General features: G+C 56.8%; 5 protein-coding genes, 2 long non-coding RNA genes and 1 other non-coding gene across 8 annotated transcripts; 6 read left to right on the top strand and 2 right to left on the bottom strand.

The window, feature by feature from the left end:
- Positions 1–1,618: 1,618 nt before the first annotated feature.
- PHB1 (prohibitin 1) lies at positions 1,619–6,528 on the top strand. The gene is made up of 7 exons (XM_058041623.1): positions 1,619–1,706; positions 2,151–2,270; positions 2,517–2,678; positions 3,399–3,541; positions 4,511–4,627; positions 5,223–5,318; positions 6,157–6,528. Exons 2-7 carry the CDS (start codon positions 2,183–2,185, stop codon positions 6,367–6,369), a joined length of 819 nt encoding a protein of 272 aa, XP_057897606.1. The 5' UTR covers positions 1,619–1,706; positions 2,151–2,182; the 3' UTR covers positions 6,370–6,528.
- Positions 6,529–6,890: 362 nt separating this feature from the next.
- Positions 6,891–7,192, top strand: LOC131094142 (uncharacterized). The gene is made up of 2 exons (XR_009115651.1): positions 6,891–7,076; positions 7,119–7,192. It is a non-coding gene; the product is annotated as an uncharacterized LOC131094142 (long non-coding RNA).
- Positions 7,193–13,382: 6,190 nt separating this feature from the next.
- Positions 13,383–31,174, top strand: ZNF652 (zinc finger protein 652). The gene is given in 7 exon segments (XM_058041468.1): positions 13,383–13,394; positions 19,889–19,984; positions 19,987–20,928; positions 25,148–25,295; positions 26,626–26,741; positions 28,628–28,772; positions 29,952–31,174. Coding segments are annotated over 7 exon segments (2,007 nt in total). The 3' UTR covers positions 30,500–31,174.
- Positions 31,175–32,442: 1,268 nt separating this feature from the next.
- On the top strand, positions 32,443–35,478 carry LOC131094173 (uncharacterized). Its single transcript, XR_009115652.1, has 2 exons — positions 32,443–33,646; positions 33,702–35,478. It is a non-coding gene; the product is annotated as an uncharacterized LOC131094173 (long non-coding RNA).
- A 3,248-nt stretch (positions 35,479–38,726) lies between these two features.
- PHOSPHO1 (phosphoethanolamine/phosphocholine phosphatase 1) lies at positions 38,727–46,193 on the top strand. Its single transcript, XM_058041676.1, has 3 exons — positions 38,727–38,777; positions 42,433–42,501; positions 44,301–46,193. Exons 2-3 carry the CDS (start codon positions 42,457–42,459, stop codon positions 45,051–45,053), a joined length of 798 nt encoding a protein of 265 aa, XP_057897659.1. The 5' UTR covers positions 38,727–38,777; positions 42,433–42,456; the 3' UTR covers positions 45,054–46,193.
- Positions 46,194–47,959: 1,766 nt separating this feature from the next.
- ABI3 (ABI family member 3) lies at positions 47,960–54,638 on the bottom strand. Its single transcript, XM_058041467.1, is given in 8 exon segments — positions 47,960–47,992; positions 48,083–48,338; positions 48,636–48,758; positions 49,235–49,330; positions 50,853–50,938; positions 51,908–52,084; positions 52,950–53,117; positions 54,522–54,638. Coding segments are annotated over 8 exon segments (1,056 nt in total).
- A 2,732-nt stretch (positions 54,639–57,370) lies between these two features.
- On the top strand, positions 57,371–59,484 carry GNGT2 (G protein subunit gamma transducin 2). Its single transcript, XM_058041762.1, has 2 exons — positions 57,371–57,454; positions 59,359–59,484. The coding sequence occupies exons 1-2, from the start codon at positions 57,371–57,373 to the stop codon at positions 59,482–59,484; spliced, it is 210 nt and encodes a 69-aa protein (XP_057897745.1).
- Positions 59,485–61,979: 2,495 nt separating this feature from the next.
- On the bottom strand, positions 61,980–62,051 carry TRNAQ-UUG (transfer RNA glutamine (anticodon UUG)). The gene has a single exon. It is a non-coding gene; the product is annotated as a tRNA-Gln (tRNA).
- Between the last annotated feature and the right edge of the window lie 5,740 nt (positions 62,052–67,791).

Below are 67,791 nucleotides of genomic sequence, written 5' to 3'. Positions count from 1 at the left end.
GTTCCAGCACAGATTTGGGGTGCAATCCCACAGCCACCCCCCAATAACGGGGTTCCAGTTCAATTTGGGGTGCGGTTCTGCTGCCACCCCAAATAACCGGGCTCCAGTGTTGGTTTGGGGTGCAATCCCACAGCCACCCCCAGTAACGGGGTTCCAGCCCAATTTGGGGTGCAATCCCACCAGTAATGGGGTTCAGTGCTGGTTTGGGGTGCGGTTCTGGTGCCATCCTCAAGAACGGGGGTTCCAGCACCAGTTTTGGGGTGCAATCCCAGAGCCACCCCAATAACGGCGTTCCAGCTCAATTTGGGGTGCGCTTCTGCTGCCATCCCCAAATAACGGGGTTCCGGCCCAATTTTCGGGTGCAATCCCACAGCCACCCCCAGTAACGAGCTCCCCTCTCAATTTGGGGTGCAATCCCACAGCCGCACCCCGAGAACAGGCTCCCAGCTCAATTTGGGGTGCAATCCCACAGCCATGCCCGTAACGGGGTTCCAGCACAATTTTGGGGCGCGGTTCTGCTGCCGTGCCCCGGTAATGGGGTTCCTGCGCGGGATTTTTTCCCGTTTTTCCCCGTTTTTCGGGACTGCCGGAGCCAAAGGGAGAGCGCTGCTTCCCTCTAGCGGCTCCGGGCGCGGGAGGGGACACGGCCGGGAATGTCCCGGTGTCCGCGGCCCCGGAAGGACAAGGAGCTGCTGGAGAGGGCCCGAAAATGATTTTGGGGTGTGGAGCAGCTCGGGTGAGGAGAGAGAGGGAGCTGGGCCCGGTGAGACTGGAGGAGGGAAGGCTGAGAGCGGGAATATCCTAAATTTCTATGGAAATATCTGAAATATCCGTGGGGATCTCTCACTGGAGGGGGGATCCCATCAGTGCGTGGAAATAACCTCGAATATCCATGGAAATAGCTCCGATATCCGTGGGAATCTGTCACTGGAGAGATTCCCACCGATGCATGGAAATAACTCCAATATGCATGGAAATCTCTCATTTTGGAGAAGGGATCCCACCAATACATGGAAATATTTCAGATATTCGTGGAAATCTCTCATTTTGGAGCAGGGATCCCACCAATACATGGAAATATTTCCAGGAGGTGTCAGACCCTGCTCAGCGGTGCCAGCACGAGGATCAATGGCCAGAAATCAACCACAAGTGCCACACCTGGGCAGGAAGGAGGCAGAGGTGTCCATGGAGGGTGGCCGGGACAGGTGGCCAGGAAGGGTCTGAGGGGTCCCTTGGACATTCCAACCCCACCCGTGTCGCCTGCTCCCGGTGACGCTGCCTGGGCGGGTGACCCTGCCTGTGTGACCTTCAGAGGTCCCAGCCCGTCCTGGCGTTCTGGGAGCGGGCAGCGCTGCCCCCACAATGGTCCTCGTGTTCCCCACGCATGTCCCGTGTCCCCCACGCATGTCCCGTGTCCCCCTAATGTCCCTTGTCCCCGCACGCCCCCCACGTGCCTTCCCCCGCCGGGACTACATCTCCCAAGAGCCCTTGCGCGCAGCGCGCCGCCCCAGCCAATAGCGCGCGGCCTTGCTCAGCCAGCGGGGCGCCGCGGGGCACACCGGAATTGATAGGCGGGCCGGCAGCGGGCGCGGCGGCTGGGAACTACATATCCCAGAGAGCCCCGCGCGGCGCGGGCCAATGAGGAGCGCGCGTCTTGCAGCGGCGCGCAGGCGCGCTGGAGGGGGCGGCCGCGGATTCATGTGGAGGTCAGCGGCGCGGCGGGAGCGGCGGCGGGAGGGAGGGCGGCGGTGGGTCCGGGAAAACCGGGGAACCGGGACAACCGAGGGAAACCGCGGGAGCCGAGCCGAGCTGCGGCCTGAGCGGGGCGGGCAGGGTGGGCACAGCGAGGCCTTGGCCCCTGGGGTGCCCGCGCTGGGGGCTAGCGGCCTAGGAGGGGCGGCCTGGGGAGCGTGCGGGGCCGGGATGGGCGGGAGACCCGGGGGTGTGGGGGCACGGGAGAGCGGGGGAAGGCCCTGCAGGGGTCCGAGCCCGGGGAGGGTCACGGGAGGGAGACCCCCGGGGCTGGCGAGACCCCGGTGTGGTTCGGGGCTCTGGGCAGGGGTCGCAGCCCGGTGCGGTTTTGTGGCCCGGGGCTCTGGGCAGGGGTCGCAGCCTTTCCGGTGAGGTTTGAGCGTTCTCTGGCTTTGCAGGAGGGCTCCGGAGCGGGGGCTGCAGCGCTGAGATGGCTGCCAAGGTGTTCGAGAGCATCGGGAAGCTCGGCCTGGGCTTGGCTGTGGCGGGGGGAGTCGTCAACTCCGCTCTTTACAACGGTGAGTGGGACAGCCCTGATCTCTTAGTGTTGTGTTTCTGTCCAGACCCCGATCTCTCAGTGCCTTTACTGCCCACTACAAACAGACTGGGAGGTTCTCCGTCCAAAAGTCACGGAGGTGCTCTGTGTGGAGCAGACTGGGTTTGTTGTCCAAACCATGCTGTTAATTAAGCCGTGCTGTTAATTAAGTCCCCAACCCCCAGGGCAGCAGCGCAGCAGCCCTGAGCGCTGTTTCTTTGCCCCGCAGTGGACGCAGGGCACAGAGCTGTGATCTTCGACCGCTTCCGGGGCGTGCAGGACGTGGTGGTGGGCGAGGGCACCCATTTCCTGATCCCCTGGGTGCAGAAACCCATCATCTTCGACTGCCGCTCGCGGCCCCGCAACGTGCCCGTCATCACCGGCAGCAAAGGTGGCTCTGGGGGCTCTGGGGACACCGGGACATCCAGGGGCTCCAGAAAGGGGGACACTGGGTCTGGGGGCTCTGGGGACACCGGGACATCTAGGGCCTCCAGGGGTTTGGGGACACCGGGACATCCAGGACCTCCAGCAATGGGGACACCGGGTCTGGGGGCTCTGGGGATACCGGGACATCCAGGGGCTCCAGAAATGGGGACACTGGGTCTGGGGGCTCTGGGGACACAGGGACATCCAGGGCCTCCAGGGGTTTGGGGACACTGGGGACACTGGCTCTGGGGGCTCCAGCAATGGGGACACTGGCTCTGGGGGCTCCAGGGGTTTGGGGACACTGGGGACACTGGCTCTGGGGGCTCCAGCAATGGGGACACTGGGACATCCAGGGGCTCCAGCAATGGGGACAGTGGGTCTGGGGGCTCTGGGGACACTGGGACATCCAGGGGCTCCAGGGGTTTGGGGACACTGGGGACACCAGCTCTGGGGACACTGGCTCTGGGGGCTCCAGGGGTTTGGGGACACTGGGGACACTGGCTCTGGGGGCTTCAGCAATGGGGACAGTGGCTCTGGGGGCTCCAGGGTTTGGGGTTCATCCTTCTGCCCCAGCAGCTGTGGTCCCAAGGGCCAGACCCCAGCCCGTTTTCCATGGTGGGGGGGTTTCCTGGGAGCACCCCCTGCCCTGCAGCTCCCTGAGGGCGCTGTGCTCCCCCTGCTGCAGACCTGCAGAACGTGAACATCACGCTGCGCATCCTGTTCCGGCCCGTGACGGCGCAGCTGCCGCGCATCTTCACCAGCATCGGCGAGGACTACGACGAGCGCGTGCTGCCCTCCATCACCACCGAGATCCTCAAGTCCGTGGTGGTGAGCACGCCCTGGGCCCCGCTGGCACGGAGCGCCCTGGAATCCTGCACTTGCAGCCTGGCTTGGGTGGGAGGCAGCTGGGGGCTCGAACAGTGGCAGCCCTGCCGTGGGCTCCCAGCCTGGCCTTGGACGCTGCCAGGGGTGGGGACTCCAAACCTCCCTGGGAGGGTTTCCCTCTCCATGGGGAAATTCCTGCTGCTGTCCTCGCTGGTGCAGCCTGGGGCTGTGTCTGGTCACTGCCTGCTCCTAGCAGTGTCCGTCCCATTCCCACCTGTTCTCAGCAGTGTCCGTCCCCTTCCGAGGTGTCCATCCCCTATTCCGTCCTGCTCCCAGTGGTGTCTGTCCTGTTCCAGCCATTCCCAGCAGTGTCCAGAGGTGTCCATCCCATTCCATCCCATTCTCAGTGGTGTCCATCCCATTCCATCCTGTTCCCAGTGGTGTCTGTCCTGTTCCAGCCATTCCCAGCAGTGTCCATCCCATTCCATCCCATTCTCAGTGGTGTCCATCCCCTTCCGAGGTGTCCATCCCATTCCATCCTGTTCCCAGTGGTGTCCAGCGTGTCCCAGCTGTTCCCAGCAGTGTCCATCCCATTCCATCCTGCCCCATCCCATTCCCAGCAGTTTCCACCCCGTCCCACCCCACTCCCAGCAGTTTCCACCCCTTTCCATCCCGTTCCCAGCAGTTTCCATCCCATCCCACCCCATTCCCAGCAGTTTCCATCCCGTTCCCAGCAGTTTCCTTCCCGTTCCCAGCGGTTTCCACCCCATTCCATCCTGTTCCCACCAGTTTCCCTCCCATTCCCAGTGGTTTCCTTCCTGTTCCCAGCAGTTTCCACCCCATCCCACCCCGTTCCCAGCAGTTTCCACCCCATTCCATCCTGTTCCCACCAGTTTCCCTCCCATTGCCAGTGGTTTCCTTCCCGTTCCCAGCAGTTTCCACCCCGTCCCATCCCGTTTCCTCCCGTTGCAGGCGCGCTTTGACGCGGGCGAGCTGATCACGCAGCGGGAGCTGGTGTCCCGGCAGGTCAGCGAGGACCTCACGGAGCGCGCGGCCACCTTCGGCCTCATCCTGGACGACGTGTCCCTGGTGAGCCCTGCAGGGACCCCGGGGACAGGGGGGGACCCCTGGGTGGGCTGGACACTTGGACACACATGGCTGTGTTTGGAGGGACATCACGGTCACAGCTCCGCTGTTGTCCCCGTGACCTTGGGCAGCCCTTGGTGGCCTCTGGGTGGCCTCAGCCCTCCCTGTGCAGGGGTTTTGTCACCCCCCAGGAGCTGCTGAGGGGGATGGATTGAGCTGCAGGAGCTCTGGGGTTGGGGGCAGCTCCACAGGCAGCCCTGGAAGCACCACGAGGGACAATCCCCACTGGGACAGCAGAAAATGCCCTCTGGTTCCTGTGCTGAGCTATCCAGGGAGGGAGCTCAGCCCTCCCAGCTCCCTTCAGAAATGAAATCCATCCTGCTGGGAGCAGAGGGTGGGCAGGAAGCCTCTGCAGAAGGTGACTTTGTTTCTGCCCAAGGGGACTTTGGACACTTTGTTTCTGGAGCTTTCCCCTCCTTGGGTGTGGGATCCCGGTGGGATTTCCTTCAGGGATCCCGGTTGGTTTCTGTGCCTATCCCGGTGTGGCTGTGGCACTGTCCCTGCCGTGACCCGGTCTGGGCTTGGTTTGTGCCCCCAGACCCACCTGACCTTCGGCAAGGAGTTCACGGAGGCGGTGGAGATGAAGCAGGTGGCGCAGCAGGAGGCAGAGCGGGCCAGGTTCATCGTGGAGAAGGTACCTGCTCCTTCAGGAGACTGGGGATCGCCGTCCCCTTCCCTCTCCAGGGGTTTTTCCTTTAATATCCCGTCCCAGCCTCCCTGGAGTGCTGACCAGAAATGTTTTTTTCCTCAATATACAACACAAACCCAGCTGGAGAAGGCTTCTCCTTGCACCCCTCAGTGCTGATTGCAGCCATGCTCACTGTTTGCTCCTGGCTCATCCCTGCTTGGATCCACTCTGGATTCATCTCTGGAGTGTCCAGCAGCACCGTGGGGTTTTCACTTCTTGTGTCAGCTCAGGTTCCAGCTGACTGCAGGCTCTGGGTTTGGGAGCTGCCAACGAGGATCTCTGGGTGGGACGGAGAGGCCGAAAATTGTTGTGGTCTTATTTCAAAAGCTCCACACCTTCTCAGTGATTTCTCATGGGCAGCTCCTCACAGCACTGACTCCTTCTTCATCACAGCACAGCCAACAAACTCCGACTCTAACCTCAACCACCTCCCCGCTGTTTTGTAGCACTCTTCTTATTGCTGTAGCTATTAAGGGCAGCCCTGTTGCTAATCTTTGGCGATGAGTTCAGCTGGAACTCCTCAGCTGTGAGACCTTCCGCACTACCTTTATCTCCTTACATCCCATCCCTGCACAGAAAATCACCAGAATTCAGCTCGAAATTGCCTTTTTTTTCCTTTTCCCACAGCAGGCAAACAGGTTATTTTCAATCCCACAGTTTAAAACTACAACCAAAGCCCTTTCACCTGCCGTGGCCGGGGGAAGCCCCGCGGGGCGGCGACGCTCTGTCCGTCAGTCTGTCCGTCCATCCGTCCATCCCTGTTTCTCCCCCGCTCTCCCCGCAGGCCGAGCAGCAGAAGAAGGCGGCGGTGATCTCTGCGGAGGGCGACTCCAAGGCCGCGGAGCTGATTGCCAACTCGCTGGCCACGGCGGGGGACGGGCTGATCGAGCTGCGCAAGCTGGAGGCGGCCGAGGACATCGCGTACCAGCTGTCGCGCTCGCGCAACATCACCTACCTGCCCTCGGGACAGTCCGTGCTGCTGCAGCTGCCCCAGTGAGCCCTGCCCGCCCGGGGAGCGCCGGCCAACGCAGGGGGCAAGAAATCAGTGCAATTTCCTCGCGGAGGAAACGGAAATTTGGAGATTGTGGAGGGATTTTTGGTGTGGTTTTTTTTTTTTGGATGGGTAATCAAATAAAAGTGAACGCTCGCGACGCCAGGCCTGCGGTTCCTCCCCTGCGCTGCCCTCGGGGACTCTCTGAGTTTGGGAGTTCAGGAAAATTTGGGGATTCGGAAGGTGAGGTTTGGGGATTGAGAAGGTGAGGTTTGGGAATTGAGAAGGTGAGATTTGGGGATTGAGAAGGTGAGATTTGGGGATTGAGACGGTGAGATTTGGGGATTGAGAAGGTGAGGTTTGGGGATTGGGAAGGTGAGATTTGGGGATTGAGAAGGTGAGATTTGGGGATTGAGAAGGTGAGGTTTGGGAATTGAGAAGGTGAGGTTTGGGGATTGAGAAGGTGAGGTTTGGGGATTGAGAAAGAGATTTGGGGATTCAGAAGGTGAGGTTTGGGGATTGAGAAAGAGATTTGGGGATTGAGAAGGTGAGGTTTGGGAATTGAGAAGGTGAGGTTTGGGGATTGAGAAGGTGAGGTTTGGGAATTCAGAGAGATTTGGGGATTCAGAAAGTGAGATTTGAGAATTCAAAAAGATTTGGGAGTTCAGAAAGTGAGATTTGAGAATTCAGAAAGAGATTTGGGGATTCAGAAGGTGAGATTTGGGGATTCAGAAAGAGATTTGGGGATTCAGAAGGTGAGATAAGGGGAGCTGTGAGAGGGTGAGATTGTGTAACCAGCCCTCAATAAATGTCACGGTCCCAAGGCTGGCACCCTGGCTCCTTGGTTTTCTTTGTGCTGCTGTCTCAGGAGAGGTGAGGGTGGGCTGGGTGCTGGCAAAGAGAGGGAACAATCCTGACACCTGCAGAGCCTGGGGTGTGAGTCTGGCTGGATTTGTCATCAGGTGAGAGCACCTGGGGCACCTGGGGTCTGCTGGGCACAGGGACGGGCACCTGGCCCTGCTGCAGCTGCCCCAGGTGAGACAGGGACCAAACCCGGGACAATTCCTGATCTAGAGCGGGTTGGAATGATCACTCAGGTGAGACAGGGACCAAACCCGGGACAATCCCTGCCCTGGAGGGAGCTGGAATCATCCCCCAGGTGAGACAGGGACCAAACCCGGGACAATTCCTGATCTAGAGCGGGTTGGAACGATCACTCAGGTGAGACAGGGACCAAACCCGGGATAATCCCTGCCCTGGAGGGGCTGGCAGCTCAGGGAGAGCAGGAGATGGGGAGGAGTTTCCTCGCCTGTGTGATGTTTGTGCCCAAGGGGATTCAGCACAAAATGTCCTGGGAAAAACAGCAGGAATTATGTGGAAAAGAGCAGGAATGACATGGAAAGAGCAGGACTCACGGCCCAGGTCAGGATGGGAGATGGGCAGCGACCCTCAGGGCCAAGCTGTCATTTAATGATTGCTCCAGCACGGACTTTAGAACTTCCCTGTGAGGAATCTGTACTTTGAAAAGGCAAAAAAAAAAAAAAAGCACAAAGCCGAGTCTGGCCAAAGGGGGATTTAATTTTTGGTGTTTTGTGCAGGGGCTGCTGGCTCTGATGGTGCAGTGGTGAGAAGGAACAGCCCCAGATGGAGCTCCCCAGCACCAGGAGATGCTGCCGGGTGTGAGCTCGCTGCCTGCAGGCAATTCATCTTTAATTGTGCTTTTGCACCGGGAAAGGGAACAGGAATTTCCTCTGCAGCGACACAGAGGCCTCAAAGCCTCCGTGGTGGCTCCCAGGGCTTCCTGTGGCAGCACCCAGCAGGAAAATCCCTTTGTTCCCCTTCTGCTTCCCCTGCCGCTGCTCCAGGGCATGCTGAGCAGGTCTGGAGATAAACCTGGGGCTGCCAGCACCATCTGTGCCTCAGTTTCCCTTTCCAGGATCTCTGAGCGGCTCCGAGGGCTCTGCTCCTTCACCATCTGTGCCTCAGTTTCCCTTTCCAGGACCTTTGAGCGGCTCCGAGGGCTCTGCTCCTTCGGGGACGGAGAAATTGTCCCAAAGGTGTCAGGTCCAGGCTGTGCCCAAGGCAGAACTGACAGCGTCTGGGGGCCTCACAAATCACCAGGCACGGGGTGAAGGGCCAGGGATGGATGCTCCAGGAGGTTTCCCAAGGGTCCTCCTGTCAGATTTGTTCATTTCTGAGTGAGATGATCTGTTCTTCTCTGAGTGAAGGGATCTGTTCTTCTCCAAGTGAGATCTGTTCATTTCTGAGTGAGATCTGTTCATTTCTGAGATCTGTTCATTTCTGAGTGAATGAGATCTGTTCATTTCTGAGTGAATGAGATCTGTTCATTTCTGAACGAGATCTGTTCATTTCTGAGCGAGATCTGTTCATTTCTGAGTGAGATTTGTTCATTTCTGAATGAGATCTGTTCATTTCTGAGTGAATGAGATCTGTTCATTTCTGAGCGAGATCTGTTCATTTCTGAGTGAGATCTGTTCTTCTCCGAGTGAGATCTGTTCATTTCTGAGTGAGGGGACCTGTGCCCCTGAGCGAGATCTGCTCCTTCTGCAGGGATTTGTGCCCCTCATGTGAGGGGGATCTGTTCATTTCTGAGTGAGGGGATTTGTGCCCCTCACGTGAGGGGGATCTGTTCATTTCTGAGCGCTCCCCTCTCCCCGGAGGCGCTGCTGACCCCAGCAGAGCTCCCTGCGCCCCAGCAATGCCCCGAATCTGCTCCCTCAGCAGCCCCAGAGGCTCTGCCCGCCCCGCAGGTGGGGGCAGCGCATTCTGCTGCGTCTGCAGCCCTTGGCCCAGCACGTTCTCCCGCTTCTGCTGTGCTTTTTCCAGCCTGACGGGCCCTAAGCTGCTTGGACAAAAACAAAACCTGGCTCGTAGGGGAGGCCAATGCCACCCACAGCTGAGGGGCTCAGGAGGAAATGGAGATTTGTGTCACCTTTGCCTGGCGCAGGAGGGGTTTTTAACTCTGGAGAGAAGGATCCCAGGGCCAGAGGTGAGCCGAGGAAATGGGGCTGACCAGGACCTGTGGCTCTAGGGCAGGAACTGTTTGAGCAGAGCTGCAGGGGCTGGGTTGGTTCCCCTCTCTCTCACTCAGGGATGGATGGGAGGATGAGTTCCTTGTTTTCCTCATGCCAGGAGCTCCAGGATATCTGTACCTGCTGCCCTTGGTGGCTGTGGTTGATGGCTCTGTGCTCCTTTGCTGCACCCTCAGATCCCACATGTGGAAAAGGGGCTGTCACTGCTTCTTGTGCATTCACCTCCCAGGGAACAAAAAAAATCCCCAAGATTCTTCTTCCTTCCCTCTCCAAGGCAGGGAATCCCAGCACATCCTCACCCAGAGTTACCCGGCAGCAGCAGTAGCACCTGCTCCAACACCTGCAGGAGCTGCACTGCACGTTGGGCTCAGATGGAGCAGTGTCCAGGCACCCCAAGGTGAGCACGTCCAGCAGAGACTGGGACAGCTCCCACTGGGTCAGCGCGTCCCCTTGTGCCCCAGGAACAGCTGGGCAAGGAGGAGAGCGGGGAGCATTGCTCTGCTCCCGCCCCGCGGCTTCCCCAGCCTGCCCTGCCCCTTTAACTCCATCCTGAACTTTGCCTCCGTGAGCCCCGACCCCCGCTCGGCACGGGCAGCTCCGCTCTGGGCTTTGTCCAGGATCCAGAGCGAGTCAAACCCTCTGGAATTTGGCATTTGCGACGCCGCCGAGGTTTTTTTTGGCAGAATCTCAAACCCGGCGCCCTCCGCTGCTGGGGGCGTTTGCAGGTGAGGAAACAAACCCCAGGTGGAGGTGGTGGTGGAGTGAAGGGTTTAGGAGAGGAACACCAAGCTGAGAGCAGCCCTCGGGGAACAGCAGCGCTGCCCTTCCCCCTGTGGGCTCCCGCCGCTCTCGCTAATTCCTCCACGGCTGCCAAACCCAAACCACAGCAGCGCTGTCCCCTCCTACACAGCCCCAGCAGCGGTTTTGGGGCTGCGGCCGAGGCTCGGCAGCTTCCCAGGGCAGCTGGCACCTGGAGAAGGCAGTGCCAGCCTGGTAAGGGACAGCTCCGTGTCCCCCCATGTCACCCCACACCTGTCAGCAGCTACCTGCCACAGGTGCTGCTCCTTGTCACAGCGCTCACCTCACTCATCAGGGTGTAATCACCAAACCGCAGGCTGGAGTCAAGTAGTTATTAGCGTGTTAAGAGGAGAGAAAGTCTGAGCAAGCGGCAGCTGGGGTTTGGCACTGACTGGTCTGGCTCCTGCAGAGCGCTGAGGGGCTCAGGGCTTCACCTGGGCCTGGCTTGGGGGCTTCAGGGCCTCACCTGGGCCCGAGGGGCAGCTCTGAGGGCGGGAGCCATCCCCGCCAGCCCTGAGAGCCCCGGGGCTCCGTGAGGGCTCGGCCCGCCTCACCTCGGCGAGCTAATTAGATCGGGCTCGCTAATTACCCGCGCGGAGCAATGGGCGGGCGGGCTGAGGGAGAGCCGGGGCACCCCCCGCTCCCTCAACCCCCTCAAACAACAGCTTTACTCCCGCAATCACCGCACCGCACTAATTAGGGTCCGGTCGCTAATTACCGGCGCGGGGTACCGAGCCCGCTCCCCGTCCCCGCGCATGCGCACCCCCCGCCCGCCTCACCTGCGCCCCGCGCGCCGCCGCCTCAGGTGAAGCAGCGGCGGGAAAGGGGCGGGCGCGCGGGAACGGGCCCCGGCGGCGCATGCGCACAGCGCCGCCCCCTTCCCCCGGTCATCGCGGGTTCCCCCGTTCCACCCGTGCGCGCTCCCGCGCTCAGTGTGTGTCACCCCGCCGCCCGCCGTCACCCGTCCCGTGCGCGCTCCCGCACCTGCCGTCCCCGCTGCCCTCGGCCTGTGCTGCGGGGTGTTTTGCCCCCCTCCTTCCCCCCCGCCCCACATCACTGTCTGTTCCCTCCCCGCCTCCGCGCGCTCCCGCACACGCGCACTCACACACTCACTATACATCCCCCCCCCCCCACCAAACCTTCCCGGCCCTTCAACCGCGGCCTCGGCCCGCGCGCGCTCCCGCCGCCCGCGCGCGCTCCCCCGCCTGCTTCCCTCCCCCAAGCCCCCCGCGCGCGCGCTCCCGCCGCGCACCGGTCCGGGCACGGGGCGCGCCCCCGCCATCCTCCCCCCCACCCCCCCCCCCGCCTTAACGAAACCCGCGCGCGCGCGCCCCCGCGAGGACCGGCGGCGGCTGCGGCGGCGGCCACGTAGCGCTGCGGCGGCGGCGGCCGAGGGGCAGCGGGAGCCGCGTCCGCCCGCCCGCGGCGGCAGCGCCTGGGCCTGAGCGCCGGCCCCGGGCCGAGGCAGCGGCGGCGGCGGCCACCGGAGCGCGGGCGCCGAGCGGAGGGGCCGGAGGGAAGGCAGGGAGGGAGGGCCCGGCCGCCCTGCCCTCCGCCCTCCGCCGCCGCGCCCGCCCGCGCCCCCCTCCCCGCGCCGCCCGGCATGGACGGCGGCGGGGGCGGCCCCGAGGGCACCGGCCTGGGTGAGTGCGGGGCCGCCCGCGCGGCCGCCGAGCCCCTTCCCCGTTCCTTCCCCCCGGGCCTGGCGGCGCAGCCCGGCAGCGCTAGGCCCGGCCCCGCGGTGGGCGGCGGGGGGAGCGGGGCACGGGCGGCTCTCGGCCCGGAGGGGAGCGGGGGCACCGGGGGAGCCCCGGGCAGCGGGAGCGGGCGGGCGGGCGGGCGGGCGGGGATGGGGCCGGGGGGCTCTGCCCGGGCCGGGGGGTTCCCCTGGGGCTGGGGGCTCTGTGCGAGCTCCGGGGTCTCTGCCCGGTGTCCGGGGCTCTCCCGGGGGTCGGGGGGCTCTGTGCGGGGTCTGGGGGCTCTGTGCGAGCTCCGGGGGCTCTGCCCGGGGTCTGGGGGTCCGGAGGTTCTGTGCGGGTTCTGTGCCGGGTCCGGGGATCGGGGGGCTCTGCCCGGGGTTCTGCCCGGGGTCCCGGGGCTCCGTGTCCCCTCCCGCGGGTACCGGGCCCGTGTCACCTGCCCGGGGGAAGGGAGGGAAGGTGAGATCCCGCAGCAGAGCGGAGGGAAGGCGGCAGCATTCCTGCAGGAGTGGGGTTTGCGGCGCGTCCCCTCGGCCCCTGCCCTGTCCCCGCCGGTGTCGCCGCTCGGCTCGGGCCGGTGCCGTGCCCCGGCTTTGTGAATTCGGGAGGTTTCTCTCAATCTCAGCCTTTTCCTCCAGGTGTTTTCCCCTTCCCCGGCTCGCGGTGCGCTGCGGGCGCCCCGGGGTTGGGATTTTGGGAGTGATTTCTGAGCGCCTTCCGCGCAACTTAGGGAAGAGCCGAGCGGCTTCTCCTGGGGTTCACCAGAATTCCTTCAAGACCTTTAATGGCAGGCTGGTTCGGTGGAAGGGAGAAATGCGAGGAACGGGAGTTTTTGGCTGGCACAGGCCGGGGATGATGGCGAGAGGAGCTTTGGGAAGCACCTGGGCTCTGCCCAGCTGGAAGTTCTGTTCTGCTTCCCTCCCTTCGCCGCCTGATCTGTGCTAAAAAAAATGGATTTTTGAGATGGTTTTGTAAGGGCTTCGGGGCTGCCAAGCGTGATTTTCAAAGGGCTTTGTGTCTGTGCTATCTGATAATTTCCCTCGTGTTTATCAGATCTGATAATTTACCTGGCTTGGGCGTTCTCGCTCTGCTTTTACCTCTCCACCTCCCCTACCTGTGTGCCAGGTGCGTTCCCCGCTGCTTTTGTGGCTTTTTACCCATCTCCTGCAGGGATGCAGGGCCTCATCCTGGGCAGGCAGCGCAGGAATTCCAGGTGTGACCCCAAAATCTGGGTGCAAACAGCTCTGAGAGCTTTTGCAGAGGCTGTGTGTAGGAAAAGTTCAAATTCCTGGAGGCTTTTTGGGTTTTCCAGTTGTGTTTCCTGGGCTGCCAGGGGGCTGAGGGCTGGTTTAGAATTTTATTATTTTTATTTTCTGCGGGAGGAAGCTCAGAGCTGCAGGAATGGGGATTTGGGGCCGTTTGTTAAAACACCTTTGGAGTATTGATGTGATCAGAAGGGGCTTTGGCAATGGAGGTGACTGTGAGTTTTGAAGGGTTTAATTGACTTTATTCACTAATAATGATATAAGGAACCTTTAGCTGACGTTTCCAGAGGAAATCTTGCAGTGGGAAGGGAGGAAATTGGGGTAAATCATCCAAAACCAGAAGATATCGGGGTGCTGCCCCTACAACCACAGAATGCGGAGATTTTACCCCAAGAGCTGCAGCCTCACCTAAAAATGTGAAGTTTTTATCTCTGCAAAGTCTCTTGTTGTGCTCAGAGCAGGAGATTCCCTGTGGGGACGCCTTGGGAAGGGTTCCCCGTGTCTGAGGTGGATTTTTGCAGTAAACAGGAGGAGCAGGGACGTGCCCAGAGCACACCTGAGATGGGCACAGGTGCATTTCAGGTGCTTACAAAACTCCTCTCCTCACTGACCTATTTCTCTCTGCAGCTCTCAGGGCCCTGGTCAAAAAAATAAATTAAATTAAATTTATTCCTGGTTCCACAAAAAAAAGAAAGAGGCAGAACTGAAAGGAAGCAGCAGGCCGCTGAGGAGAGGGAGATTTCTCTAATATTCTTGAATAATTATTGTATTAAAAAATTTTATAATATATACAATATATAGCATCATATACAATATTATATGTATATGTACTGTGTATATATATATATTACATATTATATATTCATATATCATTTGATACATATATGTATTATGTATCCCACATTATATACTGTATATTATAAATATACTATACTATAATATACTATGATATAATATAATATAATATAATATAATATAATATAATATAATATAATATAATATAATATAATATGTAATATTTATAATATATTATATTATATATTACATATAAAATTCAATATTTTATTTCTCCTGGTTCAGTTCCCCCAGCACAGACTCTCAGCCCGCTCTGCTCCCTCCTTGCCAGATCCAGGCATTCTAAAAGTCAATTTTAAAAGATAATTTCACTTTTCAAAACAGCATTCATTTACATTTTGCTAAATCTGTGCTGTTTGTCCTTTCGGGATTTTATTAAGTCATTATTTGGGGGTTTCCCCCCCACAATAATGAGGGAAAAAATGGGAATTTTTCTGCAAAGTTCATTTCATTCTCACAAAATTTCACCCTTTAAATGTTAAAGCAGATCCAGGTGAGATCTCCCTGCCCAGTCCTGAGCTCCCTCAGGTGAACGGTGGCTGAATTTTTCCAGTGTTTCCCACCAAAAATGTGGATTTTTTAACCCGTTCCTCCCTGGATCCCAGCTGAAAACTCAGGGCCTTAAAATCCTTTTCAGCAGCTCCTGGATTGGAGCAAAATTTAAAGAATCTGCACCCCAAGGGGTGTTTTAGTGGGATCTGTCACGGGTTTGATGCCTCAAAGAGCTTTTTAATCAAAACCTGATTTTTTTAAACACATCCCCATAGAAACGAGGCCAATTCCATCCCAATTTGTGCCTTTTCAGGGAGTTTTCCCAGGATTTTGGGGCGGAATTCCTGACGTTCTCCCCATCAGCACGGCACAAGAGACAGATTTCCCCAAAACCCCAATTTCCCCTGCCCAATTCCCAAATTCCTGTTGTTTCCCAGCTGCTTTTGGACCTGGGATTTTGTGAGCTGCTCCTCCCTGGATTAAAAAAAAAAAAAAAAAAAAAAAAATAAAAACAGGGAGTGAAACCTGGCAGGTGCCAGCAGCAGCAGCAGCTCCTGCCCTTCTGACACCCTTCCCTCAGGAGGTTTCACACTGGGACTTCTCCCAGCAATTCCCAGAGCTTTTCCAGCAACTTCTGCTGGGCCTGAGATCTTTGGAAATGGGATTTTTTTCCCCCCTGGAAATGGGATTTTTTCCCATGGAAATGAGATTTTTTTTCCCCCTTGAAATGGGATATTTTTTCCCCTGGAAATGGGATTTTTTCCCCTCTGGAAATGGGATTTTTCCTGCCAGGGAAACTCCAGGTAGGAATTCCTAGGTGGCTTTGGGACAGGATATTCACACTTCATTTACACCTCTGCATATCCAAGGACACAGAGACACCTCCGGGGCCTCTTTGGGTGGAAAAATGCTAATTTCGGGCAAGAGATCTTGATGACAGATTTCCCTTTTGGGGTTTCCACAGTTCCTGGAGCTCGGGGTCAGTGGTGCTCAATGGGAAATGCCAGTTTTTTTTTCCTACTTCAAGAAAAACGTTGAGTTTGTGGCTGTTAGATCTTAAACTCCTTTAGATTCAATAAAACACCCCAAGTTTATTGCAAAATCCGAGGGATTTTAGTGCTGAATTCCGAAATGAAAACCTCTGGAATGGATTTCTTCTCGTGGAGATAATGCTTGACAAAAATCCAGGAACCGCTGGCTGGAAAGGCTTTGTGTCTCCCAAAAATCTGGACTCAGCCAGATCGTCCCTCTTGAAAAATGGGAAAAGCCTGAGGCTTCTTCCTCATGGATTTTCAGTTTTAGTGGCAGGATTTCACAGATACATTTCTGGGGTTTGGGAATCTGATTTTCCATGAGCTTGTGGAAGACTTGGAGGGAAACTGCCAGCTCCAGAAAGAGCATGGGGGGAAAAAAAATAAATATATAAGTGTGCTGGGAATGGGAATAGGGTCGTTAGCAGCACTCAGCGCTTTGTTTTACATTTATTTTGCATTTATTTTGCATTTCCATGGGCTCAGGCAGCTCCAGCACTTCCCATGGAAATGCAAAAGCACCTGGATGTGCCGAGGCTCTAGGAGATAAAACTTCCCCACTTAAAAACAGATTTTCAGGGCTTTTTGCACCTAAAGCACAAGAAAGAAGGGATTGAGAGCTGAGGGAAATAATTGAAATAATTCCCTTCAGATGTGTTTTCCCACTGTTTGGGAATGGCTGGGCCTGTTCCAGGCACCTGTGCTTCCAACCGGGAGAGTTTATTGAGGCTTTTTTATGGCAATATTGCAGATTTATTGAGCTGTTATGGACCCGTTTGTGGAATTGTGGAATATCCTGATAAAGGGACCCTGAGGGGTTGAGGCCAATTCCTGCACAGGACACCCCAAAATTGTCATTTTAGCTCTCACTTTGTGTTTTCCTGGTGCAATCTGTGGTTATTCCCTGCTGGCTCATTCTCCAGAATTCACATGACCTGGGGATTTCACAGAGTTTCAGTGGGAAAACATCTTCACACCCTCAGCTTTTCCTGAAATCTTTAATTTTCCTCACATCTTCAGTCAGTTTTTCCCTCACACCCTCATTTTTCCTCAGTTTTTCCTCACACCCTCATTTTTCCTCAAATCCTGCTTCCCTCACATCCTCGCCTTCTCCTGAAATCCTGTTTTTCCTCAGTTTTTTCCCACTTTTCCCTCAGTTTCCCCCTCACACCCTCAGTCAGTTTCCCTTCAGTTTCCCCCTCACACCCTTAGTCAGTTTCCCCCCACTTTTTCCTCTGTTTTTCCTCAGTTTTTCCTCACATCCTCATTTTTCCTCAAATCCTGCTTCCCTCACATCCTCACCTTCTCCTGAAATCCTGTTTTTCCTCGTTTTGTTCCCACTTTTCCCTCAGTTTTTCCTCACTTTTCCTCCGGGCCGGCCCCGCTCCCCCGGGCCCAGGCCGGGCCGAGGCCTCCCCGGCCGAGCCCGAATCTCTCTATTTTTAGCGCCGGTAACACCAAAAAATGCGGTTTTTCTTCAGAAGCTCGGTGTGAAGTTGCTCCCACACACTCACCAGCTTCCTCCACCCACTCTTTTGTCTGCAAATTGTGCTTTTTTTTCTTCAGAGTTCGAGCTTTTCATGTCGGAGTCTTTGCAAACCTTTGATTGCTGCAGATATTCCCCAGGTTTGGGGCTTGATAAGCATCAAAAATCGCTTTGAAACTCTTGTTTCCTTTTTACATCTTAATCACGGCCTGCATCTCTCATTTGGCAGCGTGACTGGAATTTGTTCTGTGGAAAAATCTGCCTTGACAAAATTAAATTCACCTTTAAAACAACAAAAAGCGCTTGGGTGTTTTGGGATTAAAAACACCCAAACCTGCTTTGGGATTAAAAATTTAAAAGTGAGGGGGGAAAGGTGTTTTAAGAGCGTTTTTAGGGCAGTATTTCAGAGCTGCTGTTTGTGCTAAATGGCCAAGGAGGGCTTTGCTTTTTATTTAAATAATGGTTTTGAAAGTTGTGGGTCCCTTGAGGGTGGCAGGGAAAGGTTCAAAGCCACAGCAGCCGCTGATGCTGCAGAGTGAAGTGGTTTCAGAGCAAACAGCTTTGATAATTCAGAATAAACCCCACTGTGGCCTTGATTTGAGGTGATTCCTCTTGATGAAAAGGGTTTTTTTTTACACACAATATCCCATTAGTTAGCAGAGGTGAAATATTGGCAGGAATTTTTTGCCGTTTGGTAAATGGTGGAAAAGGTGAAATTTCCTTTTCCTGGCAAGTTTGGTGCAGTGGAATTCCTGATTTCCTCCTGCAGCTTCCTAGAGATGCTTAATATGATGAGGAAATAATCAGGTATTTTCTATGTGGAACTGGGAATTTCCTGAATAATCCTGAGTAATCCATCCCACTGCAAAGAAAAGCTAAATTGGGATTCATCCTTCCCACAGCTTCCTGGGTGTAGCGTTGGGAATTCCAGCTGGCCAAAACCAGTTTATTTTATATTTTTTCCCTCTGAATGTGAGCTGTGCCCACAATCCAGCATTAACAGCCCATCTCTGGGATTTCCTGTGGGGAAATGTGAGGATGGAGCAGTGGGAATGGGCCCTGCTGTGGTGCTGAGGCTGCAGTCCCTGCCAGGCACCTCCAGGAAATTAATTTGGAGTAATTTGGGAACCCCAGAGAAGTGCTTGAGTATTTTAATGAAGTTCATCACCAAACTGGTTATTTTTTCCTTTCTTTCCCCGGTGTGGCACTTCACAAAGATTCCCGTTATCGTTATTAATAATTAATATTACTTATTCAGGCACTGCTTGCTTCGTCTCCTGCCCAGTTAAAATGCACTCCGAAGGGGGGAAATTCTGGTGGGACAGAAATTATGGAATTCCCAGGCCAGGCTGGGATCATGGAAAGTGTCCCTGGGTGGGATTTGCTGTCCCTTCCATCCCACTCTGGGATGGCTCTGTCCTTAATTCCCCTCCCCTGCACCCTCCGATCCCAGGAATTCCTGATGGCAGCGGCCCAGCCCAAAACCTCAGGGAAAAAAAGGAAAAAAAAAAGAGAAAAAAGGGAAATGTGAGGGATGGATTGCTTTGTGTCCATGAGGGACCACGTGGCGCTTCCTGCAGGAGGAAGTGGCAGCAAAGTCCGGGCAAATTCCAGCTTGGAAAAACCGCGGGGGAAACGTGGATGGGCAAAGCGAGGTTGTGCCGTGGGGATTGAAGGGAGGGAGAGACAGAGGAAGAATTAATTCCTCAAATCCCTCAAAATCCAGCATCTCCCGGGCTGGCTTAGTGCTGCCAGGTGAGAACTGGGAATTCCTCAGTGGAGGAGTTCCCCCGTGGCTGGAATGGGGGAGAGCTGGGGTGGTTTGTGGGGGCAGAGCAGAGTTTGGGGCCGTCGGTGCTCCCAGGAACCCAGGAGAAACAGCTGTGGTGGGTGGAGAGCATCCCTTGCCTGGATTTGCATTCCCTGGGAATCTCTGCTGGGAATTCTCCTGGTGCCTGCTGGTTTTGGGGCTGTCGATGCTCCCAAAATTCTAGCAGGAATGGTTGATGGGGAGTATTCCTTGCTGGATTTCCATTCTCTGGGAATTCTCCTGGTCCCTGCTGTTTGTGGTGCCATCACTGCTCCCAAAAATTAGAAATGGTTATGGTTATCTCTGGTGGATGGAGAACATCCCTTGCTGGATTTCCATTCCCTGGATTTCCTTCCCAGTCCCTGCTGGGAATTCTCCTGGTCCCTGCTGTTTTGGGGCCATCACTGCTCCCTGCTATTTGTGGGGCTGTCAGTGCTCCCAAAATTCCAGCAGGAATGGTTGATGGGGGAGTTTCCCTTGCTGGATTTCCATTCCCTGGGGGTCTCTGCTGTGCATTCTCCTGATTGCTGCTATTTGTTGGGGCTGTCAGTGCTCCCAAAAATCCAGGAGAGTGGTTGGTAGGGAGTATCCCTTGCTGGATTTCCATTCCCTGGGGGTCTCTGCTGGGCATTCTCCTGATTGCTGCTGGTTTTGGGGCTGTCAGTGCTCCCAAAAATCCAGCAGGAATGGTTGATGGGGAGTTTCCCTTGCTGGATTTCCATTCCCTGGGGGTCTCTGCTGGGCATTCTCCTGCTCGCTGCTGTTTGTGGCTCCCTGTCCCCCGAAAGGCTTCCCCGGGCCGGGCTGTCCCCATCGCCATTCATTCCCCACTGATTCCCTCTCTCCCTCTCTCCGCAGATACGATGCTCGAGATTCCCTCTCTCCCTCTCTCCGCAGATGCGATGCTCGAGGGCTCCGCTCGGCATTCCCCACTGATTGATTCCCTCTCTCCCTCCCTCTCTCCGCAGATACGATGCTCGAGGGCTCCGCTCGGCATTCCCCACTGATTCCCTCTCTCTCTCCCTCTCTCCGCAGATACGATGCTCGAGGGCTCCGCTCGCCGCCCGCGATCCCTGCCCGCCCTGCCCCTGCCGTGATCCCGACCCCGCCGCAGCCGCGCCCGCCAGGACCGAGCCGCGCCCGCCGGGCTCCGATGGAAGGGGCGCCGGGCCCGAGCAGCGCCGCCGGCAGCGAGGGCGCCCCATGAGCCCCCCCAGATGAGCCAGGCAGGCAAGGGGGAGCCCCCCGGGGCCGGCATGGCGCAGGAGGGGCCGCCCGCCTTCTACCCCGGCCAGGAGCTCGACCTGTCCACCAAGGTGTACAAGAGGGAGTCGGGGAGCCCCTTCTCGGTGCTGGTGGACAGCAAGGGCGGCAAGGGCCACCTCCACGAGAGGGAGGAGCAGCCGTTTTTCAGGGAGAGCAGAGCGGTAGGAGAGGTCCGGGCTGTGAAAGAAGACAGGGAGAACTCTGACGACTCTGAGGAGGAGGAAGAGGAGGAAGATGAAGTGACTTACAAAAGGGAGCAGATTATAGTGGAGGTAAACCTTAACAACCAAACCTTAAATGTGTCCAAAGGGGAGAAGGGTGTCCCCTCCCAGTCCAAAGAGACTGCTGTCCTTAAGAGCAGCAGTGAGGAAGAGGAGGGTGACAGTGGGGAAGAGGAGGCCACGGAGGACAGCAACGACTACGAGGAGAACGAGAGGCAGAAGAAAAAGGAGAAGAGAGTGGAGAAGGGCAGCGTTGGCCAGAGGAGGAGCAGGAGAGCCGCCGCGGCCGCCGCCGCCTCCCCGGCGCCCCGAGCCACGCGCGGCCGCAGGAAGGGCGCCGAGCCCCCCAAGCGCAAGAAGAAAGCTGCCAAGGAGCCCAAGGCGCCCGTGCAGAAGCCCAAGTGCGAGGAGAAGGAGACTCTGACGTGCGAGAAGTGCCCCAGGGTGTTTAACACGCGCTGGTACCTGGAGAAGCACATGAACGTCACGCACAGGCGCATGCAGATCTGCGACAAGTGCGGCAAGAAATTTGTGCTGGAGAGCGAGCTGTCCCTCCACCAGCAAACTGACTGTGAAAAAAACATCCAGGTAGGTCTGCCGGCCTGCTGGCCAGGTCCCCACACCTCCTGGCGTGCCCTGGATCCGCCTGGTGGACGCTTCACAGGGGGATAAAAAAAATCTCATTTTGCACGGCCCCATGTGCTGAGGCGGGCCCGGGCTCTGCCTTATCCCGCGTTTTGGGGTCTCCCAAAAGGAGGGGATGGCAGGGAAAGAGTGCTCAGCTGCTCTGAGCTGTTACTCCAGGAGTAAACTGTGAGTTGGGAGCGCAAAGCTCCTTCAGCAGGGTCAGAATCTGGAGGAAATGGTCCCAAAAATGTGAAGTTCTGTGGTAAATCCTCCTCCTCCTGCTCCTCCTCCTGCTGAGCGGCTGCAGCTCTCACTGAGTTTAGAATTCCAGGGGTTTCCGTGTCCTGAAATGCAATCCCACAGTGTGGAAAACCAGGTGAGCCTTCCAGGGGAAGCGGAATTCCAGGAGTTCCCTGGGATGGGCAGTCTGTGAGATCCCAGAGGCAGCAGCAAAGCCGGGATCTGAGCTGGGTTAAACCGGGGTTTAAACCCCTCTGAGACCACGAGAATTCCCAGAATGGTTCTGAAGGGCTGGAATTCACACCTGCACCCCCTTCCCGGCAGGAAACCCCACAAATCTGCCTGAAGACACCAAAATCTCCATTTTTTTTTTTTTTCTCTCCAGAAACCCTGATTTCCCCCAGCAATGGGAGGAGGAGGAGGCTTTGGGAGCTGTGGGAAGAGCTCCAGAATTCCTGCTCCCTCTGGGGCAGCTCCGTGCCAGGGAATGGGGCACTGCTGCCTTCCCTGGCGCCCCAAATCTGCTGGTTTTGCCTTATTTTCACCCTCCTCCTCCTCCTCCTGGAATCCTGGCTCCCGTTGGAGTTTTGGGCAGCTGGAATTTGTAGGGCAAGGAGGGTTTGTTGTGTGAGGGTTTGAGCACAAGAATTGAACGTTTTTCATTGTTTGTTTGCTTTCGGTGCTGGGCTGGGTTGGTGCTCAGCTCCCACTGTGTGGGAGACGTGGAATATTTATTGCAATTTCTCTTTTTCCCAGCTCTGGGTAACTCTGGGCTGTTTTTTTTTTTTTTCCTTAAGTTTCAGCTCAAGGAAGTATTTGTTAATATAAATTTAATTTTTGCAGCTTTTGAAAGAAATATTTTAAATGTTCAGTGCAGCAGGGAGGATTTAAATGGGAATGTAAGAAAGGCCCCAGCAAGCAGGGGGGTTCATTCACAGCATAAAATTTAAGCAGGAGTAAAAAAATTAAGGAATCAAAGCAGGAATTAAAATTTAAGGAGGAATTCCTAAATATTTTAAACACATAAAATGGTGAAATATCCTGTGTCCATCTATGCATGCGTCCAAAAGTGATAAGAAAAGGAGAAATTATAGAAATTATGGTTTAAAATCCGGAGGAATCTGGTCCAGAAACTTGCCAGTGCCAGCAGCACTGGGAGTCACCTCCATATCCAGGAATAAATCCAGCAGTTCTTGTTCTGTCCTGCCTTTGGGATGTGTTTTCCAGCTGCCTGTTGCTGTGTTTTTATTCCAGTTGCCAACAGGATTGAGGGAAAATCAAAATTTCCCTCAGTTCAGGGTTCGGTGTGCAGAGGGGGAGCTTTGTGCTGGAATAAAACTGGTTTGATTTTGGACTGAAATGAAAACCGAGGCTGCTCCTCCCAGTGTTTTCCTCCTGGGGACGGAATAAATCTGTTTTTCCAGGTAATTTCTGCTTTTTCACCCATCACAGCCGGCACCTTCAGGAGATTCCTGCCCCACTTGGGCTCTGTGGGGTTCGGAGTTTGAATCCTGGATTCTGGTGTGGCCTTGGCCCCTCCAGGGGCTCCTTTCTCTGTCAGCCCAAGGATTTTGGGGTCGTTCCATGGAGTTTCTTTGCTCTTCAGGGGTTTTTTCCCTGCCAAGGGGGGGATCCCAGCGGGTGCTGTGGGGGCAGAGCCCCCTCGGTGCCTGCAGAATTCCAGGTGGGAATTCCCAACCCTGCAGAGATCCCAGCGGAGAGAAAACGAGCTCCCAAACGAGCCGGACTCGTTAATTTGCTCATTAATCAGCGCCCAGCCCTTCTGAACGATGGGGAAAGGTGGGCATTGCTGGGCTGGGAGCTGGAGACATCCCAGAAAAACCCCAAAGATCCCAAAAATCCCCGGGACAAGGCGCGGTTCCTCCGAGCTGAAGATGGTTTGGTTTCCTCGCGCTCCGGGATCTCCACAAGGGAATTTTCCCCGAAGTTTTTGGGAAGAGCTGCTGGAAAAGAGGAAGAGCTGCCTGAGATCCTCGAGGGGATGATTGCCTGGACATTCCACACAGGAGTTTGGGGAAGGAATTCTCAGCCTCCGAGCGATCCTTTGGGCCTTCCACGAAGGAAGAGAGCGCGGCAGGAGCGTCCAGCGGGATGGGGAGCTGCTCCCCATGGAGATCCAGAGGGATGGGAGAGCCTGGAGGGGCCACACCTGGGTTTGGGGGGGCAGGAGGGGCTGGACGGGGCTTTGGGGGTTTAATGGTGTCGGCCTCCTCCAGCTCTGCTGGGTCCTTCCCTCTCCAGGAGTTTGGATTCTTATCTCTCCAAGGGTTTGGATTCTCTCACTCCAAGGGTTTGGATCCTTATCTCACCAAGGGTTTGGATTCTCCCTCTCCAAGGGTTTGGATCCTTATCTCACCAAGGGTTCGGATCCTTATCTCACCAAGGATTTGGATTCTTATCTCTCCAAGGGTTTGGATTCTTATCTCACCAAGGGTTTGGATTTTCCCACTCCAAGGGTTTGGATCCTTATCTCACCAAGGGTTTGGATTCTCCCTCTCCAAGGATTTGGATCCTTATCTCACCAAGGGTTTGGATCCTTATCTCACCAAGGGTTCGGATCCTTATCTCACCAAGGGTTTGGATTCTTATCTCACCAAGGGTTTGGATTCTCCCACTCCAAGGGTTCGGATTCTCCCACTCCAAGGGTTTGGATCCTTATCTCACCAAGGGTTTGGATCCTTATCTCACCAAGGGTTTGGATCCTTATCTCACCAAGGGTTTGGATCCTTATCTCACCATGGGTTTGGATTCTTATCTCACCAAGGGTTCGGATCCTTGTCACTGAGAATGTTTGGATTCTTTCCGCTCCAAGGGTTTGAATTCTTCCCTCTCCAGAGTTTGGATTCTTTCTGCTCCAAGGGTTTGGAACTTTTTCGGCACCGCAGTTTTGGATCTTCCCTCTCCCAAGGGTTTGGATTTTTCCACTCCGAGGGTTTGGATTCTTTGCCCTCCAAGAGTTTGGATTCTTCCCAATTCCAAGGGTCTGGATTCTTCCTGCTCCGAGGGTTTGGATCCTTCTCGCTGAAAATGTTTGGATTTTCCTGCTCCAGCAGTTTGGATTTTTCCATTCCAAGGGTTTGAGTCTTCCCTCTTCAAGGGTTTGGATCCTTCCCTCTGCAAGGGTCTGGATCCTTCTCACTGAAAATATTTGGATTTTGGCATCAGGAGGCACCAGAACAGCATTACACACTTCCCTTGGTGTAATCCCAAAATTCGCATTTTCACTGCTTCCATTCCCCTCAGGTGTAAATCCCAAAATCCACATTTTTACTGCCTCCATTCCCCTCAGGTGTAATCCCAAAATTCACATTTTTACTGTCTACATTTCCCTCAGGTGTAATCCCAAAATCCACATTCTCATTGCCTCCATTCCCTTCAGGTGTAATCCCAAAATTCACATTCTCACTGCCTCCATTTCCCTCACGTATAAATCCCAAAATTCACATTTTCAGGCACCTTTTTCACTGCCTTCCCTCCCCTCAGGTATGAATCCCCAAATCCTCATTTTCACTGCCTCCCTTCCCCTCAGCTGTAAATCCCAAAATCCACATTTTCACTGCCTCCATTCCCCTCAGGTATAATCCCAAAATTTTTACCGCCTCTATTCCCCTCAGGTGTAATCCCAAAATTCACATTCTCACTGCCTCCATTTCCCTCACGTATAAATCCCAAAATCCGCATTCTCACCGCCTCTATTCCCCTCAGGTACAAATCCCAAAAATCCACATTCTCACCGCCTCTATTCCCCTCAGGTACAAATCCTAAAAATCCACATTCTCACCGCCTCTATTCCCCTCAGGTACAAATCCCAAAAATCCACATTCCCAGGCACGTTTTTCACCGTTTTGGGGCGTTTTTGTGCCAAACCTCCCCCCAGCCCAGGCCCCCCCTAACCCGGCTCCCTCTGTTTTCCCCCCAGTGCGTGTCCTGCAACAAATCCTTCAAGAAGCTCTGGTCGCTGCACGAGCACATCAAGATCGTGCACGGCTACGCCGAGAAGAAATTCTCCTGCGAGATCTGCGAGAAGAAGTTCTACACCATGGCCCACGTGCGCAAACACATGGTTGGTGAGTGGCTGGGCACGGGGGAAATTGAAATTTGAATTATTGGGGAAATTGAAATCGTCAGGGGAATTGAAATGTTCAGGGAAATTGAAATTATTGGGGGGAATTGAAGCATTCAGGGGAATTAAAATTTTTATTAGGGAAATGAAAACATTCAGGAGAGTTTAAATTATCGGAATTGAAATTATCAGGGGAATTGAAATCATCAGGGAAATTTAAATTATTGGGGGAATTAAAATATTCAGGGAAATTAAAAATTTTTATTAGGGAAATGAATATATTCAGGGGAATAAAAATTTTTATGAGGGAAATGAATATATTCAGGGGAATTTAAATTATCGGGGAAATTAAAATTATTGCGGGAGTTGGAATTATTGGGGAAATTAAAATGGGGGGTATTGGAATTATTGGGGAAATTTAAATTATTGGGGGAATTAAAAATATTCAGGGAAATTAAAAATTTTTATTAGGGAAATGAAAACATTCAGGGGAATTGAAATTATCAGAATTTAAATTATCGGGGGAATTAAAATATTCAGGGGAATTAGAATTATTGGGGAAATTAAAATTGGGGGAATTGAAATTATCAGGGGAATTGAAATTATTGGGGGAATTGAAATTATTGGGGGAATTAAAATTATCAGGGAAATTAAAATTATCGGGGGAATTGAAATTATCGGGGGGATTGAAACTGGGAGAATTGAAATTATTGGGGAAATTGAAATTATAGGGGGAATTAAAATTATCAGGGGAATTTAAAATTATCAGGAGTATTTAAATTTTTGGGGGAATTGAAATTATCAGGGAAATTAAAATTATCAGAGGAATTAAATTAATCCTTGAAATTGAAATAGGAGAAATTGAAATTACTGGGGTGAATTGAAATCATAGGGGGGGAATTGAAATAATACGGGGAATTGAAATCATGGGTGAAATTGAAATCACTGGGGGAAATTAAAATAAATAATCCGGGGGGAAAAAGAGGCTGGGAGAGCTGGGAATGTTCCCCTGGAGAAGGGAGGGATCCAGGGAGGGCTCAGGGCCCTGAATTCCTGTGGCTCCTCTCAGTATCAGTTTCAATCCCGAGTTCAATCAATTCCATCCCTGATGGGGACGGTTCGAGTTGTCCCTGGGAACGGATCCCCAGGGTCCTTCCAGCCCCAAAATTTGGGGGATTCCATGGAGCCCAGCGCCGTTCTTGGCCCCAAACCCCCCGGGCAGAGCAAGGAGAAACGCAGCCCGTGCTCCCCAAGCGCCCCAGGAGCCCTGGCAGGCAGGGATTGTCAGGAATGTCCCAGTTTTCCCTGGGTTGTGAGCCCTGTGTGTGCCGCAGCCCACACCAAGGACATGCCCTTCACCTGCGAGACCTGCGGCAAGTCCTTCAAGCGCAGCATGTCCCTCAAGGTGCACTCGCTGCAGCACTCGGGGGAGAAGCCCTTCCGCTGCGAGGTGAGGATCCAGGGGAATTCGGGGGAAATCCATGGGAACAATCCTGGGAATGGGAATGGGATGGGGTGGGAGTGAATGAGGGGCAGGAATGATCCTGGGAATGAGGGAAGGATCCTGGGAATGGGAATGGGATGGGGTGGGAATGAATGAGGGGCAGGAACGACCCTGGGAATGGCCCTGGATGGGAATGAGGGATGGGAATGGCCCTGGATGGGGTGGGAATGAGGGAAGGATCCTGGGAATGGCCCTGGATGGGGTGGGAATGAGGGAATGATCCTGGGAGTGGGAATGGCCTTGGATGGGGTGGGAATGAGGGGCAGGAATGATCCTGGGAATGGGAATGGCCCTGGATGGGGTGGGAATGAGGGGCAGGAATGGCCTTGGATGGGGTGAGAATGAGGGAATGATCCTGGGAGTGGGAATGGCCCTGGATGGGGTGGGAATGAGGGGCAGGAACGATCCTGGGATTGGAAATGGCCTTGGATAGGGTGGGAATGAGGGGCAGGAATGGGAATGGATGGGGTGGGAATGAATGAGGGGCAGGAATGATCCTGGGAATGGGAATGGCCCTGGATGGGGTGAGGAGTGAGGGATGGGAATGGCCCTGGATGGGGTGGGAATGAGGGAATGATCCTGGGATTGGGAATGGCCCTGGATGGGTCAGGAATGAGGGATGGGAATGGCCCTGGAGGGGAATGAGGGATGGGAATGGCCCTGGATGGGAATGAGGGATGGGAATGGCCCTGGATGGGGTGGGAATGAGGGGTGGTTCCATCAAAGTTTGAGAATTCTCAGCATGGGGAAGTCACTCAGGGGTCTCTGGAGAGATTGAGGCGTTAAATCCATGGGGTAAATCCATGGGGTAAATGCATGGGGTAAATCCATGGGGTAAATCTACGGGAACACTCCTGGGAAGTGGGAATGGCCTTGGATGGGGTGGGAACGAGAGGCGTTTCTGTCAGAGATGGGGAATTCAGATCACTGAGGGGTGGTTCCAGCACAGGTCCCTGCTCAGGGGTCTCTGGGGGGATTGAGGGATTAAATCCATGGGAATGCACCCAGGAAGTGGGAACGGCCTTGGATGGGGTGGGAATGAGGGCTGGTTTTATCAAATTTTGGGAAATTCGAGTCACCAAGTGCTGATCCCAGCACAGGTCCCTGCTCAGGGGTCTCTGGGGGGATTGAGGGGTTAAACCCACGGGGAGCTGGTGAGGAGCTGGTTTGGAGGGAGGCAGAGTCCTCTAGTGGAGAGAGGCCGGGACACCCGCAGAAATCCATTTTTACTGGAATAAAAACCATTTTTACTGGACTGGGGTCCTGGATCTGCTCTCCGGCTGCCCCTGTCCCTGCCAGGCTTTCCCCACTCAATAATTCCAGAATTCCAGCTTTTCCCACTCAATAATTCCAGCTTTCCCCACTCAATAATTCCACCTTTCCCCACTCGATAATTCCAGCTTTTCTCACTCAATTCCAGCTTTCCCCTCACAATTCCAGCTGTCTCTCACAATTCCAGCCTTCCCCACTCAATTATTCCATCTTTCCCCACACAATTCCATCTTTCCCCACTCAATAATTCCAGCTTTCCCCACTCAATAATTCCAGTTTTCCCCTCACAATTCCAGCTTTCCCCACTCAATAATTCCAGCTTTCCCCACTCAATAATTCCAGCTTTCCCCACTCAATAATTCCATCTTTCCCCACTCAATAATTCCACCTTTCCCTACTCAATTCCAGCCTTCCACCCTTCGTTCCTTCTCTCAATGAATCCTTTCAATCCCCCTTTTTCTCTGAGGCGTTTCTGCCAGGGCCCAGCTCCCTCCCAGCCCCTGCAGGGCTCATTCCCAGCTTCCCAAAGCCCCCAAATTCCCGTTTTTTCCTCCCTGCAGAACTGCGACGAGAGGTTCCAGTACAAGTACCAGCTGCGCTCGCACATGAGCATCCACATCGGGCACAAGCAGTTCATGTGCCAGTGGTGTGGCAAGGACTTCAACATGAAGCAGTACTTCGACGAGCACATGAAAACCCACACTGGTGAGGGCTGGGAGGGCATTCCCAGGGAATTCCCTCGGGGTTTGGGGTGTTCTCCAGCTGGGACAGCTTCCTTTCTCTGCCTTGGCTCCCTGTCCTTGCTGGTGGGGCAGGCGGAGCTGGGGTTCCCTGGGGGGAAAATGGGAATTAATGTCTGGGTGTTTGGGGCTGGAGAGCCCCTGGCTGGAGCCTTTTAACCCTAAACCCTGAGGGGAGCCAGGATTTCAGAGCCTTTTAACCCTAAACCCAAACTGAGCCAGGATTTCAGAGCCTTTTGGCCCCAAACCCTGAGGGGAGCCAGGATTTCAGAGCCTTTTAACCCTAAACCCAAACTGAGCCAGGATTTCAGAGCCTTTTGGCCCCAAACCCTGAGGGGAGCCAGGATTTCAGAGCCTTTTAACCCTAAACCCAAACTGAGCCAGGATTTCAGAGCCTTTTGGCCCCAAACCCAAACTGAGCCAGGATTTCAGAGCCTTTTGGCCCTAAACCTAAACTGAGCCAGGATTTCAGAGCCTTTTGGCCCTAAACCTAAACTGAGCCAGGATTTCAGAGCCTTTTGGCCCCAAATCCAAACTGAGCCAGGATTTCATAGCCTTTTGGCCCTAAACCCAAGCTGAGCCAGGATTTCAGAGCCTTTTGGCCCTAAACCTAAGCTGAGTCAGGATTTCAGAGCCTTTTGGCCCCAAACCCTGAGGGGAGGCAGAATTTCCTAAACCCCCATTTGATCTCCAAAGGCAGTGGTGTTTCCCAGGGATCAGGTGATTTTCCAGGTGGTTCTCCATGGCTCAGGGGGTTCTCCATGGCTCAGGGAGGTTCTCCATGGCTCAGGGGGTTCTCCATGGCTCAGGTGATTTTTCCAGTGGTTCTCCGTGTCTCAGGGAGGTTCTCCATGGTTCAGGGGTTCTCCCAGGTCTGAGGTGATTTTTCCAGTGGTTCTCCATGGCTCAGGTGATTTTCTCAGGGAGGTTCTCCATGGCTCAGGTGATTTTTCCAGTGGTTCTCCATGGCTCAGGGGAGGTTCTCCATGGCTCAGGGGTTCTCCCAGGTCTGAGGTGATTTCTCCAGGGGTTCTCCATGGCTCAGGTGATTTTCCCAGAGCCCAGGTGATTTTCCCAGGGCTCTCCATGTCTCAGGGGGCTCCCCAGGATCCCTGACCCCCCTGTCCCCGCGTGTCCCCGGCAGGAGAGAAGCCGTTCATCTGCGAGATCTGCGGCAAGAGCTTCACCAGCCGGCCCAACATGAAGCGGCACCGGCGCACGCACACGGGCGAGAAGCCGTACCCGTGCGACGTGTGCGGGCAGCGCTTCCGCTTCTCCAACATGCTCAAGGCGCACAAGGAGAAATGTTTCCGCGTCACCAGCCCCGGCACCAGCCCCGGGCCCGCCGGCGGCGCCGCGGCGCTGCCCGCGCCCTGCCCGGCCCCTCCGGCCGCGGGCGCCGCGCTGGGGCTGGCGCTGGGCCCGGCGGCGCCGCCGCGCCCCGTGCCGCACCCCTACGGAGCGCTGGCACTGCCGCCGCACGGGCACCACCACCACCACGGGCACCACCACCACGGGCAGCAGCAGCAGCAGCAGCACCTGCCCGTGCCCCCCGTGCCGCACCTGCCGCCGCCGCCCGCCCTGTTCAAGAGCGAGCCGCTGAACCACCGCGGGCACGGCCACGGGCACGGGCACGGCGGGGACGGGTTCCTGCGGCACCTGGACAAGGGCGGCCCCGCGCAGCCGCACTGACACCGCCCGGCACCTGGCATCCAGGTTTGGGAGCTGGGACACGGAGCCGGGAGGGGAGCTGGGAGGGGATGGAGCTGCTGGCACCACGGCCGTGGGCACGGGCACGGCTTCCTGTGGCACCCGGGACAGCTGCACTGACAGCGGCTGGCACCTGAGAGCCGGGTCTGGGAGCTGGGATGGGGTCTGGGATTGGATCAGGAATGAAATTGGACCACCATGGTCGTGGGCACGGCTTCCTGTGGTGCCTGGACAGGACCAGCCTGGCACAGCTGCACTGACACCAGCTGGCACCCAGGTTTGGGATCTGGGATGGGATCTGGCATGGGATTGGACTCGGGCACGGCTTCGTGCAGCACCTGGGCAGGACCAGCCTGGCAGAGCCACACTGACAACAGCTGGCACCTGGGATCCAGGTGTGGGATCTGGGATGGGATTGGACTGCCATGGCTGAGGGCACAGCTTCCTGCAGCACCTGGACAGGGCCAGCCTGGCACAGCCCCTCTGGGATCAGGGGCTGGCACGGAATCGGGCTCTGGGGTGCAGGTTTGGGCTCTGGGATGGCATCGAGACCCTGAACCCCCCAGCAAGGGCTTCCTGTGGCACCTGGTGAGCCCAGCCTGGCACAGCCACACTGACACGGGCTGGGATCAGGGACCTGGCAGCCAGGTTTGGGACCTGGGAGCCAGCTTTGGGATCCTGGATCTGCTCTCCTGCCGCCCCACGTCGTGCTTGGGGTCAGGGTTTGGGATCTGGGACGGGATGGAGCCCCAGAACCACCACGGGCACACCTGGACAAGGCCGGGCTGGCACAGCCACACGGACACGGGGTGGGATCAGGACTGGGTGTGGGTCTGGGATCTGGGCCAGGGATCCAGGATTGGGATCTGGATCTGGGCTTGGGATCCAGGATGGGATCTGGATCTGGGATCCAGGATTGGGATCTGGGCCTTGGATCCAGGATCCAGGATGGGATCTGCCCTTCTGCAACCCCATACCAGGTTTGGGATCTGGGTTTGGGATCCAGGACCCAGCTTTGGGATCCAACCTTGGTCTGGGATTCAGGTTCCAGCTCTGGGATCCATTCTGGCTCTGGGATCCAGTCGGGCTCTGGGATCTGGGTTCCAGCTCTGGGTTCCATTCTGGGCTCTGGCTTCCAGATCTGGGTTCCAGATCTGGGTTCCATTCTGGCTCTGGGATCCAGGATCTGGGTCTTGGATCCAGTTCTGGGACCTGGCTCTGGGATTCGGGATCCGACTCTGGGATCCAGTCTGGGTTTGAGATCCACTCTGGCTCTGGGCTCTGGGTTCCAGCTCTGGGATCTGGGATCCATTCTGGGCTCTGGATTCCAGCTCTGGGATCCATTCTGGGCTCTGAGATCCATTCTGGGCTCTGGGTTCCAGTTCTGGGATCCATTCTGGCTCTGGGATCCAAGATCCGGATCTGGGATCCATCCTGGGATCTGGGATCCATTTTGGGCTCTGGGTTCCAGCCCTGGGATCCATTCTGGGATCTGGGCTCTGGGTTCCAGCTCTGGGTTCCAGGATCCAGCTCTGGGATCCATTCCAGCTCTGGGATCCATTCTGGCCCTGGGATCTGGGATCCATTCTGGGCTCTGTGATCCATTCTGGGCTCTGGGTTCCAGCTCTGAGATCCATTCTGGCTCTGGGTTCCAGGATCCAGTTTTGGGATCCATTCCGGCTCTGGGCTCTGGGTTCCAGCTCTGGGATCTAGGATCCATTCCAGCTCTGGGTTCCAGCTCTGGGATCCATTCTGGGCTCTGTGATCCATTCTGGCTCTGGGTTCCAGCCCTGGGATCCATTCTGGGCCTGGGATCCATTCCAGCTCTGGGATCTGGGATCCCTTCCAGCGCTGGTATACATTCTGGGATCTGGGTTCCAGCTCCGGGATCCATTCTGGGCTCTGGGATCCATTCTGGGCTCTGGGATCCATTCTGGGCTCTGGGTTCCAGCCCTGGGATCCATTCTGGCCCTGGGATCCCCCTCCCACCTCCCACCCCTCTCCTGGCCCAGCTCTGCCCCCTTTACCCCCCCCGGGTCCCCCCTCTCCTCTCGAGGAGCCCCCAGGACTGAAATGCCCAATTTGTGTTTTCCCGGTGACTTTTCTAAACCCCGGCCGGCCGCCGAGCCCGGTGGAATTTTCTAATTTCATATCAGCTGACGAGGTTTGCTTGGCTTTTATATCCTGGCCCTCTCCTCAAAGAGGAGGCGGGCCCGGGCTCTTTGTACTAATGGGAAAGGCTGTGAGTTAATTAATACAGAGCATTAATGATCACTGTGTACGTAATGATTCCTTTCAGCACCCCGAGCTCGGAGCGTTCACCCAGAAAAAGCAAAAAAAAAAAGGAAAAAAAGCAAAAAAAAAAACCAACAAAAAAAAATCCCCTCCCGTTGTTTTTGTGTAGCTCTCCTAACACACTTCTTTATTTTACTACAGAAATTATTTTAGAGGTTTTTTGTATAGATCCTATTTAGTAGAGTCTGTTTCTAAAACAAAAAAAAGCCAAAAAAAAAAAAATTGATGACGATGATGATGATAATAATAATAATAATTGTATTTCCATAAACGGTGTAATTTTTTCAGTGTAGCTGCACCTCTGTTGTACAATAGAGAAATTTTTATAATCAGCCCCAATGTGATTCCTCAAAGATGCTTTTCCCAAATTCCCCAACCCCAGGACTCCAAGGTGCTTCGGAGAAGAGAGGAGGAAAAAAAAAACCCAGAGGTCTCTGGAAAATTCACCCCAAACCCGGTGGAGATTTCTGGATTTAATTTATTTTTGGGGGCTTTTTTGGGGGTATTTTTGTTCTTTTTTTTAACTTTCTTTGCCTTTTCCCCGTTTTCTCTTCAGCTGTCGGGGTCAGATGTTCCTGCTGGATGTGGATCCAGGAATGAATGGACGGGAATTGGATTGGGAGGGAGATTCTGTCCTGAAAATTGGGGAAATTTGGGAATGGGAGGTTCGGGGGAAAAAGGGAGATTCTGTCCTGAAAATTGGGGAAATTTGGGAATGGGAGGTTCAGGAAAAAAGGGAGGTTCTGTCCTGAAAATTGGGGAAATTTGGGAATGGGAGGTTGGGGGAAAAAGGGAGATTCTGTCCTGCAAATTGGGGGAATTTGGGAATGGGAGGTTCAGGAAAAAGGGAGATTCTGTCCTGCAAATTGGGGAAATTTGGGAATGGGAGGTTCGGGGAAAAAGGGAGATTCTGTCCTGGAAATTTGGGAATGGGAGGTTCAGGAAAAAGGGAGATTCTGTCCTGAAAATTGGGGAAATTTGGGAATGGGAGGTCCGGGAAAAAAGGGAGATTCTGTCCTGCAAATTGGGGGAATTTGGGAATGGGAGGTTCGGGACAGAGCGGGATTTGCCAGCAGGGGGAGGCGGAGGCTCCGATGAATCTCCGGATTTAGGGAATTCCTGGGATTCCTGAGAGGGGAATGCAGTGGGATCAGGAAATTTGGGAATTTCTATAGAGGGGAATGCAGTGGGATCAAGGAATTCGGGAATTTCTGGAATTCCTGAGAGCAGGGAATGCAGTGGGATCAGGGAATTCAGGAAATTTGGGAATTTCTATAGAGAGGAATGCAGTGGGATCAGGGAATTCAGGAAATTTGGGAATTTCTATAGAGAGGAATGCAGAGGGATCAGGAAATTTGAGAATTTCTATATTTGGGAATTTCTATAGAGGGGAATGCAGTGGGATCAGGGAATTCAGGAAATGTGGGAATTTTTATAGAGGGGAATGCAGTGGGATCAGGGAATTCAGGAAATTTGGGAATTTCTATAGTGGGGAATGCAGTGGGATCAGGAAATTTGGGAATTTCTATAGAGAGGAATGCAGTGGGATCAGGGAATTCAGGAAATTTGGGAATTTCTATAGAGAGGAATGCAGTGGGATCAGGAAATTTGAGAATTTCTATATTTGGGAATTTCTATAGAGCAGAATGCAGTGGGATCAGGGAATTCAGGATATTTGGGAATTTCTATAGAGGGGAATGCAGTGGGATCAGGAAATTTGGGAATTCCTGGGAGCAGGGAATTCCAAGGGGAGGATCAAGAACGGGGAATTTCCAGAATTCCTGGAATTCCTGCCCATTTTTTGGGACATTTTGGGATGGAGCTGTCCCACAGCCCTGGCTGTTCCCGGGCAGCTCCATCCCAGGAATCCGGGATGGTTTTTGGGGCAGAATTGGGGATTTTGGGGCTGGGACGCCTCGGGACCCTCAGGCTGGATTTTCTCCCCTTTGGATCCAGGAATTCTCTCCCCCTGCCAGAGCAGGGCCCAGCAAACCCAAAATTCCTGGGAATTTCTGGGAATTCTTGGGAATTTCTCCTTTTTGTGCCGCTTTCCCACCCCAATCCCACCAAACCCGGGGATCCCACAGGGAGCTCTGCCCTGCTGGTGGATTTTGGGGTTCATTTTCAGCCAGGAAAGGCGGAATTCTCCCCCAGGACAAAGCTGGGGTTGGGTTTTCCATAACACTGGAAATTCCAGGCCCGTTTTGGGCCCAAACCCCTCGGTTTTGGCTGAGCTGAAAGCCCCTCCTGATGAAAGAAATGCCATTTTTAAACCATTTCCTCCAGGATATTTAAATCCCCCTCTGGCAGGAAAAAATTCCAATCCTGAATTCCCAACGCTGGAATTCTCTGTGTTCCCCCCCTGCAGCCTCCAGCGGTGCCACAATTCCCTGCTCAGGATAATCCAGAATAATCCCATTTTTAAACGCTGAAAAAAACCCCAAAATGAGCCGCCAACAATCTGTGTTCCTGGTTTTTCCAAAGCCATTTTTCCTCCTCAATAAATCCTCCAGCGTTCCAGGCCGCTCTTCCAAGGATTTCCAGAATCTGGGATGGTTTTTTCGTTTTCTTTTTCCTGCTCTTCAGCTCCGCTCTGTATCGGATCACTCTGAGAATTTATGAACTTCCTTTCTGTGGAAGAAGATTAAAAATTCCAAACCCCTCTTGCCGGTCTGGCCGTGCCGTGAGATGCTGGGATCCTTTCCAAAGAATAAAAAGCGCGGGGAAAACGGGGAAAATCTGGTTTAAAGGGCAGGAAAATCAAGGCTGGGGTTGGTTGTGGTTTTTTAATCCTTCGATTTCCATTTTTGCTGCACCCATGGAATTCCACAGGGAGGGGAAACTCCAAGGGTGTTCCCTCCTTTCTGCACCTGTCAGTTCTGCTTTATTCTCCCAATTCATTTCGCTTTCTTCTCCTATTTTATTTTGCTGCTTTTTCCCCCATTTTATTTTGCTTTTCCCCTATTTTATTTTGCTTTTCCCCTATTTTATTTGGCTTTATTTTCCCACTTTACTTTGCCTTATTGTCCCCATTTATTTTGCCTTCCCCCCCCCCCCCATTTATTTTGCTTTTTTTTCCCCGTTTTATTTCGCTGCTTTTTCCAATTCTATTCCTCTGTGGAACCCGCGCTTTTCCCGGGAATTCCTCCCCGAGAATTTGGGATTTAACCCGAGAGTTTGGGATTTAATGCGGGAATTTGGGATTTAACCCGAGAATTTGGGATTTAACCCGAGAGTTTGGGATTTAATGCGGGAATTTGGGATTTAACCCGAGAGTTTGGGATTTAATGCGGGAATTTGGGATTTAACCCGAGAGTTTGGGATTTAACCCGAGAGTTTGGGATTTAACTCGAGAATTTGGGATCTAACCCGAGAATTTGGGATTTAACCCAAGAGTTTGGGATTTAACCCCGAATTTGGGATCTAACCCAAGAATCTGGGATTTAACCCGAGAGTTTGGGATTTAACCCAGAATTTGGGATTTAACACGGGAATTTGGGATTTAACCCGAGAATTTGGTATTTAACCGAGTTTGGGATTTAACTCCAGAATTTGGGATTTAACTCGAGAATTTGGGATCTAACCCGAGGGTTTGGGATTTAACCCAGAATTTGGGATTTAACCCGAGGGTTTGGGATTTAACTCCAGAATTTGGGATTTAACCCCGAATTTGGGATTTAACCCGAGCCACGTTTTGGGGAGGCGGAGCCAGGAGAGGGCGGCGGAGCTGCCAAAATCCCAAAATCCGGGACAAAGCTGGAGCCAGCGGGGCTGGGAACGGCTCCGGTTCCTGTCCCGGGGCTGGGAACGGCTCCGGTTTCTGTCCCGGGGCTGGGAACGGCTCCCGTGGCTGTCCCGGAGCTCTCAGGAGCGCCCGGCCCGGGAATCCGCAGGAATTCCCAGGAATTCTCCCTCTTGGTGCCGCTTTTCCCTCTCCAACCCCACCAAATCCAGCGATCGGTCCTCGTCTGCTCCCCGGGGTGGAAAATCACCGGGAGCGTCCCTGCCAAAAACCCGGGATGGGCCCGGGTGGATCCGGGATGGGTCCGGGATGGATCCGGGATGGGTCCGGGATGGGTCCGGGATGGATCCGGGATGGGTCCGGGATGGGTCCGGGATGGATCCGGGATGGGTCCGGGATGGGTCCGGGATGGATCCGGGATGGGTCCGGGATGGGTCCGGGATGGATCCGGGATGATCCCGGGATGGTTTTGTCCCGGTGGAAGCCGCAGGAGCCCCCCGGGCCAATTCCCCCTTTGGATTGTCCCTCTCGGAGCGGCCCCAGGGCGGGGAAATGTCCGGGGGGAGCCGGAGGGTCCCGGGCTGGGGAGGGGGAAGAGGATTCCCGAAAGGAATTCCCTGACAGGATTCCCTAAAAGAATTACCTGACAGGATTCCTTGACAGAATTCCCTCACAGGATTCCCTGATAGGATTCCCTGACAGAATTCCCTAAAAGAATTCCCTCATAGGATTCCCTGACAGGATTCCCTAAAAGAATTCCCTGACAGGATCCTCTAAAAGGATTCCCTGACAGGATTCCTTGACAGAATTCCCTCACAGGATTCCCTGATAGGATTTCCTAACAGAATTCCCTGATTTTCTGGAGGGATTCCCTGACAGAATTCCCTGCAATGATTCCTTGCAATGATTTCCCGATAGGATTCCCTGACAGAATTCCCTGATTTTCTGGAGGAATTCCCTGACAGAATTCCCTGCAATGATTCCCTGACAGAATTCCCTAAAACAATTCCCTGTCAGGATTCCCCGACAGAATTCCCTGACAGGATTCCCTACAGGATTCCCTGCAATGATTCCCCACAGGATTTCCTCACAGAATTCCCTGATTTTCTGCAGGGATTCCCTGACAGAATTCCCTGCAATGATTCCCTGACAGAATTCCCTGAAACAATTCCCTGTCAGGATTCCCCGACAGAATTCCCTGACAGGATTCCCTACAGGATTCCCTGCAATGATTCCCCACAGGATTTTCTCACAGAATTCCCTGATTTTTCTGCAGGGATTCTTCCCCGGCGTTCCCCCGGCCCGGAGGGACCCAGGGCAGGTCCCGGGATGGCCCCGAGCTCCGCTCTGCGACACAAATTCACCAAAAGCGGCAAAAAAATCCCCGACTTTGGGGCTCGGGACAGCGCGGCACGACCGCGGCTCCTGCCGGCCGCTGGAATCCCGGCCGCGCCTCTGCATTCCGGGACGCTTTTCATTAAAAACCACCCGAAGCGCCGAGCGCTGCCCGCCGGGTTTGGCCGTCCCGGGCGGTCCCGGGCGGTCCCGGGTGGTCCCGGTGTCCCGAGGTCGCCGCCCCGGTATTTTTGGTGTTTTTTGCTGATTTTGGTTTTTTTTTTTTTTTTTTTGGTGTTTTCGCTGTTTGTTTTATCTCGGCGGCTCCTGCGGCCCCCGATAGCGCCGGGGCCCGGGCGGGGCAGCGCTGGCACCGCCACCCTGCAATTCCCGGCCCGCTCCCCGCAATTACCGGGGGGCCCCGCCCGTGCCCGCCGCTATTTTGGGGACAATCCCGGCGTTTTTCTCGCTCGGCGCCGCTCCTGGTGTCGGGAGCAGAGCCTCCCCCTGCCCAGCCGGGCTCGGTTACACAAGCCCGGAGCGGGCCCGGGGGGGGCACCGCGGTTTTTGTCGCTTTTTCCCGATTTGGCAACTTTGGGCAGCTCCCCCCGCCCCTCGGGAAGGGGGCGCGGCCTGCGCTGGCCCCGCCCCTCCGCGGCGGGGAGGCTGCGCCGCCATTGGCCGCGCGGGCGATGACGTCGGCGCACTGCGGCGGCTCCGCGCGGCCCCGGTGGCGTCGCTTTAAAGGGGCCGCGCTCGCGGCAGCGCCGGCGGCGGCACCGGCCCCGAACCGGCCCCGGAGCGGCTCCGAACCGGCCCCGAGCCCGGGCTGCCCCCGCACTCTCCGGCACCGGGGCGGGCCGGGCGCTCCCGGCAGGTTCCGACCCGGTAAGGAGCGAGAGGCGGCACCGCGGCGGTACCGGGAGATGCCGGATCCGCAAGGGCTGCTGCCGGTACCGGTGGGTGTCCCCCCCGGCTGGACCCTGCCGGGATGGGATGGTGCCGGTACCGGGGGTCCCCACCCGGCAGGATCCCGCGGGAGCCGAGCAGATGGTGCCGGTACCGGGGTGGTGCCGGCAACGCTGGACCTGCCGGTACCGGGGCGGCTCCTGCCGGTACCGGGGAGTCCTGTTTCGGTTGGACCCTGCCATGACTGGGGCCGATGGTGCCGGTACCGGGGCGGTCCGCACCCGGTTGGACCCTGCCGGTACCGGAGGTGCCACCGGGGCACGGAGCGGCCGCGATTCAGCCCCGCCGGTACCGGGAGGAGCCGCGGAGCTCGGGGAGGGGCCGTGCCGGTACCGGAGCCGCTGCCAGCCCGGTGGCACCGGGGGATCCCCGGCGGGATCCGGGACCGGGGCTGGATCCCCCGAACCGCCGCGCTCGGGGCCGAACCGGGGCTGCGGTAACGCCGAACCGGGGCTGCGGTAACGCCGCAATTCCCGGCAGCACAAACAACCCCGGTGAAGCCGGAGCAGCCCCGTTACCCGAGGTGACCCGGAGCGCTCCGCCCGTGCCCGAGCCCGGCAATTCGGGGCGGACCCCGGGGCTGGCGGGACCCGCTCCGAGCGCTCCTTACCGGGAATTCCCGTTAATTCCCGTTCATTCCCGCATTTCCCGCTCTTTCGGGTTCAATTCCAGCGGCGGCGCGATCGCGTCCCGGTCCCGGTTTCCCGGGAATTCCGCCCCGAGCTGGAGCTCGCTCCAAGGCAGGAGTTGGGTCGGAGCTCGGGAAAGACGCGAACGTTCCGCGCACCGAAATTTGGGGTTCAAACCCTCCGGAGCGGGCACGGGCAGAGAGCGCCGGGGGCAGGATTGTCCCGGTGTCCCGGCACGAACCGCACCGGGAAACGATCCCGGCATTTCCCGGCGCTGAAACCTCGGTCCCTGAGCCGCTTTCCCGTTTGTTTCCCGTCCCTCCGGCTGCGCTTTTTGGGGGGAAAACGCGGCTGCTTCGCTTCCCGGGGAGCTCCTTTCATTCACGGGAAGGCGCTGGCGGCTGCACCGTCCCGCACCGAAATTCGGGATTCGCTCCCGCCGGGATTTCCCTTCCCGCACCGAAATTCGGGATCTTCTGCGGCCGGGATTTCCCTTCCCTTTGCCCCATCCCGCACCGAAATTCGGGATTTTCTCCCGCCAGGATTTCCCTTCCCTTTTCCCCATCCCGCACCAAAATTCGGGATTTTCTCCCGCCGGGATTTCCCTTCCCTCTCCCCAATCCCGCACCAAAATTCGGGATTTTCTCCCGCCGGGATTTCCCTTCCCTTTGCCCCATCCCGCACCAAAATTCGGGATTTTCTCCCGCCGGGATTTCCCTTCCCTTTTCCCCATCCCGCACCGAAATTTGGGATCTTCTGCGGCCGGGATTTCCCTTCCCTTTGCCCCATCCCGCACCAAAATTCGGGATTTTCTCCCTCCGGGATTTCCCTTCCCTTTTCCCCATCCCGCACCGAAATTCGGGATTTTCTCCCGCCGGGATTTCCCTTCCCTTTGCCCCATTGCAGTCGGGAATTGCAGACACCTGGCCGAGCTCTGCTTTGTTGGGGAGGGATTTCCTTGCCCGTACCCCGAGGATTTTGGGTTTTTTTGGGATACCCGGAGCCCCCCCAGCCCTCCGAGGATTTCAATCCCGAAATAACCCACGGGAACCCAATCCCTAAATAGCGCTGGCTCCGCTTCTGGGGCCTGTTCGGATCCCGTTCATCGCCAGTTTGGGACAGGTTTGGGGTGGTTTTGGGACAGGTTTGGGGCTGATTTTGGGGTGGTTTTGGGACAGGTTTGGGGCTGATTTTGGGGTGGTTTTGGGACGGGTTTTGGGGCTGATTTTGGGACAGGGTTTGGGGCTGTTTTTGGGACAGGTTTTGGGGCTGATTTTGGGGTGGTTTTGGGGCTGTTTTGGGGCCGGGTTTGAGGCTGATTTTGGGGTGGTTTTGGGACAGGTTTGGGGCTGGTTTTGGGGCTGATTTTGGGACAGGTTTGGGGCTGTTTTTGGGACAGGTTTTGGGCTGATTTTGGGGTGGTTTTGGGACAGGTTTGGGGCTGGTTTTGGGCCGGGTTTGGGGCTGATTTTGGGCCGGTTTTGGGACAGGTTTGGGGGTGATTTTGGGACAGGTTTGGGGCTGATTTTGGGGTGGTTTGGGGCGGTTTTGGGGACAGATTTGGGGCTGGTTTTGGGACACGTTTGGGGCTGGTTTTGGGCCGAGTTTGGAGCTGTTTTTGGGACAGGTTTTGGGACAGGTTTGGGGCTGTTTTTGGGACAGGTTTTGGGACAGGTTTGGGGTCGTTTTTTGGGGGAGCAGCTCCTGCAGCCGCATCTGGGGATGCTCTGAGCTCCTGCCCCTGGAACTTTTCCCAATCCCTCGGGCCCAGAGGTTTTTTTTGGGGCAGTTTCTCTCCCCGTGCCCACTCCAGTGTCCCCAATGTCCCCAGGGCTCTGTCCCTCCCTCCAGCACCACAGACCCTCCCTGAGCCTTCATCCCCAATCATTCCCTCGCTGCTGGCAGTGACCAAAGCAGTGACCAAAATCCCAGTTCCTCTTTCCTGTTCAATTCATGTTTTTTTTTTTTTTCCCCTTTGGAAGCCACTCCCAGCCCGGCTGTGGCGTTTTTTTGGCTCCAGATCCTGTCTGTAAATAAACCCTGCAGTTCTGATGGGCTTTTTTTAGCAAATAAACACGCAGCGTGCGGCTCCAGGCCTCACAAAAAAAAGGGATTTTTCCACAATTTCCAGCCCGGGCTCCGTTTCCCTGTGCCAGGTGCCGCAGGGTTTCTATTGCAGCCGAGTCACGGATGGAGTTTGTGCCCGAAATAGCCGGGAGCGGGCCGGGCTCCAGCGCAATGCCCACAGATCCCCTTCCCGCAGAGCCCCGCCATCCTCCCGGCCCGGCAATTCCCCGATTTCCACCCGCAAAGTGAATTTTGGGAAGGGCTCCCTCGCCGGGGACCACCAGGGGTCGGCAGAATTCCGCTTTGGTTTCACTCCCGGAGAATTTCTGCGTTTAGGAATTACCCTGGGAGAAAATAGGGGTGGAGGGGGGGGGTGGAGCAGGGCCACTCTTCCTGGGGTTTTTTGTTATTCCCAGGTTCTTTTTCCTTTTTCCTTTTTCCTTTTTCTTTTTCCTTTTTCCTTTTTCCTTTTTCCCCTTTCCTTTCCTTTCCTTTCCTTTCCTTTCCTTTCCTTTCCTTTCCTTTCCTTTCCTTTCCTTTCCTTTCCTTTCCTTTCCTTTCCTTTCCTTTCCTTTCCTTTCCTTTCCTTTCCTTTCCTTTCCTTTCCTTTCCTTTCCTTTCCTTTCCTTTCCTTTCCTTTCCTTTCCTTTCCTTTCCTTTCCTTTCCTTTCCTTTCCTTTCCTTTCCTTTCCTGCAGTTTTTCTCTTCCCGTTTTTATTTTCCTGCCGTTCCCTCACTGCCCTCACGGTTGAATCAGGATTTCTCAGAGGTTTCACTCTCCCCTCGTTCCCCCAGGCTGGACAGAAGCTCGGGGGCTCGGGAATTGCCCGGGATTGATGGAATTGCCCGGGACTGACGGGATTCCCTCTTTCCCGCAGCCCTGGGCCCGGGATGGTGCCAGCATGAGGAGGTGCTGCCAGGCCGTGGGGCTGCCGTGCCTGTTCAAGGTCAGTGCCACCGTGCCCAGGTCGCCGCTGCCACCCCGGGGGCTCCCCAAATTCCACAAGAATTCCGGAATTCCAGCCTGGAGCGGCCGGGAAGGGCTGAGGGGAGCGGGGGCTGCCAGGCTCATGGGGTTCATGATTTGGGGTCCCCAGGGTGGCCCAGCCCTGCTGGACACCCCAAAATCCACCCCGGGCACCCCTTGGGCCTTGGGAGCGGGGACATTCCCCGGCTTGTTCCACCCTCTGGGGCAGGAACGGTCCCTAAAATGCCCCCGGGACCCCTTGGGCTGTCACCCCTGTCCCAGAGGTGGCACAGGACCGGGCTGGGCTGTCCCTCTGTCTGTCCCTCCCGTCCCTCTGTCCCAACCCAGGTGTGCCCAGGTGTCCCCCCTGTCCCAGAGGTGGCCCTGGAGGAGCAGACTGTGCTGTCCCCCCCAGGTGTCCCCCCTGTCCCTGAGGTGGCCCTGGAGGAGCAGACCGTGCTGTCCCCCCCCGGTGTCCCCGCTGTCCCAGCCCGGGTGTCCCCGGTCCGAGCCCGCCCCGGCTGATCCCGGAGCTTTTCCCAAGGCCGGAAATTCGCTGATCCCCTCCCGGCACGGTGACCGCGGTGCCCTCGGGCCCGGATTAGCCCGGGCCGATCCCGTTAGGGCAGGATGAGGCTTTGGGGCCGGGCTGGCACGGGATTAACCCCTCCCGGCCCGGGCTCGGGGTGCGGCCGCCGGGTCCCGGGGCCAGCGGGGTTTGTCCTGCCTGGCAGGGACTGGGAACGGACGGTGACAACAAGAGCCAGTGACAGCGGGGTGTGTCTGTCTGTCTGTCTGTCCTACACCCCAATAACAGCGGGGTCTGTCTGTCCCACACCCCAATGACACCGGGGTCTGTCTGTCCATCCCACACCCCAATAACACCGCTGTCTGTCTGTCTGTCTCTCTGTCCATCCCACACCCCAATGACACCGGGGTCTGTCTGTCCATCCGACACCCCAATAACACCGCTGTCTGTCTGACTGTCTGTCTGTCTGTCCATCCCACACCCCAATGACACCGGGGTCTGTCTGTCTCTCTGTCCATCCCACACCCTGATGACACCAGTGTCCATCCCGCCTCCCAGTAACACCGGTGTCCCTCTGTCTGTCTGTCCATCCCACACCCCAGTAACACCGCTGTCTGTCTGTCCATGCCGCACCTCAATTACCCCACACCGTCCATCTGTCCGTCCCACCCCCCACCGACACTGCTGTCCGTCTGTCCATCCCACGCCGCAATAACACCGGGTTCTGTCCGTCCCACACCCCAATAACACCAGTGTGTCTCTATCCCACCCCCCACCGACACCGCTGTCTGTCTGTCCGTCCCACACCGCAATAACACCGGGTTCTGTCCGTCCCACACCCCAATAACACCAGTGTCTCTCTATCCCACCCCCCACCGACACCGCTGTCTGTCTGTCCATCCCACACCGCAGTAACACCGGGTTCTGTCTGTCCCACACCCCACCGACACTGCTGTCCGTCTGTCCATCCCACACCGCAGTAACACCGGGTTCTGTCCGTCCCACACCCCAATAACACCGGTGTCTCTCTATCCCACCCCCCACCGACACCGCTGTCTGTCTGTCCGTCCCACACCGCAATAACACCGGGTTCTGTCTGTCCCACACCCCACCGACACCGCTGTCTGTCCGTCCCACAGCCCAATAACACCAGTGTCTCTCTATCCCACCCCCCACCGACACCGCTGTCTGTCTGTCCGTCCCACACCCCAATAACCCCGGGTTCCGTCCGTCTGTCCGTCCCCGCGCAGGGCGTGGGCGCGGCCGGCCCGCGCGCGCCGCGTTTCCTGCTGGTGTTTGACTTCGACGAGACCATCGTGGACGAGAACAGCGACGACTCGGTGGTGCGGGGCCGGGCGCTGCCGGAGCGGCTGCGGCAGAGCCCCGCGGCCGGCGGCTACAACGAGCACATGCGGCGCGTGCTGGCCTTCCTGGGCGAGCAGGGCGTGCGGCCCGCCGAGCTCCGCGCCGCCTACGAGCGCATCCCGCTGGCGCCGGGCGTGGCCGAGCTCTTCCAGCTGCTCTCCAAGCACCGGGAGCTCCTGGAGCTCGTGCTCATCTCCGACGCCAACACCTTCGGCATCGAGGCCAAGCTGCGCGCGGCCGGCGCCCGCTCGCTCTTCCGCAAGGTCTTCAGCAACCCGGCCGGCCCGGACCGGCGCGGCGTGCTCACGCTGGGGCCCTACCACAGCCACGAGTGCCCGCGCTGCCCGGCCAACATGTGCAAGGCCAAGATCCTGGCCGAGTACCTGGCCGAGCGGGCGCGCGAGGGCGTCGAGTTCCAGCGCGTGCTCTACGTGGGCGACGGCGCCAACGACTTCTGCCCGGCCGGGACGCTGACGGCGGCGGACGTGGCGTTCCCCAGGAAGGGCTACCCCATGCACAGGCTGATCCAGGAGAGCCAGGAGAAGCAGCCCGGCGCGTTCCAGGCCGCCGTGGTGCCCTGGGAGTCGGCGGTGGAGGTGGCGCGGTACCTGCAGGAGCTGCTGCGCAAGAAGTGCTGAGCAAGGGAGGCGGCTCCGGGCCCGGCTCCGTTCCTGGGATGTTCCTCTGCCTTTCCCGGCTCTGTTCCTGGCTCCGGGCCTGGCTCTGTTCCTGGGATGTTCCTCTGCCTTTCCCGGTTCCATTCCCAGCTCCGGGCCCGGCTCCGTTCCTGGGATGTTCCTCTGCCTTTCCCGGCTCCGTTCCTGGCTCTGGGCCTGGCTCCGTTCCTGGGATGCTCCTCTGCTTTTCCCGGGATGTTCTCCCGCCTTTCCCAACTCCATTCCCGGGATGTTCTCCCTCCTTTCCCGGCTCCGTTCCCGGCTCCGGGCCTGGCTCCATTCCCAGGATGTTCCCCCACTTTTCCCGGCCCTATTCCCGGCCACTGAAGCACTTTCTGCCAGCCCTGGCCCTGCCCGGCCCCTGCGCCCTTTGCCGACCTGGTGGGGATTTCTGGTGGAGTTTTTTTTCTTCCTTCCCCTTTTGACCTCAAAAGAATTCCTAAATATCCAGCAGCCACCTCCCCACGGGCTGGGCACGTCCTTGCTCCTGCCATCCTCCCCTGGCCGTGGGCTCTGATCCCACTGGGAATTCCACCTGGGAAATCCCTGATCCCACTGGGAATTCCACCTGGGAAATCCCTGCTCCCTGGGCTCCTCTCCTGCTCCTGATCCCATTGGGAATTCCATCTGGGAAATCCCTGATCCCATTGGGAATTCCACCTGGGAAATCCCTGCTCGCTGTGCTCCTGATCCATTGGGAATTCCACCTGGGAAATCCCGGATCCTGGGGGTCCCTCCTGCCCCAGGGAGGGTCAATCCCCCTGACCTGGGCACCCCCGAGGTTCCCCAATCCCCCCGGGGTCACTTCTGGCACCGGGTGCCCAGAGGCCAAACCCTCCCCTCCTTCCCACCGCAGTGTTAATTAATTAATTAATCCCCCCTTCTAATTGCACTCTTCAGGGCCACCTCCAGGGGCTGGCTCCTCCTGGATCTATCCCGGGTTTATCCCGGGTTTATCCACAGCCTTACCGGCCCCCGAGGGCGGCCCTGGCTCCCCCAGACCCGGCAGGGATCGACCAAAGCAGCCCCGGGTTTGTTCCTCCCCCCTCGGACTGTGCGGAACTCAAAGCCATGGAATTAAAGACACGAATCTGTGTGAGACGGACAGAGCTCTGTATTGCGGACAGACAGACAGACAGACACAGCTCTGAGCTGCACCGAGGGGGCTCCTGCTCTGGATCCTGCTCTGGATCCCGATCCTGGGGCCCTGGAGATTGGGGGATGGCGCTGGAGCGGCAGGGTGGGCAGGGCACGGACAGGGCATGGACAGGGCATGGACAGGGCATGGACAGAGGATGCTCTGGGGTGGAATTTTGGGGCTGGAGCATCCCTGGAGCGGCAGGGTGGGACAGGGGATGGGCAGGGGATGGACAGGGGACACTCTGGGATGGGGTTTTGGGGCTGGAGCATCCCTGGAGCAGCAGGGTGGGCAGGGCACGGACAGGGCATGGACAGGGGAGGCTCTGGGGTGGAATTTTGGGGCTGGAGCATCCCTGGAGCGGCAGGGTGGGGTTGGGGATGAGCAGGGAATGGACACAGGATGCTCTGGGATGGGGTTTTGGGGCTGGAGCATCCCTGGAGCAGCAGGGTGGGGTTGGGGATGGGCAGGGGATGAACAGGGGATGCTCTGGGGTGGAATTTTGGGGCTGGAGCATCCCTGGAGCAGCAGGGTGGGACAGGGGATGGGCAGGAGATGAACAGGGGACACTCTGGGATGGGGTTTTGGGGCTGGAGCATCCCTGGAGCCCACGGGGACAGCGAGCTCTGCTCTGTGCCCAGAGTTCTGTTCTGGGTTGGGATCCAGGACTGGGATCCAGGACTGGGATCCAGAGTTGGGATGCAGGGTTGAGATCCAGCACAGGGATCCAGCACAGGGATCCAGGGTTGGCATCCAGGTCTGGGATCCAGGTCTGGGATCCAGAGCTGGGATCCAGGGTTGGGATGTGGGGCTGGGATCCAGCACAGGGATCCAGGGCTGGGATCCAGGACTGGGATCCAGAGCTGGGATCCAGGGTTGGGATGTGGGGCTGGGATCCAGCACAGGGATCCAGGGCTGGGATCCAGGACTGGGATCCAGAGCTGGGATCCAGGGTTGGGATGCAGGGCTGGGATCCAGCACAGGGATCTGGGGCTGGGATCCAGGGCTGGGATCCAGCACAGGGATCCAGGGCTGGGATCCAGAGCTGGGATCCAGGGTTGGGATGCAGCGCGGGGATCCAGCACAGGGATCCAGGGTTGGGATGTAGGGCTGGGATGCAGCCCGGGGATCCAGGGCTGCCCCCAGGATCAGCTCCCTCCCTGCCGCCTTCCCAGCTCGGTGTCCTCGGTGTCCTCCTGCTGCGGGTCGGGGAGCGGGGACATCACTGAGGGATGGGGACATGGACATGGAGCCACATCTGGGGACAGGGACACGGACATGGAGCCACATCTGGGGATGGGGACACGGACATGGAGCCACCTCTGCGGGACGGGGACACGGACATGGAGCCACATCTGGGGATGGGGACATGGACATGGAGCCACCTCTGTGGGATGGGGACACGGACATGGAGCCACATCTGGGGACAGGGACATGGACATGGAGCCACATCTGGGGACGGGGACACGGACATGGAGCCACATCTGGGGACAGGGACACGGACATGGAGCCACCTCTGCGGGATGGGGACACGCACACATGGAGCCACTGCAGGGCACAGGAGCGGCTGTGGCACTGCTGGGCATGGCAGGGGCTGGGCCAGGGGGGACCCAGGGGCTTTGGGACCCTCTGTGTCTTTCTACAGGGGTTTGGGACCCTCTGTACCCTTCTTTGGGGTTTTGGGACCCCCTGTACCCCTCCCCAGGGGTTTGGGGCCCCCTGTACCTTCCTACAGGCAGCTCTGCGGGGCCCACGGGGGCTCCTCTGGGTCCGGGGGCGGTGGCAGGGCCGGGTCCCCAGGGTCAGCCCCGGCCGGGGGCGGTGGTGGCAGGGCCGGGTCCCCAAGGTCAGCCTCGGCCGGGGGCGGCGGTGGCAGGGCCGGGTCCCCAGGGTCAGCCTCGGCCGGGGGCGGCGGTGGCAGCTCGAGGTCGTCGGGGGCTGCGAGAGCCCAGAAGGGGTGAGGGGCTCGGGAGGGACGGGGACGGGGCACACGCTGCCCCCCGTGCCCCCGTCACCCCCCGGGCACCGGGCACTCACCTGGGGGAGGGGGCAGCAGGTGCCCAGGGAGGGGCGGCGGAAAGGGGATGGCAGCGCCAGGCGGGGGTGGCACAGGAAGGGACGGTGCCATCGGGGGTGGCACAGGAAGGGACGGGGCCATTGGGGGTGGCCCTGGAGGGGACGGTGCCATCGGGGGTGGCACAGGAAGGGACGGTGCCATTGGGGGTGGCCCTGGTGGGGACGGTGCCATCGGGGGTGGCACAGGAGGGGACGGTGCCATCGGGGGTGGCACAGGAGGGGACGGTGCCATCGGGGGTGGCACAGGAAGGGACAGTGCCATTGGGGGTGGCACAGGAAGGGACAGTGCCATCGGGGGTGGCACAGGAGGGGACGGTGCCATTGGGGGTGGCCCTGGTGGGGACGGTGCCATTGGGGGTGGCACAGGAAGGGACGGTGCCATCGGGGGTGGCCCCGGCAGTGGTGGCGGGGCAGGAATTCCGTCCCCAGGAGCTGCCGGGGTCCCACTGGAGCTGGGGGGGGAAGCAGCAGGGTCAGGGTGGGGGTCCCTGTGTCCCCACCCTGAGCACAGACAGTGACCCGTGCCAGGACAAGGTGGCGCCGTGTGGCACCTGCAGCTGGGCAAACCCTTCCCCATCCCCTGCCCCATTTCCCATCACTCCCATCATTCCTATAATTCCCATAATTTCCCATCATAATTTCCCATTATTTCTCATAATTTCCCACAGTTTCCCATAATTTCCCATTATTTCCCATCATAATTTCCCATTATTTCCCATAATTTTCCATCATTTCCACTGTTCCCCCTCTCCCTAAAGGACATCCTTACCCTGTCAGGGCAGCAAATCCCCCAACCCCCCGTTTTCCCCAAAAGCCCCCGTTTTTCCCCCCAAACCCCCGTTTTCCCCCAAACCCCCGTTTTCCCCCCAAACCCCCGTTTTCCCCAAACCCCCATTTTTTCCCCCAAACCCGGGAGCCGCCCCGGTACCTGGGGGGCAGCGGGGAGGAGCCGCAGGAGCCGCTCGGGAGCTTCCCCGCGGGAACCACGGGCGGCTGCACCGGCTCGGGGACACGGCTGCTCCTCCTGAGGGGGTCACTGGGGTCAGTGGGATTGATGGGATGGGATCGATAGGATCAGTGGGATGGGGTCACTGGGGTCACTGGGGTCACTGGGGTCACTGGGGTCCGTGGGGTCAGTGGGTTGGGATCAATGGGATCACTGGGATCAATGGGACTGATGGGATGGGATCAATAGGATCAGTGGGATGGGATCAGTGGGGTCAGTGGGGTCAGTGGGTTGGGATCAATGGGATCACTGGGATCAATGGGATCAGTGGGATCAATGGGACTGATGGGATGGGATCGATAGGATCAGTGGGATGGGGTCACTGGGGTCACTGGGGTCAGTGGGATCAATGGGATTGATGGGATGGGATCAGTGGGGTCACTGGGGTCAGTGGGTTGGGATCAATGGGATCATTGGGATCAATGGGATCAGTGGGATCAATGGGATTGATGGGATGGGATCGATAGGATCAGTGGGATGGGATCAGTGGAACCAATGGGATCAATGAGATTGATGCGATGGGATCAATGGAATGGGATGGGATGGGATGGAATGGGATGGGATGGGATGGGATGGGATGGGATGGGATGGGATCAGTGGGATGGGATCAATGGGATCAATGGGATTGATGGGATGGGATCAATGGGATCATGGGGACCCATGGGATCAATAGGATGGGATCAGTGGGTTGGAATGGGATCAATGGGACAAGATGGGACAGGATGAGTTGGGATCAGTGGGATGGGATCAATGGGATCAATGAGATCCATAGGATCAATGGGTTGGGATCAGTGGGTTGGAATGGGATCAGTGGGATGGGCTGGGATCAATGGGATGGGTTGGGATCAGTGGGGTGGGTTGGGATTGATGGGATGAGATCAATGGGATGGGATCAATGGAATCTATGGGATCAAGGGGATCAGTGGGATGGGATGGGATGGGATGGGATCAATGGGATGGGATCGATGGGATGGGATGGGATGGGATCAATGGGATGGGATCCATGGGATGGGATGGGATGGGATCAATGGGATGGGATCAATGGGATGGGATCCATGGGATGGGACGGGACGGGACGGGATGGGATGGGATGGGATGGGATGGATGGGATGGGATGGGATGGATGGGATGGGATGGGATGGATGGGATGGGATGGGATGGGATGGGATGGATGGGATGGGATGGGATGGGATGGGATGGGATGGGATGGGATGGGATGGGATGGGATGGGATGGGATGGGATGGGATCAATGGGATGGGATGGGATGGGATGGATGGGATGGGATGGGATGGATGGGATGGGATGGGATGGGATGGGATGGGATGGATGGGATGGGATGGGATGGATGGGATGGGATGGGATGGGATGGGATCAATGGGATCAATGGGATGGGATGGATGGGATGGGATGGGATGGGATGGGATGGGATGGGATGGGATGGGATGGGATGGATGGGATGGATGGGATGGGATGGATGGATGGGATGGGATCCACACCACATGCCAGCACCCCCTGGTGACCCAGCAGTCCCAGCCTCACCCCAGTGTCCCCGCAGCCTGGGCCGAGGAGGATTTGGTGCTTTTGCGAGCCAGGGTGCCGGTGCGGGACAGCTGCGTGCTGGTGTCCTGCGGCACGGGACACGGGGACACACGGACACGGGGACACACGGACACAGGGACACACGGACACGGGGACACACACGGACACAGGGACACATGAACACGGGGACACACACGGACACGGGGACACACGGACACGGGGACACACGGACACGTGTGGGTGCCATCCCTGCCCCAGCAAGAGGCACCGGGGGCTGCAGGAGGCACCGGGGCGGCCCCGAGGCGGCAGCGGCACCGTGGGAACTGCGGCAGCGCCCGCCCCGAGGCCTCCGCGGGGTTTCCGGTGTGGGGGAGGATCCGTGGGGCTCAGAGGCCTCTGAACCCTTTTGTGGGCACCTTTCAGAGCTGGCAAAGGCTCCACGGGGCTCTGAAGCTCCCAAACCCTTCCTGTGGGGATTTCTGCAGTGGGGAGGGTCCGTGGGGCTCCCAAACCCCTCCTGTGGGGGTTTCTGCAGTGGGGCAGGATCCGTGGGGCTCCCAAACCCCTCCTGTGGGGGTTTCTGCAGTGGGGCAGGATCCGTGGGGCTCCCAAACCCCTCCTGTGGGGATTTCTGCAATGGGGCAGTATCTGTGGGGCTCCCAAACCCCTCCTGTGGGGATTTCTGCAGTGGGACAGGGTCCATGGGGCTCCCAAACCCCTCCTGTGGGGATTTCTGCAGTGGGGCAGGATCCGTGGGGCTCCCAAACCCCTCCTGTGGGGGTTTCTGCAATGGGGAGGGTCCGTGGGGCTCCCAAACCCCTCCTGTGGGGGTTTCTGCAGTGGGGAGGGTCCGTGGGGCTCCCAAACCCCTCCTGTGGGGTTTGCAGAGCTGGCGAAGCCTCTGTGGGGTGCCAGGCCCCCAAAGCTGAGCGGGCACGGACAGACCCCATTTCTCCATGGAGGAGGGGCCAGAGCCACCCGTGCCCCCCCTCAGGGGACACTTGGGGACACTTGGGGACACCAGGGACCGAGGAACGCCACCCAAGGGCCCCCACCTTGACCCCGTGGCCCACGCCGTCCAGCGCGCTGAAGTTGAGGGGTCTCCGGTAGTAGGGCTCCGGCACGGGGGGCTCCGGCGGGGGCAGAACCTTCTGGAAGCTCAGGCACCTCCTGGTGACGGTCAGGGCGCCGATCTCGCGCCGCGACACCTTCTCCTTGTGGATGTCCACGCTCTGCCGAGGCGACGCCGTCCCCAAAGTGCCAGCCCGGGCTCGCCCCCCGCCCCCGGGTGCCACGGGGCCCCGCAGCAGTGTCACCAAGCTCAGAGCGCCCACAGGACCCCTCAGCAGCGTCCCCAAGTAGTGTCCCCAAGTTTTAGGTGGCCACAGGGCCCCGCAGCAGTGTCCCCAAGCCCTGGGTGCCCACAGGGCCCTGCAGCAGAGTCCCCAAGCAGCGTCCCCAAGTTTTAGGTGGCCACAGGGCCCCCAGCAGTGTCCCCAAGCCCTGGGTGCCCATTGGGGTCCTGCAGCAGTGTCCCCAAGCAGTGTCCCCAAGTTTTAGGTGGCCACAGGGCCCCGCAGCAGTGTCCCCAAGCAGTGTCCCCAAGCCCTGGGTGCCCACAGGGCCCTCAGCAGTGTCCCCAAGCCCTGGGTGCCCATTGGGGTCCCGCAGCAGTGTCCCCAAGCAGTGTCCCCAAGTTTTAGGTGGCCACAGGGCCCTCAGCAGTGTCCCCAAGCCCTGGGTGCCCACTGGGATCCTGCAGCAGTGTCCCCAAGCCCTGGGTGCCCACTGGGGTCCCGCAGCAGCGTCCCCAGGCTCTCTGTCCCCAAACCCCAGGACCCCACAGGATCCCGCAGCAGTGTCCCCAAGCAGTGTCCCCAAGTTTTAGGTGGCCACAGGACCCCTCAGCAGCGTCCCCAAGCTCAGGGCGGCCACCGGGAGATTTGGGGACACTTTGGGCCGGGCGGGTGTGACAGGGAAAGCCCCGAGGCCGTTCCTGGGGCTGGCCCCGCATTCCCAGCGCTCGGGGGGCTCTGCAGCCCCTCGGAGCCGCCCACAGCCCCCGTGCCCAGCCCTGCCCGGTGCCCTCGGTCCCACCTGTGCCACGCAGGCGACATCGGCCTCCAGCTGCCGCAGCTGGGCCGCCTGCAGGTCCATGAGGCGCAGGAAGGCGCGGGCCAGGCTGCCGACCTGGTAGGTGACGCTGGCCAGGGACTGCGTGCTCAGCGCCATCGTCTCCTGCAGCGCCCGCCGCTTGTCGCCGGCCTGCGGGGACACGGCCCGGGGCCGTGGGACGAACCCCGAGTGGGGACACAGCCCGGGGCCGTGGGACGGGGAATCACCGCCCGAACCCCGAGTGGGGACACAGCCCGGGGCCGTGGGACGGGGAATCACCGCCGAGCCCCGAGTGGGGACACAGCCCGGGGCCGTGGGACGAACCCCGAGTGGGGACACGGCCCGGGGCCGTGGGACAAACCCCCGAGTGGGGACACGGCCCGGGGCCATGGGACGAACCCCGAGTGGGGACAGAGCCCGGGGCCGTGGGACGAACCCCGAGTGGGGACAGAGCCCGGGGCCGTGGGACGAGCGCTCCCCGCCGAAGCCCGAGGGGTTTCCTTCTGCTTTCCAAATGCCTCAACTTCCCCCGGGCCCGGCGGCGGGGGATGCGGGGATTGCCCGGGGTTCCACCGGGAATGAGGGCCCGGGGGCTCCGGGGGTCACCGAGTGCCCGGCTGAGCCTCGGGCCAGCCCTGGGGAGGGGGCAGCCAGAGAGAGAGGCTGCGTGTGGCACGGCCGGGGCGGCAGCGGCGGTGCCGGGGCTCTGGGCCGTGCTGAGCCGTGCTGAGCCGTGCCGGGGCTCTGAACCGTGCTGAGCCGTGCTGAGCCGTGCCGGGGCTCTGAACCGTGCTGAGCCGTGCTGAGCCGTGCCGGGGCTCTGAACCATGCCGGGGTTTGCTCTCAGCCGTGCCGGGGCTCAGCTCCCGAAATAGCTCCGCTCATTTCCCCTCGGTTCTGCCCCGCCGAGCCACGGCCCGGCCCGGCCCGGTGGGCACACGGGGAGCCCTGCCCGGCTGGGAGGGACAAAATGGGCATTCTCCTCCTGATTCCATCTCCTGAAATCCTGTTCCGGTCCTCGGGGAGCCAGGCAGGGTGAGGAGGACGAGGAGGATGAGGATGGGGATGGGGATGGGGATGGGGAGGAGGAGGAGGAGAAGGAGGATGAGGATGAAGAGGACAAGGAGGACGAGGAGAAGGAGGATGAGGAGGATGAGGAGGACAAGGGGAATGGGGATGGGGATGGGGATGAGGATGGGAAGGATGAGGATGAGAACGGGGATGGGGTGAGGATGAGGATGAGCACACCAGCACAGCTTCACACACACGCACAGGCCCCGCCAGGTGCCCCCTCCCAGCCCCTGTGCCCCCCACCCGTCCCCAGCCCCCTCCCAGGGCTTCTCCAGCCTTGCCCACCCCCCAGAGAACCCCCCTGCACCCCAAACCCGCCGGGCGCTGCCGGGGGGGGGCACAGGAGCAGCCGGGGCACCCAGCGGAGAGCGGCGGGACCGGGGCCAGGGGATGCTCGGGGCAGCCGGGCCCCGCTCCAGCACCGCCCCCGGCCCGGCCCGGCCCAGCCCGGCTCAGCACGGCCCGGCCCGGCCCGGCCCTCACCTGCAGGTAGTTGCTGTGGCAGTACTCGGCCACCCTGAGCAGGTTCCCGTGCTGCTCCCGCAGCCGCTCCCGGCCCGCGGGGATCTCGCTCCGCCGCAGCCGCTCCAGCTCCGACATCGCCCCGGTCCCGTCCCGGCCCCGGCCCCGGCCCCGGCCCGGCCCCACTTCCTCCCGGGCGCGATTTGAAGGCGCTGCCGGTGCTGACGCAGGGCCCGCGGGCGCCGCCGTGTCCCCGTTCCCCCCGGGACACCCCGCCCTGCCCGGGACAGGCGGGGAGCGGCGGGGAGGATGGGAAGGGTGTGAGGCACGGGAACCGGGATGGAGCACCGGGAGGGAGCCCACGGGGATGCGGACCCCTAAAGGATCCCGACCCCAGGAGGATCTCGACCCCAAAGGGACCCTGACCCCAAGGGATCCAGACTCTGAAAGGATCCAGACTCCAGAAGGATGCAGATCCCAGAAGGATGCAGACCCAAAAATGATCCCGGCCCCAGAAGGATCCCGACCCCAAAGGGACCCTGACCCCAAAAGGATCCAGAGCCTGAAAGGATCCCAACCCCAGAAGGATGCAGATCCCACAAGGATGCAGACCCCAGAGGCATCCAGAGCCCAAAAGGATGTAGATCCCAAAAGGATCCCGACCCTGAAAGGATCCAGACCCTGAAAGGATCCTGAGCCAAGAAGGATCCTGACCCTAAAAGGATCCCAACCCTAGAAGGATCCCAACCCCAAAGGGACCCTGACCCCAAAAGGATCCAGACTCTGAAAGGATCCAGACTCCAGAAGGATGCAGATCCCAGAACGATGCAGACCCAAAAATGATCCCAACCCCAGAAGGATCCCGACCCCAAAGGGACCCTGACCCCAAAAGGATCCAGAGCCTGAAAGGATCCCGACCCTAAAAGGATCCAGACCCCAGAAGGACCCCGACCCTACAATCACCCTGATCCCCATCTGTGCCACCAGTGAGCTCCGGTGAGCCCTGCGGTGCCCGGTGAGCCCCAGTGAGCCCCGCGGTGCCCGGTGAGCCCCGGTGAGCCCCGGTGAGCCCCTGTCAGGGCACAGCGCGTCCTTGGCCCGGCGCGTTCCCGTCCCCGCAGGAAATTGGCGCTCGGGAAGCCCCGGCGGCCCCGGCTCCGCTCCCGCCCCGCCCCAGGTGCTGCCCCGGCGCCTCCCGGGCTCCGGCCCAGCCCCGGCCCGGCCCTTCCTGAGCCCATCCCGGGGAAGTGATGGATTTCCTGCGATGCCGCTCCGATCCCGCTCCGAGCGGCACCGGCGGCTCCCGGCCCGAACCCCGAACAAACCGGGGGGAACCGCCGGGACCCCCGGGGTCAGTGAGGGGTTAATGCCGGGGTCATTCCCGGGGTCATTCCTGGGGTCAGTGCCTGGGTCATTCCCGGGGTCAGCCCTGGGGTCAGTCCTGGGGTCAGCCCTGGGGTCATTCCCGGGGTCATTCCTGGCGTCAGTCCTGGGGTCAGTGCCTGGGGTCATTCCTGGGGTCATTCCTGGGGTCAGCCCTGGGGTCATTCCCAGTGGTCACTCCTGAGGTCATTCCTGGGGTCAGCCCTGGGGTCATTCCTGGGGTCACTCCTGGGGTCATTCCTGGGGTCAGCCCTGGGGTCATTCCCGGGGTCATTCCCAGTGGTCACTCCTGGGGTCACTCCCCGTGGTCACTCCCATGGTCACTCCTGGGGTCACTCCCACGGTCACTCCCGTGGTCATTCTCAGTGGTCACTCCCAGGGTCACTCCCGTGGTCACTCCCGTGGTCACTCCCACGGTCACTCCAGTGGTCAGTCATTCTCAGTGGTCACTCCCGTGGTCACTCCTGGGGTCACTCCTGGGGTCACTCCCGTGGTCACTCCCGTGGTCACTCCCATGGTCACTCCAGTGGTCGGTCATTCTCAGTGGTCACTCCCGTGGTCACTCCCGTGGTCACTCCCGTGGTCACTCCCGTGGTCACTCCCAGGGTCACTCCTGGGGTCACTCCCACGGTCACTCCCGTGGTCACTCCCGTGGTCACTCCCGTTGTCACTCCCGTGCTCACTCCCGGGGTCACTCCCGTGATCATTCTCAGTGGTCACTCCCGTGGTCACTCCCATGGTCACTCCCATGGTCACTCCCGTGGTCACTCCCGCCTCTCGGGCAGCACTCAGCCACTCCCCGGGCAGTCCCGGGGGTCTCCCCGTCTGTCCCGGCCGGACCCCCCGGCCCCGCTGCCCCCCCGGGCCGATGATCAGGCCGGGCTTTGTGGGCCGGGCCGGGCTTTGGGGCTAATTCCCAACACCTGACCGGCTTAGGCCGCTGAGTCCATTATCAGCTTAGCGGCAAAGACATCTGCTGCCGGCACCCAGAACGGCAGAGCAGCGGCTCCTGTGCTCCCCTGTCTGTCCTGTCTGTCTGTCTGTCCTGTCCCCTCCCGTCCCGTCCCTCCATGGGGCTCTGAGCGGCCCCGGCGCGCACAGGGGCGGCCCCCGGCCCCCAGGTGAGTTCCTCTGCCCCTCCAGGCCCATTTGGGCACCAGGAATTGCCCCCTCCTGGGTTTGGGGGCTCCCGGGGCTGGCGGTGACCCCAGGGATGGAGAGGAGCACTGGGCATGGGTCCCATGGGGGGGTTTTTTTTTGGGAAAAAGAGTTGGGTTTTCCCAAATTCCGCGACCCCAAAACTTCCAGGGGAGTGCAAACAATGAAGGAACCGTGCTGTAAAAAGCTGGAGGAAAGGAAAGCTGCAATGTGTTTAATTCCTCAGGAAGGTTGGGAAGTGTCCCAGGCGCTGCTCAGGGACACTGGGGGGACACAACCCCCCTCAGCAATAACCCCAGTAACCGGCTGTGCCCCAGTTCCAGGGCACCATGGCCCAGGACATGACCGAGAAGGAGCTGCTCAAGATGGAGCTGGACCAGCTGAAGAAGGAGGTGAAGAACGAGAGGCAGATGGTGAGTGCCTCACTGCAGCCAGGGCAGGACGGCCGTCCCTGGGGCAGGGAGAGAACCCCAGGCACTGAAATCCACCCACGCTGGCCCTAAAACACCGATCCTGCCCCTAAAGCCAGGCAGGAGCACTCACACACTGCCCCTAAAGCTCTGGGATAACCTGAGACACTCCGGGGCTTATTTGGGATGCTCTGGCACACCCCAGGGGTGGTTTTGGGGTTTCTGGGACACCCCAGGGGCGGTTTAGGGGTGCCCCATCCCAGGTCCATGTCCTGCTCCCCCACCCCAGCCCCAGGCTGGCCCCAGTGCAGATCCCCTGGTGTGCATCCCCCCGGTTGGGTGCCCCAGGGCAGATCCCCAGGGTTGGATCCTGGCTGGGCATCCCCCAGTGCAGATCCCCCAGTGTGGATCCCCCGGGGTTGGATCCCCAGGGTTACATACCCAGTTTGGATCTCCCAGTTCAGATCCCCAGTTCAGATCCCCGGGGTTGGATCTCCCGGTTCAGATCCCTGGTTCTGTTTCCCCAGTTCAAATCCCCAGGGTTGGATCCCCCGTTCAGATCCCAGGTGCAGAGCACCCAGTGCAGATCCCTGGTTTAGATCCCCTGGTGCAGATCCTCCTGTTCAGATCCCTGGTTCAGATCCCCAGTGTGCATCCCCCGGTCCAGATCCCCGGTTTGGATCCCCAGTTCTGATCCCCAGTTCAGATCCCCGGGTTTGGATCCCCGGTTCAGACCCCCGGTTCGGATCCCCGGTTCAGATCCCCAGTTCAGATCCCCGGTTCTGATCCCCAGTTCAGATCCCCAGGGTTGGATCTCCCAGTTCAGATCCCCGGTTCAGATCCCCGGTGCAGATCCCCGGGTTTGGATCCCCCAGTTCACATCCCCAGTGCAGATCCCCGGTTCAGATCCCCAGTTCAGATCTCCAGTCCAGATCCCCGGTTCAGATCCCCGGTTCCAATCCCCAGTTCAGATCCCTGGTTCAGATCCCTGGTGCAGATCCCCGGTTCAGATCCCCAGTGCAGATCCCTGGGTTTGGATCCCCGGTTCAGATCCCCAGTTCAGATCCCCAGGTTTAGATCCCCCAGTTCAGCTCCCCTGTTCGGATCCCCGGGTTGGATCCCCCAGTTCAGATCCCCGGTGCAGATCCCCGGTTCACATCCCCAGTTCAGATCCCCAGTTCAGATCCCCAGTTCAGATCCCCGGTTCAGATCCTCAGTTCAGATCCCCAGTTCACATCTCTGGTTCAGATCCCCAGTTCAGATCCCTGGTGCAGATCCCCAGTTCAGATCCCCGGTTCAGATCCCCAGTGCAGATCCCCGGTTCAGATCCCTGGTGCAGATCCCCGGGTTTGGATCTCCAGTTCAGATCCCCGGTTCAGCTCCCCGGTGTGCATCCCCCGGTCCAGCTCCCCTGTTCGGATCCCCGGGTTTGGATCCCCCAGTTCAGATCCCCAGTTCAGATCCCCAGTAGAGATCCCCAGGGTTGGATCCCCCTGTTCAGATCCCCGGTTCAGATCCCCGGTTCAAATCCCCGGTTCAGATCCCCAGTTCAGATCCCCGGTGTGCATCCCCCGGTTCAGATCCCCGGTGCAGATCCCCAGTTCTGATCCCCAGTTCTGATCCCCAGTTCGGATCCCCGGTTCAGATCTCCAGGTTTAGATCCCCCAGTCCAGATCCCCAGTGCAGATCCCCGGGTTTGGATCCCCAGTTCAGATCCCTCAGTTCAGATCCCCGGTGTGCATCCCCCGGTCCAGCTCCCCTGTTCGGATCCCCGGGTTTGGATCCCCAGTTCAGATCTCCAGTTCAGATCTCTGGTTCAGCTCCCCTGTTCGTATCCCCGGGTCGGATCCCCCCGGTTCGGATCCCGGTTCCGTTGCCCCCGCACTGTCATTGTGTGCCCCGGGCAGGTGTCCAAGACGGGCAAGGAGATCAAGGAGTACATCGAGTCCATGGCGGGCGAGGACCCGCTGCTCAAGGGCGTGCCCGAGGACAAGAACCCCTTCAAGGAGAAGGGCGGCTGCACCATCAGCTGACCGGCACCACCGGTTCCTCCCGCTTCCCCCTAGTCTGACCTCGGGCAGCACCGAACCGACCCCACCGCCAAGAAACGGGACAAAAAGGAGAAATTTAACAAGGGAAAAAACCACCCAAACCCCACCCCCGCTGCCGCCGGGGCGCCGCGGCTGAGCTTTGGGTTCCCACGAGCAAAAAAAAGCGAAACTTCTGCATTTTCAGCAGCCTGAGCGAGAGGGGGATGGGGGGAGAGAGAGCCCCGAGCCCGGATTTGTCCTTTATCCCAAAATCCCGGAGCTCCCTTCCATAGCAATTCCGGCTGGGATGGGCTGGGGAGGATGGAGATGGCGCCAGCACCTCCTCCAGGTCTCTGCCCCTGTGGAAAACCTCTGGAAAATCGGCTCGGTGTCACCTGGAGCCATCCCCGAGCGCTCCTGCTGCTCCCTTTTGGGGTTTTTTGGGGTAAATTTAATCCCTGCTTGACAGGAAAACCCCGAGGCACAGCCAGCTCCTGAGTTCAGCGCGGTAGGTTTGGCTGTTTGGAGCTGTTTTGCTCTTTTAAAAATCCAATCCAGGATTTGTTTCTATTTAATCTCGGGGAAAACTCTCCCAAAGCTGCCCCAATGCCATCGACCCCAAAAGGGAGGCAGCAATAATTTGAATTTTGGAGTCCCTCGGGGTGATGTCTCCAGCCATGTCCCACTCCTCCTCTCCTCCCAGCCTGGTTAAATCCCAAGGAAATCCCTCTGGATCCCATCTGGAGCATTTTTCTACCCCTAAATCCCAAGGAAATCTCTCTGGATCCCACCTGGAGCATTTTCCTGCCCCCGGAACCCTGCTCAGCCTCACCACGGGGGCAAAGGCGCTCTAGATGCCCTAAAAACAGGAGGAGAAGACGGAAAAATGTGGATTTTCCTCAAGCAGGGAGGCCCCCCTGCAGCCAGAACCCCCTCCCTGCACTCCCTGGCCCCCAAAAAAACCCAAAACTCCCCAAAAAACCCCAAAATAGCCCAAAAATCGAGGTGGTTTTGTTCTTTCTCGCAGACGCTCAATAAACCCGCCAGCACCACCACGGCCTCTGCTTCTTGCAGGAAATACTCTCCAAAAAATAGAATTGATGGGCTTTATTTTCACTCTAAAGTGGATTTTATAATGTTTTATTTTATTTTATTTTATTTTATTTTATTTTATTTTATTTTATTTTATTTTATTTTATATTTTATTTCAGACCTCACAGTCCCAAGAGCCGGCTTGTGACTGACATTATTCTTTTAATGCTTCAATACTCTTTTTTTTTGCCTTTAAAACACAGGTGCTTAGTGGGGCTGAATCCTGCTTTTTGGTGGGGTTTTTGATGGTTCTGCTGGGATTTTTTTTGATAGAATCCTATTAGGATTTTTTTGGGTGGGATCCTATTTTTTGATGGAGTTGGTTGGTGGGGTTTTTTTGGGGGGTGATGGAGCTGAATGTGAGGTGCTCCATAATAAATTTGGAGATTAAGAAGCAACCCAAAGGTGCTGCTTCTTCTCCTGGCCACAGCTCCATGACAAATCCAGGCTATTTAGGTTAAAAAAATAAAAATAATAGTATATTCTTGGCCTTGAGGCAATCGGCTCCTCCGGGGCCTGAGCTGCCCCTAATCCGGGGCGATAACCGGGCCGCGGCCGGAGGGGATTGACCCGTTAATCGATGTTAAAGGGCTGGGGACGTGCGTCAGAGCCGGCTAAGCCGCCTCTGAGGGGATTCGGGACGATGCCGGCCCCACAGCGCCTCAGGGCAGCGCCGTGAGGGCTCGAACCCGCCATGAGAGCTCCGCCATGAGGACGCCGGGAGGCGGAGGGGGAGGCGGGCCAAACTGCGCTCTCAGCCAATAGCAACGCGGGATTGGCAGAGTGACATCCGCTCAGCCAATCAGCGGTGGAGAACGGAGGGCGTGAACCCTCTCCGGGGGGATTGGTGAAGTGGGAGGGGGCTACAAAGGAAGGTTACAGCCAATAAAAATGGAATATTGGGAGAGTGACAGCAGATATAACCAATCAGCGATGGAAAACGGAGAGCACAAAACCCCCTAGGGATGTACGGATTGCGGAAGAAGGAGGCGGTGTAAAGAGCGCTCTCAGCCAGTAAAAATAGGAGTTTATGAGAGTGACAGACCGAACAGCCAATCAGCGTTGGAAAACAGAGACGGCGAGTCTCCCCGGAGGGCTCCCGGCCTCGCCGGTAGAAGGCGGGGCTAAGCGCGGAGCCAGCCAATAGAAATACAGGATTGCCAGAGTGACGTCCTGCTCACCGAATCAGCGATGGAAAACGGAGAGTGCCCTCCGGCTGCCATCAGCCGCCTTTCTCCCGCGCCTGCGCCGTGAAGCGCGGGAGCCCACGCACAAAATGGAGCGCGGCGAGGTCCGGTGCGGCCGCGGCGCTCTCGGTGCGACCCCCGCAACCTCTCACCCTCATTCGGTCCTTTCCTGTCCCCTCCTCGGCCCCGGGGCGGCGGCGGCAGGCAAAAAGAAACACGAGGTCCCACCGAGATTTGAACTCGGATCGCTGGATTCAAAGTCCAGAGTGCTAACCATTACACCATGGGACCGCTGGGTGTAGCGGGAGGCGCCGCGCGCCCTCCCTATCCCTCCGCCCGCGGGAAATAGTCCCGGAGCCGCTGCCCTGGAATTCCGGGAATTCGGGAATTCGGGAATTCCCAAACATTCCCGGCCCTCAGAACCGCCTGGAACCCCGGTACCGCCGCCCTTCCACCCGCTGGGCCAGCCCCCAGCCCCGCCGCTCTGACTTCCACCTTTACTTTTGTGTTTTTTAACTTATTTTTGGATTTTAAATTTATTTCTGCCTTTATTCCTCTGCGGTTTTCTCCTTACTTCTCCCCCTTTCTTTCTCATTTTTCTCTCTTTCCCACTTTATTTATTTTCCACTTATTAATATGTTTTTCCTCTATTCCGCCTTTCTTTGTCTGTTACCCTTTTATTTCTCCTTTTCCCACTCACTTTCCCCTTATCTCCTTATTTTCCTTCTATTTCCCTTCATTTCTTTTCCCCTCTCCATTTCCCTTTATTTATTTAATTTTCTCTTTTAACTTTTCCCCATTTATTTTTCCACTGCTCTGTGTTCCCCTTAATTTCTCTATTTCCCCTCCATTTTCCTCTTTATATTCCTTTTCCTCCTCTAGTTCTTATTTATTTTCCTCTTTATCTTCTATTCCCCCTTTTCTTCTTGCTTCCCCTTATTTTTTTCCTTCTTTTTTCCATTTTTCAATTTTCTCCTCTATTTTCCTTTATTTCTCTTCCATTTCCCCCTCTATTCCCTAATTTCCCCCTTTTATTTGTCCCTTTTCCCTTTATCACCTCCATTAGTTCTCTTTCCCCTCTATTTTTTCTTTATTTTCCCCTCCATTTCTTTTTTGTAATTTCTCCTTTTATTTTTCTTCATCCCATTTTCCCCTCTTCCCTTTATTTTTCTTCTTCCCCATTTCCCCTTTAATATTCCCCTTTTCCCATTTCTTTTCCTATTTTCCCTCCATTTTTTCCTCTATTTTCTCCCTTTTAATTTCAAATTCCCCCTTTATTTTTTCTTCCCTCCTCATTTTCCCCCTAATTCCTCAATTTCCCCATTTTTCCCCTCCCCAATCCCACAAATCCACACAAACACTTGGAAATTATTTTTTTTGCTTCTTTCTCTGTTTTTGCTCTTTTATTTTTCACAGCGAAACAGTGGAAATAAAGCGATTTATGGCCCAAAAAAAAATTAATAAAATAAGGAAAACCCTCCTCCCTGGAAAAAGAGCAGAGCCCACATCCATCCCAAATCCCAGGACAAGGGAAGGACGTGGATCAGGAGAGGTTAGAGGGGCAAAAAAAGGTGAAAACAACTCAAAAAAGAGGCAAAACAACATCCCAGAAATCACGATTTTTACCTAAAGAGCCTGAAATTTCCTGGGAAAAGCAGCGCCTTTGGATGCTCCCAAAATTCAGCTCCATCCCCGCTCCCCCCCTGCTGCCATCACCCCCCCCAAAAAACCCCCAAACCGTTGGAAAAATAGAAAAAACCCCAAATTTTAAATGTGGATTCCCCCAGCCCTGCGGGGAGGCCGGAGGGGTGAGAGGGAAGGAGGAAAAATCCAAGGAAACAAAAAAAAAAAAAAAAAAAAAAAAAAAAAAGGAAAATTGAGTCTTAAAAATAAAAATAAAAATACAAATAAAAATAAAAATAAAAATAAAAATAAAAATAAAAATAAAATCAGTCACAGCCCGAATCTGGGGCTGGTGAGGTCTGGAGCTTGCAAGGACTCAAAAATCACTTTCCTGAATGGAAAGCAATCCCATAAATCCTATTTTTTTTAATCTTTTTTTTTTTTAATCCTATATTTTTGTAAAGAACGTTTTCTTTGGAAAAAGTGTAAATTTTTTCATTTTTTCTTTTTTTTTTTTTTTAACTTTTTAAATTTTTTTTTGTTTTTAACTTTTAAAAAGTTTTTATTTTTTTTTTAAATTTAATTTTCCTTTCCTCCCTAAAACTACGCCCGGGGGAGTCGCCCCTACCTAGAGTCACCTATGGCTAAGAGGTAGATCAAAAATCGGGATTGGGTGGGCATGAGGATTCCTGGGATCGCTCTTGGGATCATCCCCAGGTCCTTCCTGGGATCGTTCCTGGGATTATTCCCGGGATCATTTTCAGGATTGTTCCTGGATCGTTCCTGGATCAATCCCGGGATCATTTTTTGGGATCGTTCCTGGGGTCATTCCTGGGGTTGTTCCAGGATCATTTCTGGAATCATTCCTGGGGTTGTTTGGGATCGTTCCTGGGATTGTTCTCAAGATCATTCCTTGGATCATTCCTTGGATCATTCCTGAGATCGTTCCTGGGATCATTCTCGAGGTTGTTCCAGGATTGTTCCTGGGATCATTTTCAGGACTATTCCTGGATTGTTCCTGGGATTGTTCCTGGATCATTCCTGGATAATTTCCAGGATCATCCCCAGGATTGTTCCTGGATCATTCCTGGCATCTTTCCTGGATCATTCCTGGCGTTGTTCCAGGATCGTTCCTGGGATCTTTCCTGGGATCAATCCGAGGACCATTCCTGGGATAATTTTCAGGATCATTCCTGGTTCATTCCTGGGATCCTTTTCAGGATCATCCCTGGGATCGTTCCCGGGATCATTTTCGGGATCATTCCTGGGATTGTTCCCGAGACTGTTCCTGGGATCATCCCTGGGATCATTTCCAGGATCAATTTTGGGATCGTTCCCAGGATCATTCCCAGGATCATTCCTGGGATTGTTCTGGGATTGTTCCTGGATCATTTCTGGGATCATTTTCAGGATCGATCCTGGGATTGTTCCCGGGATTGTTCCAGGATTGTTCCTGGATCATTTCCGGGATCCTTTTCAGGATCATCCCTGGGATCATTCCCAGGATCATTTTCGGGATCATTCCCAGGATCATTCCCAGGATCATTCCTGGGATTGTTCCGGGATTGTTCTGGGATCATTTCTGGGATCATTTTCAGGATCGATCCTGGGATTGTTCTCAAGATCATTCCTGGGATCATGTCCGGGATCATTCCCAAGATTATCCCTGAGGTCATTCCTGAAATCATTCCCAGGATTGTTCCTGGGATCATTTTCGGGATCATCCCTGGGATCATTCCTGAGATCATTCCCAGCTCTGCGGGCGCTGCGCGTTCCGGACTCTCGGGATCATCTCCTGCTCCCCTCCCATTTCCTGGAATTTCCCTGATCCCAAACCTGGACTAGCGGGGTCGTGGGTTAAGGCTGAGTTTCCTCCTGCAATTCCATGGAATTCTGGATGCGAGCGAGGCCAGATGTCTGAGGAACTGAAGGGATCCGATCGCAGATTCCTGAGGCTGAATTCCCGCCCTGGTTCCGACTGATCCTGCGGATTTCCCGGGATCAGCCGTGGGAGAGGAGGCGTTCCCTGCTTGGGATCAGCTCTTCCCACCCTGAAAATGCCCTGCCCCAAAAATCATCCCATTCCCAGGATCCCAAAAACCATCCCAATGCTGGGATTACAAAAATTCATTCCACTCCTGGGACCCAAAGCCATCCCAATGGGATGGGATCCCAAAAATTCATTCAATTCCCAGGATCCCAAAAACCATCCCAATGCTGGGATTACAAAAATTCATTCAATTCCCAGGATCCCAAAACCATCCCAATGCTGGGATCACAAAACTTCATTCCACTCCTGGGATCCAAAGCCATCCCAATGCTGGGATCCAGGATCCAAGAATCCATCCCCGAAATCCTCCCCACGTTCTGCTGGAGCGCCCCAAAATCCTCGTGCTCCGGGAGAACTTCCCAAAGCCCCTTGGATCCATCAGAGCATTCCCAAAACCCAGCAGAACATCCCAGCCCGGCTCATCCCGTGATTTTTTTTTTTTTTTCCCCATCTCATTCCACGATTTTGGCTCCTGGGAATTCCTCTCCCACAAAAAAACCCCTGGAATTCCGGCCCGAGGATGAAGAGCTGGGATCCAGCCGGTGCTGGAGGCTTTTCCAGGGGATTCTCGGGAATTCTCCCACCCCGCCGCCCTTCTGGAATGTTCCAGAGCCTTCCCCGCGGCTCCTCCTCGGAACAATCCCAAAATTCCTCCTCCGGTGGGAAGGTCCCTGCGGCTCTGAGGTAGCTCCAGGTGTGTGATCCCAGCTGGAAGCGCTTCCCAAAAATACAAAAAAAACCAAAAAACAAAAAAAAACCAGGAAAAATTCCAGGAGGGAAGAGCCTCGGGATGGTTCCGGAATCTCATCCGCCAGAAAAAGTGGGAAAAATCCAAACAAGCTTTTCCCTGAATTCCGCTTTTCCCGGATTTCTTGGAGCAGACGGAGGAGTCCTGTGGGGCTGGGAATTTTTCCTCCTTTTCCATTCCAAGCCAGATCCATCTCATTCCTATTTGTCCTGCTGGTTTTTTGGGGAATTTTTCCTCATTTTTCCCTTCCAGTCTGGATCCACCTCGTTCCCATTTTCCTGCTGTATTTTTGGGAATTTTTCCTCACTTTTCCATTCCAAGCTTGATCTGTCTCATTCCCATTTTCCTGCTGTTTTTAAGGAATATTTCCTGTTTTTTCCATTGCAGTCTGGATCCACCTCATTCCCATTTTCCTTTTTGGGGGAATTTTTCCTGTTTTTTCCATTCCAAGCTGGATCCGTCTGATTTCTATTTTCCTGCCGGTTTTGGGGATTTTTTCCTGTTTTTTCCATTCCAGTCTGGATCCATCCCATTCCCAGTTTCCTGCTTTTCCCAATTTTCCAATTTTTTCCCAGAAAAAAGCAGGAGATGCTCCGAGATCTCTTCCTCCCCACGAATCTCTTGGCTATCAATGAAATTTCCTCTGGGAATTCCGACAGCGCCGGGAATGGGAGAAGGGCGGGAAAAGCACCAAAGATTCCCTGAATTTTTGGGATTTTAGAAATCCCAGAGATGGGGTTTGGGAATGGCTGTTCCCGGTTTTTAGGGCTGAGATGGGAAATTTTGGGATCTTTGAGGTCGGGATTTGCCGGGAACGGGAATTTCAAGTATTCCAAGCCGCCTTTCCCTGACAAAAATTCCAGGGAAAATCGGGAAAACACCCCCGAGGGACGGGAGCTGCCAAGCCCAAATCCGGCTCCTTTCACCCCAAATTTTTTTGGGAATAAAAACCCAGAGGGGGATCCCACATTCCCCAATCCCAAATATTCGGGGAGGGAGAGTTGCGGGGTGATGGGATAGGGGGAAACAGCACCAAAATTGGCTCGTTCGGATCATTTTGGGATCTTTTTTGTTGAATGTTTCGTCCAAAAATTGGATTTTCCTGCAGGGACAAAACTATGGGGAAAACGGGATTGTACCAAAAGAAAAAAAAAGGATTTTACCAAGGAAAATTGGGATTTTGTCAAGAAAAAAATGGATTTTGTCAAGAAAAAAGGGGTTTTACAAAAAAAACCTGGGATTTCACCAGGAACAATCACCCTGCGGAGGTTTTGGAGCAGGCAGAGGTTGGGAATTCTCCTCTCCCTCCTCCCTGTGCGTTTGTAGGGAATAAAAATCGGCTCCCACTTAATGAAGGAATTCATTAATTAATTTCTCTCCCTCCTCCTCCATTTTTTAAAACTTATTTTGAATATTTTTAAGCTTTTTTTTTCCTTTTTTCTAAAAATTATTTTTTCCTTTTTTTAAATAAATTTTTCTTTTTTAAAATTACTTTTTTTTCTATATTATTTTTTTTTCCTTTTAAAAATTACTTTTCCTTTCTTAAAATTATTTTCCCCTTTTTTAAAATCAATTTTTTTCCTTTCGTTAATTAGAGTCATTAATTCATT

This window comes from Melospiza georgiana, chromosome 28 (assembly GCF_028018845.1).
Source record: "Melospiza georgiana isolate bMelGeo1 chromosome 28, bMelGeo1.pri, whole genome shotgun sequence".
NCBI lineage: Eukaryota > Metazoa > Chordata > Aves > Passeriformes > Passerellidae > Melospiza > Melospiza georgiana.
This window is presented reverse-complemented; position numbering and strand designations above follow the sequence as displayed.

What these genes read in the sequence shown, in the direction of transcription:
- PHB1 (XM_058041623.1), top strand. Translation starts at nt 2,183, where the DNA reads ATGGCTGCCAAGGTGTTCGAGAGCATCGGGAAGCTCGGCCTGGGCTTG. An exon ending in CAACTCCGCTCTTTACAACG is followed by an intron (nt 2,271 to 2,516) that starts GTGAGTGGGACA and finishes TTTGCCCCGCAG; the next exon opens with TGGACGCAGGGCACAGAGCT. An exon ending in AGATCCTCAAGTCCGTGGTG is followed by an intron (nt 3,542 to 4,510) that starts GTGAGCACGCCC and finishes CTCCCGTTGCAG; the next exon opens with GCGCGCTTTGACGCGGGCGA.
- PHOSPHO1 (XM_058041676.1), top strand. Translation starts at nt 42,457, where the DNA reads ATGAGGAGGTGCTGCCAGGCCGTGGGGCTGCCGTGCCTGTTCAAG. An exon ending in GGCTGCCGTGCCTGTTCAAG is followed by an intron (nt 42,502 to 44,300) that starts GTCAGTGCCACC and finishes GTCCCCGCGCAG; the next exon opens with GGCGTGGGCGCGGCCGGCCC.
- GNGT2 (XM_058041762.1), top strand. Translation starts at nt 57,371, where the DNA reads ATGGCCCAGGACATGACCGAGAAGGAGCTGCTCAAGATGGAGCTGGAC. An exon ending in TGAAGAACGAGAGGCAGATG is followed by an intron (nt 57,455 to 59,358) that starts GTGAGTGCCTCA and finishes TGCCCCGGGCAG; the next exon opens with GTGTCCAAGACGGGCAAGGA.